This window comes from Glandiceps talaboti, chromosome 9, assembly GCF_964340395.1.
Source record: "Glandiceps talaboti chromosome 9, keGlaTala1.1, whole genome shotgun sequence".
Taxonomy (NCBI): Eukaryota; Metazoa; Hemichordata; class Enteropneusta; family Spengelidae; genus Glandiceps; species Glandiceps talaboti.
This window is the reverse complement of record NC_135557.1, coordinates 19,499,396-19,571,484: the sequence shown is the minus strand read 5'-3', so window position 1 is coordinate 19,571,484 and position 72,089 is coordinate 19,499,396. Positions and strand designations below refer to the sequence as shown.

The window sequence follows — 72,089 nt, the reverse complement described above, 5'->3', positions numbered from 1 at the left end:
ACAACACCAACGACTCTGCCAAGTTTTGTCCAGCAAATTACAAAAATTAGTCAGCCAAGGGCAAATCCAACAGTCAAATCTAAAAACCACATGATTGTGTACTAAATATGAATACATGCATCGCATACGTTAAATTTCTAATTTAATATGTACCCTAATAAATTATGTAGTTACAAATAAATGTACATCAGTAGTTAGATTTATGCAAATATATTCATTATTGATGCAAAACATACACCAATATATTTCCCCACGTTCCATGACAATCTTACCAAGAGTAAGTCAAATACCCGCTGATCGGTGAATATGATAAATTATGCATTATGTTATATTTGTTTGACGTCGGATCACCCTCTTTGCATTTAACGTGAGCATGCGGAATACGTAGATTCGTATCTCGTGTACTTTGGACACAGGTTTCATCTGTACGTCTGGTGACTGTTTTTTATGGAAATTATCTATAAACTGAAGATATATAGCTTACAATTCATCAACAGTTACAAAACATATACCGATCATAATCAAAATTTGTATATAAGCCTGTATTCAATGCGTATCAAAACTAAGCTAATAATCATCTCAATATAAAATGTGAATTCAGATATTTTTGAAACTACATCATAGCTATAGAACGTCTTTCAACTTTTTTTTATAAGTTTCAGGTGCCGTGATTTATAATTACGAAAAATGTCAACGCTCTTGTATTAGTGAAAAATTGTAAAGTGATTTATTGTAATTTTGTTTGTTTGTTTGTTTGTTTGTTTGTTTGTTTGTTTGTTTGTTTGTTTGTACGTTCGGTTACAGTTCTTCAGCGGGCGAAACAACCGCGGCAGATACGGAGAGAATCAAAACTCCTACACGTTTGGTATTGTAAAACCAGGTACGTGGATAGACTCTAAAGTCAATTTTAAAATAACCAAAGTTCTTGGTACGGTCCCATGTCGAATGTATGGTTGGAGTAGGCTTAATAGTCGAGCTCTGTCCCTTTCAGTGAAACACAGACTCTGCAAAAATCATTTGATCAAATTGTTAGCTGTATAGATATTCAGCGCCATTGTTGGTGTCTACTGAACCTTGTATGACCCGGTAGTCAATTGAGTCGTACGTTTATATTGGTATTACAGCTTGTGTACAACATTGATATTGTCACAAATCTCGAAGCAAGTCTTTTTAAATTTTAGGGAGGCATCCTATACTATGACCGTGACCTACCGTGACCTTCAAGGACTCCCGAGTGTCTCATTCTAACAAAACATTTGTGTATATACTATAACTCATGACCCATCTCTGTCAACTTTTCAGTTCAAGGTCGCGTACTACTGAGATGTGCACAGACTATCGGATGCCTTGTTGTTTGTATTGGGATATTGACGTAATGACGTTCATGTAGTGTAGTCTTGTTCGGATTAAAACGCTGCGTCGATACTATTCTGGAAATAAAACTAAGTAAAACTCAGGGTGTACACATACCTCTCATGTATAACGATGTGAAGACTAAAACTATTAAGTGAACCACAGCTAATGAAAGATGAATGTCGGCTGTTACTGGTGGTCCTTACTCGTACATTGATGTCCACAACGAGTTTGAGCTACGTAATTTGCATATTATTTACATGTACCTCACTTTGGATTTATTTGAGAAGCGTCTGCAGTCGTAAGCGAGCAGGTCTGTTTTGAAATATTTGCGGCGTTCTTTCAATACTTTAATGAATATGTCTTCACACAAAGAATATTTTTTTGAAATCATTGTGTGTAGCTATTTGCAAAGTTAAGGGGAGAAAATTTGATTTCTGGGGGGGGGGGGTATGGAGGAAGTAGGTATGGGAGCAAATTTTTTTTCCAGTCAGAGTCAGTCCTGCATCAATTTCAATTTTCAAATGGAGTAACAGTGCAATTTATTTTTAATTAGTCATTAAGTTTGTAATGCGTTGTTCATACCTATACCACGTCACAATGGTTCACAACTGTACCTCTAAATAACTTGTTCTGTGCAAGTAGAAGAACTAGCAGTTAGTATGAAAGACGTCTGCCTACCAACCATACTTCTGCTACTTAAATTTGTATGTACAAAAGATGACTGGTAAAATTACAACTTTAAATTATTGAACAGTTCCAAAATCAACTCTGATCAGTACTTAACCTGCTTTTCTTTGAATCAACCAATTCCTCTAAGTTCTCAGGGAAGATATTATTTTTTGTATTTCGTTATATTTGTTGTTCCTCAATTTTCATTGTCAACTTGAGAAAGATTTATTTGTACATCTGTATAAGAGATTTATATTGAAAGAAAAATATATTGATTTTAATACGTTTATTGACTCCTGTCTTGTTTTTTAAATTGTCTTAATTTACAGAAGCCAAATAGTCACCTTCAGATATTGACTGTGTCATTGAGATATTGCAACAAAAATCCTGAAATATATTTTCTTGGGTCAGAAAAGGAAAGAAAAACTTTGTGTGCACTTGGGTTTAAAGCAGAGCTATATAGTGCATGCTTTAATGATAAGTGCTGGAAAAAAACAGGACTTTATACTTGTATTAAAAACATTTGCACCGCCAAAGAATACATGAGAATAAGGTTTCCAAACTTGCTCATTTCTGGTGCATTGTGACAAATTTTTTTTTCACTTCTGTCTGTTATGACAATGTTTTTTTTTTCTCAAGCCATTACAGGATCAAAATTCTTTTTCTGGTTCACCTGGAAACAAATGTTTTTTCTCAAAATCCTCCATCTCCCCCCCCCCCCCCAGAAATCAAATGGTTCTCCCCTAATAATAGGGACTTGATGGCTATTTTTGAAAGAACACAACACGCAATAGTTGGATAAAACAACTTTCGGTCACTTTTTTGACATACAAGGTATAACAAGAGTTTTAACTTCGACGACAACACAATCGATATATTTGTCTACAGACCCCTCTGTGCATAATGGTGACCACTGGCGTGAACGTGAACGTGATCGTGCACAAGTAAACACGTATGTATGTATGTATGTATGTATGTATGTATGTATGTATGTATTGATGGATGGATGGATGGATGGAAGGATGCCTGCCTGCCTGCCTGTCTATGTGCGTGCGTGCATGCATGTATGTATGTATGTATGTATGTATGTATGTATGTATGTATGTATGTATGTATGCATGTATGTATGTATGTGGGTGCGAGATGCATTCGTACGCATACATACACACTCGCATGCACGTGCGAACGCAAGCACACACACACACAAACACACGCACACAAACATGTATACAGGTATACATTTATGCATCAAATAATACTAAAAGAGCACTAACTGTCTCGATGAGTCTTGGTAGTAAGCATATATAATGTATTGAAACTTATTGGGTGAAATACATACATATTTTTTATCGTATTATTACTTTGACTATTAAACAGTAATATTAAATGAATCCATAGTTGCCAAAATATGCAAATGCTACACGTTATAACTCTGGTAGTAAGTCCCAACCTAACTTACCTCCTAAAATAACGAAAGGGCAAACAGAAAATTGTACTTGAATTTCCAAACAAAGCTGGTTATTATGAATATAAACAAATACAAAATATTGTTGTCAAAACGTCAGTACAATTTACAATTATCTTTTCTTCCTTTTTCAGTTTGGCAATTTCAATTTTGACACAAGACAATATGAATCTTAGTCGCGATTATTTTTCACGTATTCTATGATGACAATATTTTTCTATTATTTAAGTTACATCTTTGGTTAGACTAGTATTAATACTTGTATTGAATTAGGAATTATATACATAGATTATTAATTATTTTTAAAAGTAGCTATATAAATAAGGATTGAATATTTATTTTGAATTTAAAATTTACAAAACAATTTTGACATGGTATCGTACTTCAATGTGAAACGACACAGCCCATGTCTGTGATCGTGTAACTCAAGACATTGCAAAAGATTAATAAAAGTGTAAAATGTTTGTTATTGTAAGTAGAGTAGCAAACATTTTATGCAATTTCTGTCATTTTGGAAAATATTGAGTTACAAACACAGACTATTTTTTTTTGTTTCACATTAAATTGTGAAGAAGGAAACCATGAGAAAATTATCTTATAAATTAAAAAATCCAAAATAAATACCCAATCCTCATCCATATGGCCACTTTAAAACCAATACCATTACTAAACTAAATAATTATTTTTGTGGTACGTTGGCCAGATGAGGATCATTGTTACTGCCGTAACAATTCTACAAATGAAAATGTGAAAGGTGATTTTAATAATTAGTATAACGTTTGTATTAGTGGTTTATAATTTATACATTTATAATGTTGTGATGTTTACAGCTGTATGCCAAAAACAGGAGGTTTATATTTTGGGTGAAAAGTAATATTTCATAATAGTAAGCCACACTTTATCAATGGATGGTCCATTCAATATCTCAGTTATATTAACATATCACAACAATTATTTAAGCTTATGTCTATCCTAGTTAGCTGGAAGCTCGGTTTCATTTGCTGTATCTCATAGTAACCCGTATGTCTTCAAAAGTTCCTTGGATTAATGACAAGATCATAAGGTTTGGGTACAAGAGTGAGTCCTAAAGTGCCCTCAGTATCTGGTCTTTTGACACCAGTTGGTAATTCAAATTTGAATTGGTGTATCATGGATGTGAAATAGAGGAATAGTTCTTGTTTTGCCAGTTTTTCACCCATACACATCCTACGACCTGTGAGCGAGAGCAAGATGGGAAATAAACATGGTTAAATGAAGCAAATTATTTCAATTAAATTTGATTCAGGTAAATGATTTCCCAAAAGAGTAATTGCATAAAACACATTCAATAAGTAGTTAGGTATTGCCATGTTTGTCTTTCTATGAAAAATTTAGTTGCATAAGTAAATTGAAGTAACTGTCCATTAAACATTTATTGCCTGGCTATGAGGGCACTAGTAGACACCTATTACCCCAAGGACTGTTATGCAGCAACTATATGCCGTGGCTGAAAGGTAATATAAATAATTATATCAGGGGTAATATGACATTTACTAGTGCCTGAATAAGGTCAAGCAATAAGTGTTTTATTATAACACATTACATTCCCAGGCACGTATTCCTTCTACAGCAAAGTGAATCACCTTTAGAACTGCAGTGTAACCGTAACAGTGCCCTAGGGAATATGCAACTTGAGGTCACTATGGGTCAATGGTCTATAAAACGTGATACAATCTAAACCAATCACTGATGATTGTATAAAATCGTGTTATAATATCAAACATTTTCTTAGTTTTTTAATAGATCATTTTTAAAGTAGATATTATAATAAATCTATGTTAAGATAATATTCTTAGAGAAGACAGAAATGACTAAGTCACTTTGAAGCTTAAGGTTCCAATAAACAAGGTCACAATGTATACAGTACAGGTACCATTATGTGGCTATATATAAAATTCCTTATCAAACTACTGGCGACATATGAATCAATACGAATTTGAGATCAATGTAACCTACCAGCACCAAAAGGGAGAAAGCTTTCATGTTTCTTCACAGAATTATTTTCGTCATCATAAAATCTGTAAGGATCAAACTTGTCAGGTTCTGGCCAAGCCGCAGGGTCATGATGCACTGACCTGTGAATAAATCCAATGATATGACTTACAATATCGTCAGTTGCGGTAATGAATTAATTAGCGACCTGAGTGTCAATATGTGCAGATAATAGTTTTGTTGTGGTCACGGCTTCCTTACAAAAGTAAAACCACTAAAGTTTGAGGGCAGTGTTTAGAAGTAATCTACTTTATTATATATGTTTTACGTGTAAGAGTGACAGACATTTATATGATACTGTAAAAATATCTCACAATCATCTATATCACCTGTATTATGCTACGCAAGGGAAAGTAAAGATACAGCTTTATCTGACTGTCTGTCTGTCTGTCTGTCTGTCTGACTGTCTGTCTGTCTGTCTGTCTGTCTGTCTATCTGTCTGTCTGTCTGTCTGTCTGTCTGTCTGTTTGTTTGTCTGTCTGTCTGGCGGGCTGGCTGGCTGTCTGCCTACCTGTCTATTCGTCTGTGCATTTATTTGTATGTATGTATGTATGTATGTATGTATGTATGTATGTATGTATGTATGTATGTATGTATGTATGTATGTATGTATGTGTGTGTGTTGTTTTTTTTTTTGTGTGTGTGTGTGTGTGTGTGTGTATGGATGGATGGATGGATGGATGTAGGTATGCTATATATCATGTCACAGGGTCTATACAGGACCTGTTACAGACATATCATGTAATCTGACTGTGAATTTCTGGCTCTATATTTGTTTTTCACAAGAAGTGGTTTTTTCATGAAGTAGCCAGTACACCAAGACAATAACGTGACGAATATATCCCTAGCACAAACAAATAACAAGTATACTTCTATAAGAGGTAACTACCTGATACATTGTTTAAGTAGTTCATTAGTTGGGTACTCACCATAAGTTAGTCACAATAATAGTTCCCTTCGGTATAGTGTAATTCTGAATTGTGGCATCCTTCAAAGCTGCATGTGATATCCCAAGGGGTGACACAGAACCAACCCGTTGAATTTCCAGCAATACTGCTTTGGTGAATGGAAGATTGATTTCATCATTCGATATTGGACGACGACTTTCTCCAACTACCTGTACACATCAACATGATGAAACATAGTGTTACCGTTGTGCTATGATATTTATTACATCACATTACATGACATTACATGACATTACATTACATTACATTACATTAATGTGTGAAAATTACACTAATTACACAAAGTTCATTGCTCATGCAATTGCTTATGACAATACCTTACCTGATTAATTTCTCTGAAAACCTGTTCTTGTATATCAGGGTAGAGTATCATAAACAGTAATGCCCATCTCAGAGTCGTCGCTGTAGTTTCTGTTCCAGCAATAAACAATTCACTTAGGGCCTGTTTCAGCTCACTTTCTGAGAATCTTTCGTTGTCTTGAGTTTGTGCCTCAACCAGATATGCATCGATGAAGTCTCTGGTATTGCTTGGCTCCAGGGTAGCCTTGTGTTCTGCGATCTCTGTTTTACAAAACGACTGGACTTTTTCAAAGTGATAATTATGTTCCTTTATAACTTTTCCCTTAAACAGTCTCAACAGAGGAAAGAAATTTGCATCTGCTATTTTCAAACTTAGTTCAACCCATCTTGAAAAGGAATGGACAAGGCTTTGGAATTGTACATCATCATATTCAAAACGTCTTCCGAATGCAATGCTACCAATAACATTTGCGACACTAACGTGGAGAAGGTTACCAAGACAACAAGGGTTTCCCTCCAATTCCTGAAAAGACGGTAGCGCAATTATATTAGTACCAAGTTTGTAAATATGTATGTATGTATGTATGTATGTATGTATGTATGTATGTATGTATGTGTGTATGTATGGCTCAGTGGAAGGATTTAAGTAATGATCACTTATACTTACCCTTAGCTCCCATACCAGCATATCTACTTCTTTTGTTATTATAGTTTCCATACTAGATTGTCCGAAACCAAATCGCCTGAGGATTGTATGTAAAACTCGTCGCCAGTGTAAATAGCCATCAGTCAGATATCCATTTATAATACCTGAATTGAAAAACAAAAATCTTCCTTAGGTACCTTTAAACGTATTATTATAAGAACAATATTGAATGCATCATCATTGTAAACAAAACTACGAATAAAATTGTGTTTTTAGTTTGTTAATGGTAGTCATAGTGACATTGAAAGGGAATAAATTAGCATAAAGAAGAGGGTACTGCACAAGAATACCAAATATATGTATAGTATGACAGTTTTCGTAAAAGTAATGACACATACTTAAATCACAACACATGATATCAATGATATGTGAGTACTCATAATTTTGAATAATTCTTAAATCTCTCATTTTTACCTTCCATAAGGAAGGTTTTAATATAGCGATGAAGTCTGTGTGTGTGTGTGTGTGTGCGTGTGTGTCTGTGCGTGTGTGTGTGTGTGTGTGTGTCACGATTTCCGAAAAAAACGGCTGCAACAATTCAAATGAAATTTCATAGACATCTTCCGTAGAGTAATGGCAAGAACTGTTTAGGTTTTGGTATTAATATAATGAATATTAATGACCAATTTGAGTAATTAATCGATTTATAAAGTTGGCATCAGATTCAGATTCAGATTCAGGTAGCGTTATGAACGTTATATTGAGCGTCAGATGGCCTCAGATCCGAAGACACCCGACGGACTCAAACCTGAAATAATACTGTTGAGTCTACAGGGAAGGATTCTGCTTCACTGCCGTCGGGTGTATTTGGATCTGAGGCTAGCTATCTGATGCTCAATATGACGCTACCTGAATCTGAATCTGACACCAACTTTATAGCTCTACACTGAGAAAGACTCTGTTTTCAGGGGTTTCTTACGTGCCAACCTTATTTTGTGTTTCCCTTTGATCTGCACTTTGCATTAGCTGGAAAAACACAAGAAAAAAGAAGACCGAGGCAAGGTATTTAAGTGATTCAAACTCCCCAGAAAACATCTTTTTTCTTGGCCTTAAAATAAGTTTACAATGAGCGCGGAGTTCACAAACAGGTGAAATATTTATCATCATTTCAATTTCGTCAAATATGGACTTATCATTTTCAAATTTCACACACTAATCCGCAGATGAATAAAGAGAAATCGTGTCTTTTTAGATTTTCGATTAGAAATTTAGGAAGTAAACTGACCTCGAACCGTCTCCTTTTTAACGTGTTCTTTTCTGATTTCTCTCGATAACAAACTACCGCTGTTTGTTGCAAGGCTTGTACATAATCATTTATCTAGCTCTGTATCTCAGGATATAAATACACTCTCACATATTTATCAAGTGTAATAATCTATAATTTATACCCAAATCATGTGTGTGGTCAAAATATAGCCTACGAAGAAAATTTCGCGACAATGTATCAATAATGGAGACCTATTCATTGACCTCTATGTAATTAGTGTACAGTGAGGGGGTGCCACTCAACAAAATCTTGACAATTTGTGTGTGTAAACTCGTGGTGGGACAGAAGGAAGTTCAACACGCACATGCCATATCCTGGGTATGTAGGGGGTCACGAAAGCTGAGTAAAGTCGAGGATGGCAAGCTTTCCTGTGCTGAGAATAGGAGGCATGGCGGGCATTTCAACAACATTTTCGACAACTAACTTTCATTGGGACTTGACGAATCACAGATATCGAGCTAAATTTCTTGCATAAATCATGAAATTCCTTACGGAAGGCATTCAGTTCAAATCTGGTTAAGAATTTAAGCTTACCTTCATGCTTTGGATTAAATTGTTCAATGGACCAACGCGTTGGACGATCAGCAAAGTCATCCCCACTCTTTATCATAGCCTCCTTGATTGCAGAAATACCATTTAGGATAACAAGTACACTATTTCCAAGCTTAATACTGTACACATTGCTATATTTCTTAGCCAGGGTAGTCATATCCTTATGAGCTGAATGTCCAACATGATAGCCAATGCTACCAATGATAGGAAAACCCCATGGTCCTGGAGGAAAGTTCTTGCATGGTGGCGTGTAGTATCTGACGCATATTATTATCAATGCAGCCAGTAGAAAGAGAAAGGGTGCAGAAAAGAATCCTATATCTAGCATGATGATTTGGTCTGCCTAGTTCACTCTTGTACTGATCTACAAGTAAAGTATATTTGACTCTTAGACACTGTAATAACAGTCACAATATTAATTACTTTGCCGAATAAATAACAGATGTACGGAGACCACTATAGTGAGTTTGTAACGTAGACACTTCAATAACTTTGGTGATAAATTATGCATTATCTTATATTTGTTTCACGTCGGATCACCCTCTTTACATTTAACGTGAGCATGCGGAATAAGTAATCAGATTTATGCAAATATATTCATTATTATGCAATTTTGCCAAGAGTAAGTCAAATACCTTCTGATCGGTGAATGTGATAAATTATGGAAATTAACCTGCCATGGCCAAATTCTCCCAAATAATCATTGTGTATTCGCCATAGTTAATTATGCAATCACATGTATACAATGTGCACAGCATAATTAAATTACATATTAAATAAAACATTCTGCGCTGTCATACTCGGAATTTTAACCTACACTACCTGCAAGTAGGGTTTTCGATTAGACAAAAAAAACCCAATATATTCCCTCAAAATTGTTAAAATATCAATAATTATATATTGTACATGACAATGAAATGTGTAATGTATCTATAAGTAGTGGTGGTGGGGGCGCTGATTTTTGGATGCGGTCCCAAAATTAATTTGATTTTATACATTGCACCATACTTACATTGCAACATACGAATCTTGTTATCTTCCAGTATGTAGATTGTGGCATTAGATGACCTAATTAGGTTGTCGTTTATGTAACACGTGACTTAAATATCCAGGGACACTCGAACCATAGAACTACCAACCACACTACGACTTCGATCAATTCCCCGTAGGTTTAACTTGTAGGATATAGTTAACCGACTCCCGTGGCGTAGTGGTTAGAATTCATGTCTGGAGGTCATGTGTTTGAATTTCACTGGAGAAGGGCGTACTTTTGTCAAACCCAGAGTGTATAACTATACAGTGACTATTATAAGGGCGTTGACATGTTTATGATTCATATTAACCCAATGTTTCTAGAAAAATGACATAGTAAAAATTTTGTTCTATAAAACCCATCCTTGCATGTCCACTTGACTGTATATGACATCACGTCTAATTCCTACCATCCATGCCCATTTGTTTCAACAGAATCTGAATGAAACTCTTAAAATACACGAGTTGATGAATACGTACCTTAAATTCGTTTTACTGCCAAAACGTAAGAATTCTTAATGGTCTCTCCCTCAGCCGCAGTATGTTTGATGAAACTTTGGCCTGGATAGGTGCCACTCAGTTATCGTTGGTTATAAATATCTTAATTTAGCTGTCCGGGATATGATGTGACATGTTATTGCGATGATATTTATAAATATTTTTTTTATGGTCCATGCATGCACATATATGGTCTGAGACTCATCACAGTCCGTGTTATACGTCTAGAATCAAACTAGGACAACACAGCCTGCCCAATGCACGTCCTCTCTCAGTAGAACCTGTAACTATCTCTCGTGATGAATTAAACCATCCCCTGGGAATAGTATACCAAGAGGTTTTAACCAGTGAACGAAACATGTTCAAGACCGCTATCGATAAACACGTTGAATATTTTTATATGGCTAAGTGATACATTCAAAGACACATTGTGGCAACCTTTCTAACACTTTTATAAGACCCTCCCAAATTTTGACAATCTAATCAGATAGAATCTGATTACAATAAGTCGCCATAGAAACGTTCACTTGGCGTGTTATCATGATTACTATACTCCTCATCCGCTTGGATGTTCGCTCCTCCAGGTCTTATTATTATATATAGTGTTACATCCTCACGTTGGGCAAATTATAATAGGCATGCGCATACGTCCATATTTAGTTATTAGTTATATTTATATATGTGCCATATAATGAACACGTGATGATAAATGTTAACCCTATATTCCCCAATGTAAACTGTCTTCGTAGTATACTCAAACACATTTGTATTTGCCAAGGAAAGCCTAACCAATGCGGTCGATTGGGGGCGTCCTTATGAGTACCAACTGACATTCATATCGAGGCATGAAGTGGTTAACTCTGATTGGACAATTCAATTTCACGTTCAAGTTCATGTATGAAATATTATCCGCTGCAGTTAAAACACAGAAATTCTGAAGAAATAATTGATCACAAAATTGATAATTGAAAATCAAAGACTTATATTTAGTCCTCTGTGGATATTTAATAATGGAAATGATAGTAGTTTTGGTTTCGCCCAACAATTCTGTAGTTATTTCTACCTGTTATTTTTAATTTGATCCAACTAATTATGCACACGTATAGATGTGTATACCTACAGTGCAGTGTACAGTTTTACGTAGTTGCTGGATTACATAAAATACAATCTCAGGTGATCAGATAGAGGCAAGCAAACACTTGTGTAGAAACTACTGTCCTTGACGATATACAACTAACTACTACACACGCGCATACACACACACACACACACACACACACACACACACACACGCACGCACGCACATAAACAAACATGTATACAAGTATACATTCATGTATCAAATCATACAAAAAAGAGCACTAACTGTCTCGATGTGTCTTGGTAGTAAGCATATATAATGTATTCACAATTATTGAGTGAGATGCATATTTTTAATCGTATTATTATGACTATTATATACTAATATAAAATGAAACCATAGTTACCAATATATATTCAAAATATGCAAATGCTAAACGTTATATCTCTAGTGATAAGTCCCAGCCAAAGGTATCTCCTAAAATAATGAAAGAACAAACAGAAAATTGAACTTGAACTTCCAAACAAATCTGATTATTATGAATATAAACAATACAGAACAAAACATATTTTTGTCAAAAAGTCAGTACAATTTACAATTACCTTCTTCCTTTTTTCAGTTTGACAATTTCAATTTTAACACAAGAAAAAGTGAATCTTATAGTCGCAAATATTTTTCACGCATTCATAATGACAATATTTTGTTATTACTTAAGTTACTTCTTTGGTTAGACTAGTAATAATTATATTGGACTATGAATTATATACATAGATCATTATTATTTTTTTAAAGTTGCCATATAAATTAGGGTTGAATATTTATTTTGGATTTTAAATTTATAAAACAATTTTATCATGGTATCGTACTTGAAAAGTCAATGAGACGTTGCAAAGACATTGAAAAAGATTAATAAATATTGTAAAATGTTTCTTAGCATGAGTAGAGTAGCAAATCATTTACACAAGTTTTGTCTTTTTGAAATATATTGAGTTACAAACACAGGCTGGATCTTGTTTTGTTTCACATTAATTTGTGAAGAAGGAAACCATGAGAAAATAGTCTTTAAAATTTAAAAAAGAAACGAAGTATACACCCAATCCTCATCCGTATGGCCACTTTAAAACCAATACCATAACTAATCTAAAGAATTATTTCTGTGGTACGTTGGCCAGATGAGGATCATTGCTACTGCCGTTATTTTAATAATTCTACAAATGAAAATGTGTAAGGCGATTTTAATAATTAGTATTACTTTTGTATTAGTGGTTTATAATTTATACATTTATAATGTTGTGATGTACACAGCTGTATGCCAAAAACAGGAGGTTTAAATTTTTGGGTGAAAAGTAATATTTCATAATATTAAGCCAAACTTTATCAATCGATGCTCCATTCAATATCTCAGTTATATTAACATGTCACAACAATAATTTAAGCTTATGTCTATCCTAGTTAGCTGGAAGCTCGGTTCCCTTTGCCGTATCTCTTAGTAAGTCGTATGTCTTCAAAATTTCCTTGGATTAATGACAAGATCATAAGGTTTGGGTACAAGAGTGAGTCCTAAAGTGCCCTCAGTATCTGGTCTTTTGACACCAGTTGGTAATGCAAATTTGAATTGGTGTATCATGGATGTGAAATAGAGGAATAGTTCTTGTTTTGCCAGTTTTTCACCCATACACATCCTACGACCTGTGAGCGAGATGGGAAATAAATATGGTTAAATGAAGCAAATTATTTCAATTAAATTTGATTCGGGTAAATTATTTCCCAAAAGAGTAATTGCCTGAAAAATACATTCATTCAATAAGTAGTTAGGTATTGCCATGTTTGTCTTTCTATGGAATATTTAGTTGCATTAGCATATTAAAGTAACTGTCTATTAAACATTTATTGCCTGGCTATGAGGGCACTAGTAGACGGCTATTACCCCCAGGACTGTTATGCAGCAACTATATGCCACGGCTGAGGTGATATAAATATTTGCTACATAATTACATCAGGGGTAATATGACATTTACTAGTGCCTTAATAAAGTCAAGCAATAAGTGTTTTATTATAACACATTACATTCCGAGGCACGTGTTCCTTCTACAGCAAAGTAAATCACCTGTAGAACTGCAGTGTAACTGTAACAGTACCTTAGGGAATATGGAAAAACTAAATTGCTCTCCGTACGAAACTTGAAGTCACTATGGGATAATAGTCTATGACACGTGATGCAATCTAAACCAATCACTGATGTTTGTATAAAAACGTGTTATAATATCAAACATTTTCATAGTTTTTTAATAGTTCATTTCAGTTTAATAGATCATTTTTAAAGTAGATATTAGAATAAATCCATGTTAAGAGAATATTTTTAGAGAAGACAGAAATGACTAAGTCACTTTGAAGCTTAAGGTTTCAATAAACAAGATAAGGTCACAATGTATACAGTACATGTACCATTGTGTGGCTATATATAAAATTCCTTATCAAACTACTGGCGACATGTAAATCAGTAAGAATATGAGATCAATGTAACCTACCAGCACCAAAAGGGAGAAAGCTTTCATGTTTCTTCACAGAATTATTTTCGTCATCATAAAATCTGTAAGGATCAAACTTGTCAGGTTCTGGCCAAGCCACAGGGTCATGATGCACTGACCTGTGAATAAATCCAATGATATGACTTACAGTATCGTTAGTTGCGGTAATGAATTAATTAGCGACTTGAGTGTCAATATGTGCAGATAAACGTTTTGTTGTGGTCACGGCTTGCTTACAAAAGTAAAAACACTAAACTGTGAGGGCAGTGTTTAGGAGTAATCTACTTTATTATATATGTTTTACGTGTAAGAGTGACAGATATTTATATGATACTTTAAAAATATCTCACAATCATCTATATCACCTGTATTATGCTACGCAAGGGAAAGTAATTATATAGCTTTATCTGACTGTCTGTCTGTCTGTCTGTCTGTCTGTCTGTTTGTCTGTCTGTCTGTCTGTCTGTCTGTCTGTCTGTCTGTCTGTCTGTCTGTCTGTCCGTCCGTCCGTCCGCCCGTCCGTCCGTCCGTCCGTCCGTCCGTCTGTCTGTCTGTCTGTCTGTCTGTCTGTCTGTCTGTCTGGTTGGTTGACTGTCTATCCGTCTGTCTGCGCATTTATCTGTATATATGTATGTATGTATGTATGTATGTATGTATGTATGTATGTATGTATGTATGTATGTATGTATGCCATATATCATGTCACATGGTCTACACAGGACCTGTTACACACATGTCATGTACTCTGGCTGTGAATTATTTTCCACGATAAGTATTTTTCATGAAGTGATAATGTGAGGAATGTACCCTTAGCACAATTGTTCAGTGGACATAATAAGTACATTTCCATAAGCGGTACCTACCTGATACATTGTTTAAGTTGTTCAGTAGTTGGGTACTCACCATAGGTTATTCAGAACAATAGTTCCCTTCGGTATAGTACAATTCTGAATTGTGGCATCCTTCAAAGCTGCATGTGGTACACTAAGGGGTACTACAGAAGCAACTCGTTGAATTTCCAGCAATAGTGCTTTAGTGAATGGAAGATTGATTTCATCATTGCAGTTAGGACGACGACTTTCTCCAACTACCTGTACATATCAACAATATGAAACATAATGTTATCAGTTGTGTTATAATATTTATTACATTACATTACATTACATTACATTATATTACATTACATTACATTACATTACATTACATTACATTAAATTGATGTGTGAAAATTACACTAATAAGAAAACTTACACACAAAGTTCGCTCATGCAATTGCTTATGACAATACCTTACCTGATTAATTTCTATGAAAACCTTCTCTTGTATATCAGGGTAGAGTATCATAAACAGTAATGCCCATCTCAGAGTCATCGCTGTAGTTTCTGTTCCAGCAATAAACAGTTCACTTAGGACCTGTTTCAGCTCACTTTCTGAGAATCTTTCGTTGTCTTGAGTTTGTGCCTCAACCAGATATGCATCGATGAAGTCTCTTATATTGCTTGGCTCCAGGGTAGCCTTGTGTTCTGCGATCTCTGTTTTACAAAACGACTGGACTTTTTCAAAGTGATAATTGTGTTCCTTAATAACTTTTCCCTTAAATAGTCTCAAGAGAGGAAAGAAATTTGCGTCTGCTATTTTCAAATTTAGTTCAACCCATCTTGAAAAGGAATGGACAAGGCTTTGGAATTGTACATCATCATATTCAAAACGTCTTCCGAATGCAATGCTACCAATAACGTTTGCGACACTAACGTGGAGAAGGTTACCAAGACAACAAGGGTTTCCCTCCAATTTCTGAAAAGACGGTAGCACAATTATATTAGTACCAAGTTTGTAAATATGATGTTATGTATGTATGTATGTATGTATGTATGTATGTATGTATGTATGTATGTATGTATGTGTGTGATGTGTGTATATATTTATGTAATATGTACGTATGTATGTATGTATGTATGTGTATGTATGTATGTATGTATGTATGAATACATGATTCATGAATCAGTGGAGGGCTTTATATAATATATACAGATACTTACCCTTAGCTCCCATACCAGCACATCTACTTCTTTTGTTATCATAGTTTCCATACTAGATTGTCCGAAACCAAATCCCCTAAGAATAGTATGTAAAACTCGTCGCCAATGTAAAAAACTATCGGTCAGATATCCATTTATAATACCTGAAGAGAAAAAAACAATCATTTTCCTTAGATACCCTTAAACGTATTATTATAAGAACAATATTGAATGCATCATCATTGTAAACAAAAATACCAATCAAAATGTGTTTGTATTGTTGTTTTTTTTCAATTAAAGTTTATTTGCAGAAACTAAGCCACTGGCCTTTCGTTACATTTCACAGCCTCATAAGCTTCACAGGTTCAAAGGTAGTCATACTGATATTGAAATGTAGTAAATAAAAATAAACAAGTTAGTACTGCACAAGTATACCAAATTTATGTTAGTATGACAGTTTTCGTAAAATTAATGACACATAATTAAATCACAACACCTGATATCAATTATATGAGAGTACTCATAATTTGTTATCATCTTAAATCTCTCATTTTTAAGAATTTAAGCTTACCTTCATGCTTTGGATTAAATTGTTCAATGGACCAACGCGTTGGACGATCAGCAAAGTCATCCCCACTCTTTATCATAGCCTCCTTGATTGCAGAGATACCATTTAGGATGACAAGTACACTATTTCCAAGCTTAATACTGTACACATTGCCATATTTCTTAGCCAGGTTAGTCATATCCTTATGAGCCGAACGTCCAACATGATAGCCAATGCTACCAATGATAGGTACACCCCATGGTCCTGGAGGAAAGTTCTTGCATGGTGGTGTGTAGTATCTGACGCATATTATTATCAATGCAGCCAGTAGAAAGAGACAAAGTGCTGACACGAATCCTATATCTAGCATGATGATTTGGTCTGCCTCGTCCACGCTTGTACTGATCTACAAGTAAAGTATATTTGGCTCTTAGACACTGCAATAATTTGTTCTATAAAACCCATCCTTGCATGTCCACTTGACTGTATATGACATCACGTCTAATTCCTACCATGCCCATTTGTTTCAACAGAATCTGAATGAAACTCTTAAAATACACGAGTTGATGAATACGTACCTTCAATTCGTTTTACTGTCAAAACGTCAGAATTCTCAATTATCTCTCTCTCAGCCGCCTCTCTTTGCCTGGATAGGTGCCACTCTATTATCGTTGGTTATAAATATATCAGTTTAGCTGTCCTGGGTATGAGGTGACTTATTGCGATGATATTTATTCATATATTCTTACGCTCCATGTATGCACATATACGGGCTGAGACTCATCACAGTCCGTGTTATACGTCTAGAATCAAACCAGGACAACACAGCCTGCCCAATGCCCGTTCTCTCTCAGTAGTACGTGAAACTATCTCTCGTGATAAAATAAACCATCCCATGGGAAGAGTATATACCTAGAGGTTTTAACCAGTGAACGAAACATATGCACGACCGCTACGGATAAACACATTGGGTCTTTCTTTATATGGCTAAATGATAAATTCATAGACACATTATAGTAAATTTTCTAACTTGCACTTTTATAAGACTCTCCCAAATTGTGACCATTTAATCAGATAGAATCTGATTACAATAAGTCGCCATAGAAACGTTCACTTGGCGTGTTATCATGATTACTATACTCCGCATCCACTTGGATGTTTGCTCCTCCAGGTCTTATAATTATATATAGTGTTACATCCTCACGTTAGGCAAATTATAATAGGCATGCGCATACGTCCATATTTAGTTATTAGTTATATTTATATAATGTGCCATATAATGAACACGTGATGATAAATGTTAACCCTATATTCCCCAATGTAAACTGTCTTCGTAATATACTCAAACACATCTGTATTTGCCAAGGAAAGCCTAACCAATGCGGTCGATTGGGGGCGTCCTTATGAGTACCAACTGACATTCATATCGAGGCATGAAGTGGTTAACTCTGATTGGACAATTCAATTTCACGTTCAAGTTCAGGTATGAAATATTATCCACTGCAGTTAAACCACAGAAATTCTGAAGAAATAATTGATCACAAAATTGATAATTGAAAATCAAAGACATATTTAGTCCTTTGTGGATATTTAATAATGGAAATGATAGTAGTTTTGGTTTCGCCCAACAATTCTGTAGTTATTTCTACCTGTTATTTTTGGTTTGGTCTAACTAATTATGCAATCTTATAGATATGTACACCTCCTGTGTAGTTTTACGCAGTTGCTGGATTATATAAAATACAATCTCAGATGATCAGATAGAGGCAAGTAAACACTTGTGTAGAAACTACTGCCCTTGGCGTTATACAACTAACTACAATGTCTGCAAAATTGGTTTTCAGTTTTGCAATTGTTGCCGCCGTGTGCTGTCTTTGCGATGGACGATGGAGCTCAACCTTTTGGGACAGTGTGAGTTTTAAACCTTTATTTTATATTTGTTTGACGTCGGCTCACCCTCTTTGCATTTAACGTGAGCATGTGCAATACGTAGATTCGTATCTTGTGTACTTTGGACACAGGTTTCATCTGTACGGTTAATGCATGTGATCACTGTTTTTATGGAAATTATGCCAATCATAATCAAAATATGTATGTGAGCCTGTATTGAATGCGTATCAAAACTAAGCTAATAATCATCTCAATATAAAATGTGAATTCAGATATTTTTGAAACTACATCACAGCTATAGAACGTCTTTCAACTTTTTTATAAGTTTCAGGTGCCGTGATTTATAATTACGAAAATGTCAACGCTCTTGTATTGGTGAAAAATTGTAAAGTGATTTATTGTAATTTTGTTTGTTTGTTTGTTTTTTGTTTGTTTGTTTGTTTGTTTGTTTGTTTGTTTGTACGTACGTTCGGTTACAGTTCTTCAGCGGGCGAAACAACCGCGGCAGATACGGAGAGAATCAAAACTCCTACGCTTTTGGTGTTGTAAAACCAGGTACGTGGATAGACTCTAAGGTCAATTTTCACGGCAAGCATCAAAAGTATATGAAAAATAGCGGCGTTACGTTATAGATAGATATTTGATCACGCTTGCTTGGCACGGACATCCAAGTTACATATCAAGCAGGGTTTATCTTGTGCTTAATACTATGCATGTACCCCACCCTCACCCAACCCCTCCATCCCCACTCCGTCTCAACTACGTTTACTCACTCTTCGCGTATATTTTCAAATCTTCTTCCAGAAAATAAATAAAATAAAAACTCTTTAAAATGAAAATAGAATTCGAAGGTTGTACAGATTTAGGTTTGTTAGGTGCCCAGGCTAAATATTTCAATCCATATCTGTCTGTGATAACATTGAGGGGATTATAATGCAAACCTATAAACTGGCTAGCAATCTTATCTAAATCTTAAAATAAGTTGTTTACGAACAGATAACTTAATATATATGGTGTTTTGATACAGATTAGCAAAATTTACGGAATGCGTTGTGTTTGTATATTATTTGTTTTAATAATCTTACTATTGGCTCTTATCATATGTTTGTCACTCAGCGAACACAAAATTCAAGAATATTTGGGTGGCACAATTAAGGCATCTCAAGGTTCATAACATAAAAACCGATTTTTAAAGCCTCTGACATATTTAAACAACAATTTTACAAAATACATGTTCACTTGACTTAGTACCTCAATCCCGGAGTTGACATTGCTGTGAATTGCAGTCTATCTTCTAATTTCACGTATTCACTCCAGAGTTTTGCAGTCTATCATATTAGGCCAGGCAGAAAACTGTTTGAAGGGGCACAAGCTGAGTCTATATACGTTTCGAGGGATCAATTGTGTTGTATGTTTAACACGTACTTGCAGAATTAATTTTTTACTTGGTAATTTAAAAGCATGTTTAACCATCACTTGAAATTGACTGAACTCAAACCTGGTATTAAGATATAACTGATAAACTATCCTATGACGTCATTTATTATACGTATAAAAATGTCAAAGAAATCCCTGCTATGTAAAACTGGTTTAATAATGTCAGTAGCTAACTGTAATGTCATATAGATAGCATGCATCGGTAGTAACATCATACTGGAATGGTTTAATCAATGTTTTGTGTATGTAAAAAAAACTACTTTCATCTGAGAAAAAGGTTTTTACATTCAGGTTGTATCACTATAGTATTGTTTGATGCGATGATCATTTGAAAAACGTGAACAGCAATGAATTAATGTTTACAACTCAATCAATGGTACTGAAATAAATCTAGGATTTTATGTCGAAGAGGAAAATGCAAATAATTCCCGGATGTACTGTATCAACTTCCATAGGAAATAACAAAACCATAGCCATATACCAGCATTTCTACAACAATCGCAGATTACCTGAGATAATACCTAGAGTATTGTACTCGTGGTGTGCAAAATATATCCACAGACGAGTGCTTCTGCTTCTGCTTAATTGTGCAAACCACCTTGGTTTATGACGCACAGGTCAGTATGGTATTGGCAGTTCTGTTATGATTTGCATCAATCTGTTGGCGGTATGTCACTCCTTTCACCTTTCATAAGAGAATAAGCAGAATTTATGACAGCTGGTTGGGGGGGGGGGTGTGTGTGTGAATTATAGCTAAAAGGAAAAGGTGGAGTGTGAAAATAGATAAATAAACCTGTATAAGCTAGGTCAGGAGAGCTCATTTGGTAAAGAAACAGATTTACAACTGTGTTTACGTGCAAACATTTCAAAACTAGCGAGTGTCTCCAGCTGAGAATGAATCATATTGCATATTGCAGGGAAAATTTAAGGCCTCTGTGTATTTTTAGTGGTCTGGCATTTGTTTTTTGCGAGCGTGATTTCGGCTGTACAATATATTCATTGACCAATTTTGATGCGAACGATCAAATGTATGAGTCAACAATTATATTTGAATAAAATGTTATATTAATAGAGATGTAAAGGGTTATGTATTTGATATATATTATATCAAGGACATTGTTTCAAGTTGATGTCTTTATGGGTTTAACAGAACGAGTCCTTTGATGATTCATATAGTTCAACACCAGGGTTCAGATTGGGGACACTGCAAACATGTAAGTGAAATATCACAGAACAAAAATTGAAGTCATTTTTTTGAGTGAAAGATAAATGTTTATAGCTCATGCCATAAAACCACCTGTAAAATGATAAACTTTGATTAGCCGTGTTAGAAATCAAAGATAGGTTTGTGGACGTCTACGCAGCTAGAGGCGAATATTACAATAATTAGCCATAAAAGGAATAAATCACGTGATATCGTCAACCCCCATCATAGTTATATTTCTCTTTAAGTTACACTGGATTTAAATCTTTAATCTCTTCATCAGAGATATTCATGGATTGTGATTAAATTAAGAAGTACCAGGGGTAATAAACTATGCAAATTTTCCCTTACTGCAACTTGAATTGATAACTTTACTGGCCGGTATGTACCACGGATTACACTCCCCCCACTTTAAAGAGTTTGATAAGATATATGGTACTTGTTCGTAAAATTGAATTTCAAAGTTTTGTTTTTAAACCTAAAGTGATGATTATCCATTGTCTTTCACTATTGTCAACAAATGTTAAAATTACCGTGAGATTTGTTGGCATCTTTCGAGCGACATATCATAGATATTTCACCACTCTATTGGTTATGGAAGATATTTCGATATTTCTTTATAGCGTATGTTACTTTGTTTCCAGGCACAGTCAAGGACATATCTGTGTTTCAATGCAACATGCTCTGCTTATGAATAGCATGCTGAGGTTTGCTTACACAAACACATGTAATCCTTTACTTATCAATTAAAAGCAAAATGGCCGACAGAAAATTTAAAGCATCGGATGTCAGCCTCGTCCCGGGCATATGATTCAAGGAGGCACGTCCAATGTCTACTACTTCACTGTGTTTTTCTGTCCTCAGACTTCAATAAACGGGAATGGTACAAGACAATCCAGAGGGACAATTTATGTTCTTTGTTGTATGCAGAGTTTCCGTATATCTGTGCTGATCGTAGCTGGTGTCTAGCTGAATATCAGATCTGTGACGGTGACGTCACGTGCACCGATGGTAGCGACGAAAAGGACTGTGAAGATGAGGAAATAGTACACGAAGGTTTGTGATATATAATTTAAATACAAATAATTAGTTGTTGGAGAATAGATTACATGCAGTTGAAGAAGGTCTGATCAAGGTGATTACTACAAGAAAGAATGGCAAACAAAAGTGTGTAGACGGAAGTATATGACAGGGACATACATACATACATACATACATACATACATACACACACACACACACATACATACATACATACATACATACATACATACATACATACATACATACATACATACATATATTCATACATACATACATACATACATACATACATACATACATACATTCATACATACATACATACATACATACATACATTCATACATACATACATACATACATACATACATACATGCATACATCCCTCTCTCCACCCCTCCCTCTTTCCATCCATCCATCCATATATACATACGTACGTACGTACATACAGACAGACAGACAGATAGACAGACAGACAGACAGACAGACAGACAGACAGACAGACAGACAAACATGAAATTTCAAGTTATCATGTTCCATGTCTTCCTGTTTTTTCCTTCTTCCTGCTATTTACATAATCAAAGTTAAACCTCTTTCAACATAGTGTAGTAATAGGTTATTCATTTTGGTGTTTATTGTTTTTTTGCTTTCCATTCAGTCGATGAAGAATCTTCTGGTAAGTGGCATTTTCTTCATCATAACGCTAATAGCCCCAAAGGGTAACGCCTGGAGGCCTATTAAAGGGGCTATTACGTTGGGTTCTATCCACGCTTCTGTTCGTCCATCTGTCTATCTATCTATCTATCAATCTCTCTGTTTGTGTATGGATGTGTAAGTACATTCACCCACATATATCTCTAGCATGTACCAACTTATTTCAACCACACTTGATACAAGGGTACCATACTATGTGAAACATATGCAGGTCACTCTGTTTTGCGATAGCATCTTATATGACCGTGTCTAATAAATGGAATTGTCTAATGACGTCAGGGCTACTCTTTAGTGTATTTAGTGGAGAGGAGTTTTAGATTATTTTCATGTTCTTCATTTCCCGCCAACAGATTTGGTTAACGTTGACTGCAATGTTGGTTACCTTATCGCAATTTTACGCGATATTCGGATTAATGCAAATGCTAAGTTTATTGCATAACGCAGTTTAAGCCTTGATCCCTTCAGAGTTGCGATAAGTATCAAGTCAAAAGAGATTGCATTGGAATAGTCTGAAGACGTAACAAACAAATTATCCTTATCTCCGTCAAAATCTCTGCCTTAATTCTGCACTAGCTGCAACTCAAACATTTTTAAAACAGTTTTGTTATATCAAACTTTTTAGAGGAAAAAATTACAATAAAAAGAAAATTTCGATGATATCATTTGGCGGGAAAATTAATTTTTACAATAAATGAAACTTATTGTAAATTCATTTTCAAACGATTATAATTAAAGAAAATGTTGCTATCATTGTTTTTGTGGCAAAATACTTGGCGCTGAAAAAGTTTTAGATTAGTACCAGACGGTAATATCTAAAGTTCGTGATTTATTCCTTTCACGGCCAATTATTGTAATATACGTCTCGAGTTGCGCATGTATGTCTGCAAACATATCTTTGATTTCTAACACGGCTAATGAAAATCTATCATTTTACAGGTGACCAAACGGAATATGGTAAGTGGAGATTCAATACGTGTGCATTGTTTAAATGTATATTACATCAACTGCTCAATTAGTAACTTAATCACAAAAAACAAACTTTGGAAAATGTTATCTAAATACGCAAAGATCTAAATGCAGATTACTTCAAGTATTATTTGAATGACTGGGGCACAAAATGTAAATATCAAGTGGAAAGATATTATTTCACCCGTAGCTTTGACAGGTGTCGTCAAAAGTGACGAAATTCTACATTTTTTGAATTTTGAACAAATCTAATAGTTTTCAACAAAGATTTTAGTAGAAATGTGTTAACGAGGGTTATTGTAAAGATTTCTGCCTAAAAATAATTTGAGATTTAGAAAAAATATATATAGATTTTTGGGTAGGCTCGGCGGCAAGTCGCTCGGTATGTAAATATTCTGTATGTATCGCAATCACCGCATCTAATACCATACTGGTGTAATAGTATCTTGTTGCTGGTTTCAATTTAAGTGTTTTCGTTTGCTCACACTTAACCAGACGAAATCTAAGCTTAATTGCACTGTAAATCAAATAGTAAATATAAAGTTACAACTTATAATTATGACAAATTTGGTATGCCATGGTATTAAGTCGTTCAAATGATTTAACGCGGCCGTGATAAACGATTCTTGTCTAAGAAATTCTGAACGTGAAAGACAGGCCACTTCAATGTATATTAAAATTATGGCAGACGCTAATTTGTGTCAAGTATCATCAATGTCCGACAGTGCAGTGTACTTAAACATTTATCACGTTTATGGGACACACAACTAAAGAACTGTTAAGTGATTGAATACAAAATTACCACCACTGATCATTAATTTCATTGTTAACAATGTGGTGCGTTGTAAAAATTATTCCCGCGAGCCACAATAATTTTAACGCTTGAGGTGGGGGATATGCCATAAAAAGGTCTAGTAAATTTACGACAGTGTCGTAAAATGGTAGCGCTATAATACTAATAATTCAACCATACTTTACAGTATGACTAGGATTCATGTCGAATTGTGTATTCCGACAAATGTACAATCATAATCATCGTGCGGTCATAACCTACAACCATAATAACAGATCAAATTAAGAATTAATATTATATAAAAATGTACAATTATTCTATATCATTTTTCTGTGTGTTCCTGAAAAACTGTTTCAACAGTGCGCTGCCCTACGAGAGGTTGATAAACAATGTCACTACGAAACGAGCTCATCCAGTAAAACCTTGGTGTGTTTTAAACCCAGCACAGTAAAAAGGGGAAAAAGCGCAGAATGTATCTATATGTATGTGCACTGAATATGTAATGATAATATTTGTATAGGTCTAGGTTATACACCACTATAATGAATTAATTCAATATATAGTATATAGTTCTGTATGTAATTATCAAAATACTTGCTGGGACAATTAGTATCATAGACGTTAAGAAGCCAAAGAATATAAACTTAGTTTTATTAGTATCAATAATATTAGTAATATTATACATTTATTGCCTGGCTATATTGGCATTACTAGATGTATATTACCCCCAGGGCTGTTATGCAGCAACCATTTCCCGAGATTGGAAATAGTTACTACAGCTGGAGGGGTAATTATAATATGATGTCTACTAGTGCCCAAATAAGGCCAGGTAATAGGTGTTTTATAACACATCACATTCCCAACAGGCACGTATTCTTTCCAGATTGACAGAAAGTCACCAGTGGGACTAGTCTCTCGCTACTGTAATAGTGCCCTAGGAAATATAGAAAATGAATATTGCCCTATGTATGTAAATTGGGGTCACTATGCGTCACTAATCCATATAGTAAGTGACACGTTCTAAACCAATCTTTGAAAACTGTATGGAAATGATGATGTGTTATAAAATGAAATATAGCATAATATATATATATATATATATATATATATATATATATATATATATATATATATATATATATATATATATATATATATATATATATATATATATATATATATATATATATATATATATGAATTAATAAAGAATTAACATGTTGTCATTCCCAGCAGGCAAGGACATCAAAGCTTACTATGACAATACCGGTTGTGCAGCCATGCTACCTCAGTATCCATATCGTTGTTCTCGTACAGAAAATTTATGCTTAGGTGAAAAACAAATATGTGATGGTTTATCGCAGTGTCAGGAAAACAATGATGAAATAGACTGTGGTAAGTAGTTAGATATTGTTTTAGAGTTCAAGGGCTAGTAGGAGTTTAATCAATCACATGGTTATTAGGCCGCATCGTCATTTTTAGTTTAGCAAGCACACCCTCACCCATAGCAACAGGCAAACAATATGGATATTTTTGGAAGAAGCAACAATGAGTTCTCAGGGGAATAACCTTTTTTTTTAAATTAAAAGATTTATGCAACAATGCCCACGTCGTTAGTAATAGCAACATGTTGCAAATATAATCTGTTGGGTAGAAAAATGGATGAAGTGAAAAATGAACACAATTATCCCTAGCAACCAGGACTACATCCTTAGCAAATAACCACAAGTTAGTATAATATCTACAGGGATAAGAAGTTACCGCTCAAAAATAAATACAAATATAGTAACCTATACCACACGCATAGAAACAGCAAAACCGTAGGGCCCTTTTCAATGATAACAACAGTGACAGGTATTCAAGGGAATTAGCATTTCAAATAAACAAAATTATGGTTAGCAACCAAGACAATTCTCATAACAACAGCCGCGTGAGAAGGACAATGAGGGATTGGGAGGAAGTGGAATACAAAATATATGCACTTGAATTGACCGGTTTGTCAAACTGCCTGAAGGAAAGTGCCCAATTTAAGTTATAGTCATTTTGATACTTACTTATTTCACTTAATATCATTGCTTCATTGGATGAAAATGTAATCATGTATATTTCCTATTTTACCCGACACTCTAGATTATGGTTATGGTGAGACTGCCAAGTGTAAAGCTCCTGTATCCAAAGGTAGTCTGGGACGAAATGACCTCATTATTCAAATAATGGACGCTCACAACTACTTCCGGTGTCTTCATGGCGTAGGACCTTTAGGATGGGATGATAAGTTGGCACAAGTGGCTCAGAGTGTGGCTGAAGACAATGCTAACCTTGGTTTCCTGAAGCACAGTTACCATGGTTATGGCGAGAATCTGGCTATGACACAGGTTTCTGATATATACCACGTGTCTGGTAAGAAATCTCCCATATGTATGCCTTTAATAGCTTAGGAAATTCGATGTGTGGTTAAGATTGAATCATGTGTTGACAGCTGAGACGACTTAGTTTTTTTTTCATCAGCAAATAGACATGATTATGATGTCCCAGCAAATATGTGCACACCAATGAAGTAGAAGTCATCATCAACTCACTCGGCTTTAAGGGCTGAAAAGACCTAAATATCAATAAACTCCTACAAGAAATGTTCTGGTCCTTAACAAGGTAACTCCAAAGAAACATGGCGATCTCACGTCACAGAAAGTTTATGAAAAATATCAAAACCAAAAACGAAACCTTGTCAGTCTATCCCATACACAGTAGCACGCGGCTCTCCTAAGTGTTACTGCATATGGAATTGCGCCCGCTGCCGACAAGGTTTTTATCATCTCAGGTTGTGACATCGGGATTTTTGACACATTGTTCAGACGTAGACATGTACATTCACTTTCATAACGACGAATCTTGTCGTCATTGTTTCATAATATACGAATTAACTAGAGATTCCAAAGTAATGTGTTTTGTGCATAATCTGCAGAGTAGAAAGAAAGCTTTGCCATACATGTACATATAATGAGAAAGTATACATGTAACGACTATGATGTATTGTTTATATGTACAGGTATTGGTATCACAAAGATGTGGTATGATGAAATTCAGATGTATAACTTTGACCACCAGGGATTCTCTGCTTCTACGGGTAAGTCGAAACATATATTGTTATCGTTCTAACCCCCCCCCCCCCGCTCATATACCCCGTACATATTACTCAGATTGTCGTCTATTAATCGGCGACTTTGAAAGTGTGGCCATATTCAATCTCATGAGTATATGTTCTAACTTGCCCCCTGTCTGTCGCTCTCTGTCTATCAGTCTGTCTGTCTATCAGTCTGTCTGTCTGTCTGTCTGCCTGCCTGTCTGTCTGTCTGTCTGTCTGTCTGTCTGTCTGTCTGTCTGTCTGTATGTCTGTCTGTCTGTCTGTCTGTCTGTGTACCTGGTTGTTTGCCACTTCAACATCATGGGTCTGTGCGTAGTTTGTGTGTGTGTGCGTGCGTACGTACGTACGTACATACGTACGTGTGTGCACCTCCACCTGTTTAACTCGATCAACTACTAGTATCTCTAATCAATCCTATTCATTTGCTACCCTATTCGTAGCATTTACTCTTCATGGTAATGTGTGTGTTTTAAATGAAAATGTAGCCAACATAATTTATAGCCATTACTGTGTATGTAATAATGCAGGCTTTGTCACCAATCAAGAACATCTCAGTCTGATTGAAATCTTATATACGGCCCCGTCGCTTTATTTACCTCTATCCTACATATTATGCTTCCGATTTTCTTGTTCCAGGTGTGATCACCTTCTTCCCCAGCTGCAAGTAATCGAAAACAAACGATAATTTACGAAGGAAATAAAAGTAAACAAAGTAATCAAGCCGTATTACGTCATCAAAGTTTACTTTACGCTTCCTGTTATTTTTTTTCGTTATAGGCCATTTCACTCAACTGATGTGGGCAGACACGACTAACATCGGTTGTGGTGTGGCAACACAGGGCAAGTCTATCTTCGTGGCTTGTGAATACAATCCACCAGGCAATGTGTATGGCCAGTACGATACAAATGTCTTTTCACCCCTGTCTGACGGGCCCTGAATTTAACAACAACTTGGACGTCAACGACTAGATTTTACAGTTATATTGTAAATTACAGCCAGATTATTGATTTTTCATGTTCGTCCGCTGGGGGCGCTATAAAATAGATTTAAAACCAGTCAAGGTTTATTTACAGGTATATGTAACTTTAGAGATTTTTTGAGAGTTGTTTTCTTCGTATAAAATGCTACATGTACTTTAATTGTAATGTTTCACTTCACTGTCAGTTCTCTCAGTGTGTCAAAAACAAATGATGTAATATGTTAACAAATTCAAGATCGACAAACGGATTAGTAAAAATTCGGGACTTAATTTTTTTTAAGCCCATTGAAATGTCTAACGGCAGATCATCACCCCTACCCATATACGCACGCACGACCATACACCCCCCCCACATACATACATACATACATACATACATACATACATACATACATACATACATACATACATACATACATACACACACACACGCACTTGAAGTGACACGGTTGGTTTCTGGGCCAAGTTAGCACGATATACTTTGTGATATTCTAAAAGCTATCCTGTGAATTTGAGTGAATCTTGGATGAAAATCACACAAAGGTGAAATACAATATGATAGAGTCATTTTGATTAAATCCTGAAATTGAAGCAAATGTTAGTGTTCATTACAAAGTTACAAAACAATAGACTCTTTATTATTCATAGACTTCTCTAACGATTATAATCATTGTATAATTGCCTATTGTGACGTCATTGTTATTATCAGTCTGTGACGTGGTATGTATACCTTCCTTGCAGTCATGATTTAAATCTAATTGAAAGCCCCCCCCCAAAAAAAACAAACAAAAAAAACAAACACACACACACACACACTGTCCCGATATATTTCCCCCAGTCGAGCGCCCCCAAGTACACCGTGACCAGACTGTAAATCATATTAGATATGGACTAATAGTGTGCCATGATTGAAATAATGTTTGCATTGAGAAGTGGTTTAAGGAGAGGACGATTAAGAAAGTAATTATATGTGAATTAATATCCGCCATGTTGGTTTAAACATTAGCAGCTATATTATATATATATTTATCTATAGACTGTTATAGACGATGAATTGTTATAATTATAGCAATGCTAAACTATATATAATGATGAAATATTCATTTTAGCAACAGTTGTGAAAGTCGGTTTACACTGTACGCATTCTGCCATTCACAATGGAATGTAATAGTGTTTGTAATTATAGGCCGTGGTCAGTAATAAACGATGTACTTAAACACACCCTTCTATCTATGTATTCGTTATTCATTTATATGCTCTCTCTCTCTCTCTCTCTCTCTCTCTCTCTCTCTCTCTCTCTCTCTCTCTCTCTCTCTCTCTCTCTCTCTCTTTCTCTCTCTCTTGAGACGTGTGTGTGTACGTGTGTGTGTGTGTGTGTGTGTGTGTGTGTGTGTGTCAATGACTGTGTTGATGTGCGCCCACATACAGGTGTCACTGTCAATACAGATGACCTTTCGTCATTTTATGCAAGCTATTAAAGTCTCCAGATTGTCATAGATGGCAATATTTCGCATGGTCGCTTATAATGTCTCCAATCTTCATTTTTAAAAATTCACAAATCACAAATCACATATGTATTAATTCCCGTAACCGCCAGAGATTGAATTCGTGTATGCCTTAATCTGAACGCAGGAGAAGGACTGGGGAAGGGGGTACTGTATAATTGTATATATAAAAATCTGTGTAGCTGGGGAAGGGGGGGGGTTTACTAAAATTCGTGTGTACATTGGGGAGGGGCATGACAGTTTTTAGGAGATCGCCGGGGTGGGAGCTGCGAAAAAAAAATTGACCAACATATTTTCTTTCCCCCCCCCCCCTCCGGCCATAAATTCCACTCGTTCCCTAAAAGTTATACAATCAAGGCTTTTTTAACGAACACTATAGCCGACAGATTCTAGTTATTTTATGCTCAAAAATTAACCACAAGCTATTATAATTCTTTAATAAAGACAGTAATTTCCGTCCATATTAAATTGCCGTTTATCAAGATGAAATATGTTGTTGATGAAATTTGATCAATAATTTGGAAATTGTTCTTCGTGAATTCAATACAATTGTGTAGATAGCTTTTACTATCATCACACAATTTTAATATTCATGACCTGGCAGAAAAAAAGGTACTTCTCAAATGACTAAAGTAATCTTGTCTGGTATATTATCATGTGATGCAAATGTCAAATGACTGATTCAGTCACGTGTACAGGCAGGGAGGCAGAGAAACAGAGCGACAGACAGACAGACAGACAGACAGACAGACACAGTGACATACAGACAGAGGGGGTGTCTGTTCCCCTCTGTACCAAAGGGACACGTATTATTGAGATTGCTCTTTTTCCTAGAGATAACTTGTGTTCTTTCCATACAGGGGAAACATATTCAAGTCAAAACGTTGTCAAATCTAGACTTTAGACAAGCAAAAACAACAACCTAAGAAATACTACACGCCCCTATGTTTAGTACAACCCAACCCGTCAAATTGATTTGCATATTAACTATAAGAAAATCTATGAAGCATTGACTAATACTGCAGACGTTGATATGTCCCTGGGCGGCGTGCTTGACCGCCCGACTTGATCACGTGATTGTCAAGGGTGGTCATTCGAAGTCAATGCACTGGAGGACCAAATATATAGGAGTCACTGATTATAGAAGGTTCCCATTGGCGGGAAGCTATCGACCAAGATGACTTCGTACTCGTGTGTCGTCTTTATTGCGATTTGCTTAATCTCGGTAAGTAATAGTATTTTACGATTCTTCTTGTTTAGACTCAGATGATACTAGTATGTAACCACTGAGATCAACAACACAACTTGGGTTTACGTCACCCCCTGGTTCAACCTAATGAAGTATATCTCAATAAACAACATTCGTACCAGTTTTATGAAACTAGAATGGGGTATAGCAAGAACGTTGTTGCATATCAGATGACTACAATAACCAAGGGTATCACTTTTGATCCGTATGTTTGAAACCCTGTACGATCCAGGGTTTATTTCCGTAAGTAGTTTGTGTACAGTCCCGTGTGTATAGTATGCAAATGAAGTATTACGTAATAATTTCCAGACAGATAAAAAATCTACTGTGTAGTTTGTAAACATCTAAACTTCACAAACCGTATCATGGTACGTTTATTCATCCACCTTATGGATAAAATAGTAATATTTACGCGGTTACCATTTTCTCACTTTATAGTGAAAAATAAGTGCCCCGTGTTTATAGAATGACAATACAGATATATACAGGCACTCGAATCAATGTGTATGATTTTTAAAAAAATATGTATGTAAATAAGACTTATTTATAATACAATACATTTTTTTTTCTACACATTGATTCGAGTACCTGTGGATATCACCATGTAAGTACTAAGTTTACAATCAACTTGGCCCGCTTTGATTGCCAAAGGCCATCAACGTAGATAGTATCACAAGAGCACGGTTCAAGGGCGTTCCTAAATAACGAGAAACACCACACTAGGAATGTACAAGTAGTACAGAGTATATCACATCTGATGAAGTGTTGTGATCTTTTGACCACAGAAGAGGGAAAGGCGTGAAGACTGAGTCACTCAATGTGTGGAGTATACAAGCAAAGACACAATAAAAAACACGAAACGTCAAACAAAACATCGAACGACTCGACAACAATCTTACTAACAGTGTTTACATTTTATTTACATTTTATCGTCTGGCTTACTAGTAACAAACAATGCTAGTAACACAATTTTGAGCCAGACGATAAAATGTAACAGTGTTAGATGTTTGTTGGCAGACGATAAAATATAACAGTTGTTGACAGACGATAAAATGTTGCACTGTGAGATTTTTGATGAGTCACACGACGCTTTGTATCAGGTTTTGTGATTTTAATTGTAATTCTTTTGACTAAGTTTACATCTAATAGTCCCACAGGGACCATAACTCCGAGGTCATCGACCTTTCAATAATATACGTCACCATTCCATCTGCTTATGCAGTTGACTTTAGTAGCGTTCACGAGTAACCTCCTCAAATCGTTCAATCGGGCTTTTAACAAAGAAAACGGTAGCCAAAATATTAAAGTTGTATCTATAACATCTTCTGTTTTGATGTACAGCACAGTGTTCTATGTGCAAGAGACGTAAAACGGCGTCCTGGATCGAGGTCGCAAAGAGGACGTAATCGACCAGTAGGCGGTGAGTAAATGTGTGCAAAGTTGATAGATCTATTGTAAAGTGAGTTTCAATAGTTGACTTACAAACAATGTCTTAGTCTACGTTGTTTCGCATTCAATAAAGTTTGTTTCATTTTTAACATGTCCAAGTATATACATCCATTTATCGTACATATTGCTTTATAGTTGTTATACTGTTTTATCGTCAATCTAAAGTCGTACTAATGCAAATTATACATTTGTCATCAAGTAGTTAAATATCATGTGTACATGTAAATTTAACTGCCAACCCGTAATTAGGTAAGCTTAATGTCTGTACATGATATATATGGCAGTAATTAATATATCAATGTTTTCATATCCCAGTACATGTTATAAACAGTCGTTATTAAAATCACTCAGAAACTGCACTACACGAGTAAAAGTGTCAGGTATCAAACGGCTTTCGGATATTCTTAAAAGTACTTAATGTTTCACTGATATCACAAGTAGAAACAATAGTGTTTACCACATAGCTATTTACTCTCTCTCTCTCTCTCTCTCTCTCTCTCTCTCTCTCTCTCTCTCTCTCTCTCTCTCTCTCTCTCTCTCTCTCTCTCTCTCTCCTAAATTTATCCCTCAGCTCCCCCTACGACGTATATGTACACAATCCATACCGATGAGGCCGTGTCTTGGGAAGATGCTAACAGGATCTGTAAAGATAAATCCGGTGTTCTAGTCTCGGTAGCTGACACGGATATGCAAAATCACCTCGAACAATGGATCCCCACAAAAACAACACATGATAAATTTTATCTTGGAATAGAGAGGTCACAATCCAATCCTGAAGAGTGGAAATATTATAATTCTACTGGTGTTAATTATTATGCCTGGGCAGATGACGAACAAGAGAGAACTAACGACTGTGCTGTGATGAGGTTTGGCATTTAGATTATATACCCCAATATTTTCCTTCGTTTAGCCAAGTAAAATACGAGTGGTCTAAGGGGCCTTGTCACTCCAAGCCGAAGACGTGAAGTGACTGGAACATATATGTCAAGAGTATCGACTGAACGGAGGAAAATGTTGGAGGAATACATAACTATGTATTAAACATAATTTATTAAATAAAGGGAAGAATTATGGTAAATTTGATTTGAACTATGTTTTGAAACATGTTTCGAGCACCCATAGAAGGAATGATGTAGACGTGCCAGCGTTGTCATAACAACACGCAAAACGACCAAATATAAATCCTATCATTTTTTGTACCAACGCGTTTTAATTGGTTTGTGTTTGGTAAGGTTGTATGTATTATGTCTTCATAGAGATGTAATGTGGTAGTAGAGTGTATTTAAATTCTAATTCATTTTTCCTTCTTTCGATTTGTTTCTATAGTAAAGAGCAAGGATACAAATGGATTGACTATACGTGTTCTGGCGGTGCCGGTTATATATGCCAATTTGGTAAGACATTCTAATCCCTAAATTGTATATCAGGATGTGACGTCATTTAATTACATTTCACAGATCTGGATTCTAAGGATAGACGTTGGCGAGAGACTGTCTCGAACGTCTATGATATAAGTTCCATCTTGAATTGTAGCGAAATCCCAACTTCTAAAACCGTCTGTGATACCCATTCTTATATTACAGAATCTTAACATTAGGAAGACATATGAAACCTTTGTTCCTATGAAATCATGTATATTGATCGGAAAATGAATCACCCGTGAATTATATCTCTTGGTGGCTCATTCTTAAGTGAAGCATGCTACAGTCACAAAAAACACCACGTTTGAAAAAAGAACAAACATCTGACTAACAACAAAATCTGACGATTGATTCCAATTATTATCTTAAATCTGTGCTTCCATCCACCGCTAGATTGTAATCGAGACCCGTTCTGGTGTGTCCATGGCTCCGTTAAACATAAAAAAGGCACATGTTCTTGTAAATGCAAAGCACCTTGGTCTGGAGACCATTGTGATGGTAGGTTTCTGTTCAAAATATATTTCCAGACAGACAAAACACATACCTAAGGATAACAGAGAGACAGAGACACATAGAGACAGAGACAGGTATGCGTACAGACAGACAGACAGACAGACAGACAGACAGACAGACAGACAATCAGAGAGGCAGAGCAGACAGCCAGACAGACAGACAGACAGACAGACAATCAGACAGGCAGAGCAGACAGACAGACAGGCAGACAGACAGACAGACAGACAGACAGACAGATAGATAGATAGATAGATAGATAGATAGATAGATAGATAGATAGATAGATAGATAGATAGATAGATAGATAGATAGATAGATAGATAGAGATTTGTACGTGTATATTTGTATTTATAGAGCTTTGTTCAGCGTCAACACCCTATTTTACTTTTGCAGTTCTTCGCAGACCTGTAAGTCCACTCTATGAAATCAATCGGGAGCTTATGACGTTTTCTGACGCCCAAAGTCATTGTCATCAATTACGTGGTCAACTTCCAAGTGTGTCAGACGAGAAAGATTTCAAGACATTCAGAAATTACTTGAAGAAACGAAAGAGTTTGAAGGATAAGTCTTTCTTCATCGATCTACAGTTGGTGAATGATTCATGGGTTGACAGTGATGGTCGAACACCGAGTAAATTACAATGGTCTGTCGGTCAACCTAGATCTGGTAGCTGTGCCATACTAAGGTAATCCCGAATGTGTGTGTGTGTGTGTGTGTGTGTGTGTGTGTGTGTGCGTGTGTGTGTGTGTGTGTTTGTCTGTCTGTGTCTGATCTGATGTGTCTGTGAGAACGGCAAGCACGTGTGTGCGCGTGTGTGTGTGTGTGTGTGTGTGTGTGTGTGTGTGTGTTGGATCGAGTTGTACTAGTTGGGTGTGGAATTAGTGTGCGGAAGTACTGTCTGTCTGTTTGTTTGTTTGTCTGTCTGTCTGTGTTCACGTGTGGAGGGATGTATTGTTAATCTGTGTTTTCGTTTCAAACAACTCTTCTATCACCAGCATACATTTGGAATCGGAATCATTACGTGTTTTACATTCATTGATACTTTGTTACAAGGGACTGAATTGAAGATTGAGAGGTTTCCACGTTATCTTATATACGAAGTCAAACCCCATGCTTCCCTTTATAGTACTGACACGTATAGCGTTAATTTGTTACTGGTATCTATTTGCGTATTATTTACATACATAGTGTAATGTAATAATATAATAATGTTTTGCATTCAGAACTGTTAGAACTTATAAATGGGAAACAATCGACTGCGAGGAACAGGCTAGATTCGCTTGTGAATTCCGTAAGTAACACCAAATTCTATTCTTGTCTTGTCTTGTCTTGCCTTGCCTTGCCTTGTCTTGTCTTGTCATTGACATCAATCAGATACAATATACTACAGTTTATACACAATAGTAGTCCACACTTAGACAAATGTGAAATCGTTGCCGTTGAACGTCAAAAATACACAGTGAGCGTTAAGCCCGGTCATGTGCCAGGCTATCGTGAAATTCGGTCACTGATCTAAACACCGCTATTTCAGTGTCTTTGTACAGTATGTAGGAACACTAGGAGTGGCTAGCATGGTGTTCTACCATCTAAAACGTCTAACAGAAAATATGAAATAATATTTTGATTTCTATATGTAGCATGTAGGAAGGCCAAAGAAGATTGGTGTATCCATGGTGATATAGTTATCAGTAAAGGTAAATGCAAATGTCAATGCTGGCCTGGTTCATTCGGAGACTACTGTGAAGGTACGTACTAACATGACCCATCTTTATTGTAAGTTTGTCCACGGTAAACATATTGAAGTCAGTTTCCACTTCATCACCTATGTGGCTATGTGTGTATCGAACCGTCTTGTTGCCGTAAAACAGGCCGTTGTTTTGCGACGATGCGAACCATACGACAAGTTGGTTACTAAAACCACTAATCACTGTAGTCCTACACACAAAGGTTTTTTCCTATATACCTGTAAAAATTAGCTTTGAATATAGACATTTTCAAAACACTTGATGCTGTGTATGTTTTTAATGGCTATCTTTATGACTATACTTCGCTATACATGTATTTGCCAATTACAATGGTTTTCTCGCATCAATTACAAGGGACTATTTAGACTGGTTACCAATCCCCTACCAGTTTGATACTAGGGACCACTAACGGTAAATTTATCCCTCGCTGTAATTGGTTATAATTTCTTTGCTTTCTGATTGACCTGTACTAGTGTCAGTAAATATTTTTCAAACGGAAAGCACAGATCTGATTGACTTTTGGAAACAGATAGGCCAAAGCACAGTGAAGATGCCAATTGAGTTTGTATATTTAGTGTACACACGCATTTGCAGACAACGTTCAACATTATTTTTTTTAAACAAAGGGTAACCTTTAAACCCGTCCCAATACTCGAAGCTGCAGTGAAGAGGATTATAGGAACCGGAAATCAATATTAAACTTCTCGCTGTGTCGGTGAATCCAGTATATGACCCCAGGAACACTGATAACATTATAACTCTATATGGGTATCAGATATCAAAACTGACTACTTATGGCTTGGTTTCATGTTCAGTACTTCTCCATATTTTTCAATAGAATATGACTACAATAACGTACTCAATAAGACAATACTATTTTACGAGACACAACGATCTGGTAGGCTTCCTGCTGATAATAGGATTCCATGGAGAAGTGATTCGGCACTGGATGACCAAGGAATACGTGGAGAAGACTTGAGTGGTGGTTGGTATGATGGTATGTACACTATATGCCTCACTGTATCTCGGACCACCACTATCAAATAGCAATATTATTTCAAGTTGAACAAAGGTGAACTTCTTTCATCTTAGCTTGCATATATTTATGATTAGGGATCCAGAAATTCAATTAAATCAACCCTACATCGTACAACCTCTCTCTCCGGAATCGTGTTATGAAATTGGCAAATGTGGCTTAGAAGAGGTCTGCTTTACACCGGGGGTCGCGCATTCTGGGAATAGAAAAAGCTAGAAGCTTGTTACTTAATAGTTAACCCTTACGTAAACTATGTTGAGACAATAGTCTAAAGAGATGAAGAGCTCCTAACGTTGCTTGTTTCCCAAAATGCCGTGTTCCATTGCACAGACGGCCTTATTAAATGTAAGCCAGACTTTTCAACTTTTTAACTATATTCTAGAGAGGTTACGAGCTGCAGAATCGGTGAAAATAATTTTTCTTGGCCCCTATGCATAAAGGACCGTGACTTAGATACAATCATCCTCGTCTTTGTTCGTCTTTAGTATAGTATAGAATAGTACAATACAATACAGTACAGTGCAGTACAGTATAGTATAGTATAGTATAGTATAGTATAGTATAGTATAGTATAGTATAGTATAGTATAGTATAGTATAGCATTTTCATTCAGTTACTTGAGTAAATTCGTTACGTGAAGTGTTTCAAAGAGGTGCATTTCTTAACTTTCCAGCTGGCGATTTCATTAAAGTAACGTTTAAGCATACCCAGAATGTATGGAAACTAGCCTGGGGTTTCCTGGAGTTTGGTGATGCCTACATAGAGGCTGGGCAGTTGGATTACTTCTATCGATGTCTTAAATGGGGAGCTGATTATATATTAACTCTTCATACAGCGCCAAATGAGTTTTACGCACACGTGAGTGTTTTATATATGTGTTTGATTTTTCACCTTGGTGTCTGTCTTTGTGAAAAGAAGATAAAAAAATAGCATACCGTATGGTCATTCCCAGGTAACATACAACAGGCAGACAGACAGAGACATACATACATACATACATACATACATACATACATACATACATACATACAGACAGACAGACAGACAGACAGACAGACAGACAGACAGACAGACAGACAGACAGACAGACAGACAGACACAGGGAGACAGACAGACAGGGAGACATGTGGAGAGATACAGAGGCAGAAACAGACAGTGCGAGAGATAAAAAGTAGGCGAGAATCCTACCTGGCCTTTGATTGAACTCATCACCTAAATTGTGTCCTTTATTATGCAAATTTCTCTCAGACTGATTGTCTTCCATGTATGTACGTCAATCATTATTAGATTGCGGATCCCAAAGTTGACCATCGATATTGGGGACGTCCGGAAGAAATGACGATGTATCGTCCTGCCGAACAAATCAATATCACACATCCGGGTACTGAAGTAGCTTGCAACGGTGCTGCAGCCTTGGCATCTTCCTATATGGTATTCCGAGACAAAGGTATGTAACAGTAAGGTCATTGCGTATTGACACATATACAAATGAGAAACTGAAATAGAAGTAGGTTTATAGGAAAGGGACAATAACAAAACTTACTTGTCAGAAAGATGAAAACTTGACGAGGTTGTGATTATCTTATCAGTGAGGGTCTGAAAAGGAATCAGACAGTAATCTGTGTCAACAGATATCATTATCAAATAGTATAACTTCCATTTATATTGATCACATACGATAATCATATCCACTAATTCCTAAGCCTCTCATCGAGGTTTTATTTTGACCTTGAGTAATTTTCACGAGGCACGTCTTTGGTATAAAACATTTTACCCGTTTCAGTATTACGTACAAGGAGTCTATATATAACTAGTTATCTGAATATATTTTTTCGTTCTCGTACCAGATTTTCCGTATGCTGAAGAGTTACTCATGCACGCTAAGCAACTGTACGATTTTGGCAATACGTATAGAGGAGTTTGGTCAGAGAGTATACCATGGCTGGAGTTTAAGTAAGTGTATGCAGTACTTATATTGTTATTTCTGTTTTTCAAATGTTTAGATAGATAGATAGATAGATAGATGGATAGATAGATAGATGGATAGATAGATAGATATATAGATAGATAGACAGACAGACAGACAGACAGACAGACAGACAGACAGACAGACAGACAGATAGATAGATAGATAAACTTGGCTAGTTAAAAGAGAAGACAGCATTTCCAACTCGTAGTCAGATCCAAAAGGACATGTATACAATTACTCGCCATTGAATGTGGAAAGGACACTTTTAACCTTTCGATGTTCAAATGAATGTTGTGTAAAATTGATACTTTTCTACCATTAGGAGTGGTACGTACTATGACGAATTGGCCAACGGTGCCTTATGGTTATATATAGCAACGAAAGAACAGAAATATTTGGATGACGCTATCAGTCATTACAATGAATTTGGTCTCAGAAAGGTTGACCCGTTATTCTCAAGAAATAGGATAAGTCTACCCTTGCAGGTATGTATGTGCACGTGTGTGTGTGTGTGTGTGTGTGTGTGTGTGTGTGTGTGTATGTGTGTGATAGAAAGAGAGAGTGAGTGAATGGGTGTGTGTGTGTGTGTGTGTCTGTCTGTCTGTCTGTCTGTCTGTCTGTCTGTCTGTCTGTATGTATGTATGTATGTATATATGTATGTATGTATGTATGTATGTATGTATGTATGTATGTATGTATGTATGTATGTATGTATGTATGTGTGTATGTATGCATGTATGCATGTAGATGACAACGGAGCAGACAGACAGACAGACAGACAGACAGACAGATCACAGTACTTAACATATAATGTATACAAAAACCGATACTTGCCAACAAATATCTCCAAACCAACTCGTCATTGTGGTTGGGCTGACTGCAGTTTTCGCAACAAACTCAGCAAATATAGTTTTAACACCACAATGTGACTTAGATTGTTTTTTTGTCATAACAGCTGATGATGGCAATAACCACCGGAGAAGCCAAGTATTTGAAGCCGTTTGAGGAAGGCATGGAACGTTGGTTTCCTGGATCAGCTTATTACACACCGAAGGGGTTAGCAGTTGTGTCTGATAACAGACCATTTAAACGTGTCGGTAGGTTATTAGGGATACATCTCTCTAGATACAACCACATCCTTGCACTCTGACACATCCCAAAATAAAAAGGATGGCGCACGTTTAATCATAAACATAAACAAGTTATTACATATTTGACGTATTTTGAGTAGTACATCCCAGGCGTGATGATACTGACGAGACGTTAGCGAATACTTGGGATTCGCTTCCTTCCAATAAATATTTTGACTCTATGAGTAGAAATGTCATTACTAAGCATGAACACAGAGTCGGTGAACATTCATTCTCGCATCTTTCGAGTTGTTTTCTAAAAGCAAGGTTCAAATATACTTATAGCTGCAATACTTTAAATGTCATTTGATGGAAAATATTAGCCATGAATAAGAATAACTGGCATGTCACGTGATCATTAGTTAGGGACCTTAGAATGATGTCCATCTGTGTCATCTTACATGTGTACCCATATCCTGACATACACAGACCAGTTTCACGAAAATCCTGAGAAAAATTGAGACGCGTATATTGTTACAGGTTTATTCACATCACTTGAAAATTGAAGTAATGTAGGAAAGATGTCGTTGATTGTAAGATTTACTGAACATAAACAAAACTATATGTACTAAGACATGCTTTGCAATTATTTCATGCTCTAGTATTCTTGCATTTTATCCTTCCAGTCGACGTTGCTTTCGCTGCCTTGGTAGCAGCTAAACATGACCTTCACACAGAAGAATACTTGAACTGGGCCAGAGGTCAAATCCATTATATTTTAGGGGACACGGGGAGGAGTTTCCTCAGCGGCTTTGGTAAACATCCACCGACACGTGTACATCACAGAGCTGCGTAAGTTTCCATGACTTTATTTTTCTATTCTTACTTTGGTAATTTTAATACAATGCTCCAGTCACAAGGTTAGTTCTGATTTATTCCAGTGTGAAAGACGGTAGTACTGTGACAGGCACTTTTCGGGGATTTGACCTGACTTGGAGTTTGTATCTACGGTGGAGGAAACAAAACGTTACCTGTCTCAACAAACAAACAAATTGTTATTATATTGGACGTATATGTTTCCATATTTCATTATATTTACATATCAATTATTATGTTCTTAGACTTTTATAGATGTTCAGAGAAGGGGTTCTTTGTCAACTTATTCAGTATTTACAAAATTCTTAATTTCTCTATTCATCCTGCACTATTGACCTGCGGTATGTTTAGTTGAATTGAAACTGCGAAATAAATTGAGACACAGTAAACTCCATTTTAAGTTTAGATTCATTTTCTTGTAGTTCTTGCCCTGATCTGCCATTACCATGTGGAAAAGAGGCCCAGATCTCGGCTGATCCCAATCCTCAGCCTTTAATGGGAGCATTGGTTGGCGGTCCAGATCGGAGAGACAACTATTTTGACCACAGAAGAAATTATGAACAGAACGAGGCCGGTATCAACGTTGCTGGTTTTCAAAGTGCTGTGGCTGGTAAGAATGCCGTTACGTCAGTTCTGTAGTGAACCCCTAAACCATGATCGACCCCCCCCCCAAATGGTGACCCCCAAATGTTGAATGATGAACCAAAATGGCGAACGCCCAAATTATTTTATTATAGTTCGAAACAAGATCAGGACAGTCTATCATATGTCAATGTTTGGAACTGAGATTTGAGTAACTTGCTTTTCCAGAAAATTAGTCCCGAGGCACTGAGGTACTTTCTCCTTAAATGTAGGGTCCATTATTATGAAGATGTAACAATTACACAATATTTATTTATTTATTTATTTTTTTATTTATTTATTTATTTATTATTTATTTATTTATTTATTTATTTATTTATTTATTTATTTATTTCATTCTTTTATGATCCAGGATTGGCAGACTTCAGAAATAAGAAGACTTAAGAGGATTTATATTCCCATATATCTTCCCAGTGTGCATCTCGGCCGTTTATATTCCCGCCATGCACTTCGAACATTTATATTACCATTACACTTCCTTTTTACTATATCATATCTCATCGAAAAATATTGAATTAAACTTTTGTAAGCATTAAATGTTCGAAGTGTTGTTTTGGCGTTGATTAATTGTGGAACGTGTTTGCTTAGAGCGACTTTTCCCGCGACATTAAAATAGATCTACAAACTCTTCCATGGATTATAACCTTTTTAAATCTGTAATTTCACTGCTTATGCTAATAAAATTTGGAGAGGGAGTGATTGATAAGTCACCAACCTGATTATGTATAGTCATGTTGTAATACGCGAACAAAAAGAGTTGCTATATATGTATGACAAATCGGTACATATTTTGAAAATTTATTTTATAAAATAACAGTTTTACTCAACTATGTTTTCCAACTTGAAAAAATAGTGAAACAGCATAGATCAACTCGATAAATTTCAAGTATCCGAATAAAGCTTGTTACGTTATGTGTAAAACCAGACATTTTACATATTATGTAATGTAACGCAATTTATTGAGTTATGAGTTATATCATCAAATATGTGTGTTAAACCATAGTATTCAATTTGAACTTTGGTTCCAAACACAACTTGACTGAAGTGTGCAGTCGAAAATTTCAGGTAAATTGTCATGTTTTGTTTGGAACAAAAGTTCAAATTGAATACTATAAGTTATATCATTTATTTTCAATTTAGGAAAACATGGTAAAAGTGGTTTCACAAATTGAAATCCAAAATAAATACCAGTCTCATCTATGTGGTTTCTGTACAATTTGTCAGGTAGACATGGCCAAATGAACTGCTCTTTTTGTGATTTCACGAGTTTCATCCACCATGTTGAACTGGGCGTATTTGCTATTTGACCGATAGCCTGGTCGATCACAGTGTGTGCTGTCCTTTCTACCATGACAACTAGTTTGACTGTGAATCAGTATGTAAATATACACACATTACTCTATGTGAGGCAAAAATTGATGTTAATTTACATGTTATTTACATATGTTTATGTAAATTTAACTCTAGGGGTTCTGGTTAACGATTTTTGGAGGATGTGGCTACCAAAATTATTTGAAAAATTTAGCAACACTGGGAGGTACAACCAGCTATTAATTAAACAATCGATGTATGTCGACAGCACAGCAAACAGCCTATACTTCCACGTTCACTTGGAGAAAGAGGTATTTTGTTAATAATGTAAATTTCTGCTCAGAAAAATAGCTTTTTTGGGCATCCTTAGAGACTGACTAGAATATCGAAGTGTGGGGTCCCAGGCACGCCTTCGTGAATCAGATTACAACTCAACAGCAATGAGTATTGGAGAATACAGCTAGACCTCAAATTCACAAACAAACGATTGTCTTCACTTGACCGATGATGGCGCTTGTCACCGCATCGGCATGTCGCCTTGTCCAAATGTAATCAGTAATGTCGTTACTCTGGCAACCAGCAAGAATGTCATCTATTTATCAAAGGTTTGTGTCAGTTACTAGAAAGGGCATTAGCCAATCAGAGTGGGCGTTAAGCACTTAGAAACGAAGGTTGAGATAAAAACAGCATTGTAAGGATTCTGCCCCAACGACTCTAACCACTATGAAGCCACGTTTGTTGTTACTTCGTGAAAAAGAGAGAACACGACCCGCATACATAAAGTATGATCCAACATATCCAATCGAATTGATTTTTTGGTTCCTCGCCCTAAAACACGATTTCCTCTGTTACTGTACTAATTATGGATAAAATTGACCTCTAATTTACATATACAATGTCTAATTATTGGTATTTTAACAATTTTCATTGAATATAGTGTTGGTGGTTATCTGATTAAAGAAATGCCCCAGTTACAGCCAGTGCATGTTTAGATATCAGATATATATTTATTGTGCATCTTATCTCATGTTGTTGCTATTAGAGGTATATGGAAGTTTGGTATATGGGAAAGAGTTCGGCGATTTGTTCCAAATATTTTTTTTAAAGAACGCTCAAACTAGCTTGCAGCAACCAGTAAATATCTACTTGGTTTCAATTGACCTTGGTTTGTTTTGTGATTGGTTCAAATTGACTTCAGTGACTATAAAATTGAAAAGAGCAACTGGTGAGATCTATTACTAACATGTAATAGGCTCTAACCAGGCATAAAAAGCACTGGTATTTAACAAATAATGGACACGGGTTTAAGACAAAACTGAGTTAGAAACCACACGTCGTGGGATAATAGACAGAGTCATGGTAACTGTACCCTTCGATGAAGTATGGACCGTTACATGGTGACACCGGACATAGACAAGTGTTGGAAAAGAAATCCAATAAAAACGTCAGAATAGAGTTTTACAGTTTCATTTTTTTATTTCTTTGCTACAAAGTCAACAATAGTGGCTGTAATATAATTGGTTATTGTAAAAGCGCTAAATAGTTTCAGCAACCCGCTGTAGCTAATAAAACACGTCCTTAGGGCAAATGATAGCGGTACAGCAACGTTTACAGGTAGACGGTGGTACATTTACAGCTACGTATGAACGTTATTTAGAGTTTACGTTGTAACACAAAGATATAACTTTGGGCGTTTTTCGGTTATTGTAAGCTTAACTTTTACATTAATTATGTAACATCTATCTGCCTGTCTGCCTGTCTGTCTGTCTCTATCTATCTATCTATCTATCTGTCTGTCTGTCTGTCTGTCTGTCTGTCTGTCTGTCTGTCTGTCTGTCTGTCTGTCTGTCTGCCTGCCTGCCAGCCTGTCTGTCTGTCTGTCTGCCTGCCTGCCAGCCTGTCTGTCTGTCTGTCTGTCTGTCTATCTGTCGGTGTCCCTCTATCTAATATGTCCCTGTCTCTCTGCCTGTCTGTCTCTGTCTGTCTGTCTGTATGTCTCTATCTGTCTCTCCCTCCCCTCCCCTCCTCTCTTCCCCTCTCTCTGCCATTATATAACATCTATCTGCCTGCCTGCCTGTCTGTCTGTCTGTCTGTCTGTCTGTCTGGCTAGCTGGTTGTCTGTCTGTCTGTCTGTATGTCTGTCTGTCTGTCTGCCTGCCAGCCTGTCTGTCTGTCTGTCTGTCTGTTTGTTTGTTTGTCAGCATCTGTATGTGTCTGTCTGTCTGTCTCTGCCTGTCTGTCTGTCTCTGCCTGTCTGTCTGTCTGTCTGTCTGTCCGTGTCCCTCTATCTAGTCAGTGCCTGTCTCTCTGCCTGTCTGTCTCTGTCTGTCTGTCTGTCTGTCTGTCTGTCTGTCTGTCTGTCTGTCTGTCTATCTGTGTCTGTATGTATGTCTCTATCTGTCACTCCCTCCCCTCCCCTCTCTCCCCCTCTCTCTGCCTCTCTGTCTCTGTCTCTGTCTCTGTCTCTGTCTATCTCTGTCTCTCTCTCTGTCTCTCTCACTGTTTGTCTCTGTCTTAAATAAAATAGACACGTAACCACAAGTACAATGTGGCTTGTGATATGTATCACCATTCTTTTTTTTTCAAAAAGATGTTTTGACGAAATCACACATTTTGATTTACACATTTTTTATAACATAACCTCACGTAACGCTTTTCATTCACGTCCTGTTGGTCAATGGTCACGTGACTGGATACGCATGCCTTACTTTTGAACTCAGTACTTGTTTTTAACTTGCTATAAATTCTTTCGTTCAATACATGATTCATGACAGAACAATACTATTTTGTCCGTCTTTATCTAAGCTATTGTACGCGTTTTCCGTCTTCTTGTTTGATGTGAATGTTTGTTACATATATATTGCAGTTTAGTTGGTAGTTGGATGGCTGGGTTACCGTTATGAGTTTATTCACTAACAAGTAGCCATATTGTTGTTTTCGCTTCCCTCGTAAGTTAAGTTCCGGGTACTAGATGAAATTCTAACAGTAGTCATATGACAAGAATTATTGCAAAGTCTGCCACATTTCACATCAGCTACTTTATGCTAATTATGTTCGACTTTTCGACGATTTATTTTCAATCAAAAATAAGACGAGAGACGTAAACTGTATAATTTGTCTGTATATTTTTTATCATTTCTTTCTTTGCAAATGTTGTGATAGTTCTTATTTCCTTTTTCAAACGACACGAACACTAGAGATTGCGTATTTTATTTCTTATGACTGACGAAAACGAGGAAAACCCGCAGACACTAATGAACATTCCCTTTCGTTTCACGAATCATCATAAGTTTTCCCGCCCAAAATCATAAAAAAAATTCCTACTTTTTATTGTAAATTTCATCACATATCATTTTCATTTTTGATAAAAATGACAGAAAGAAACATTGTCACTGAAACCATACCAACATTTTGTTTTGATATGTTTGCATTTACGAGAGTTTCAAAAACACAAGTCTCCAAATTCCTGGCATAGTTTTTGTAGTCTGGGGGTCAAAAAACCGTTACAAGTGAACCGTGATTGACCGTGCCATATGCATATTTTCTCTCGATTGACACGTTTGGCGATATTTGATATATCGTCACATCAAAATAAATGCACACGACTGTATTATTTTGATACGAAGATGGTAGTAAATCACGGTCATGGATTCTTTGACAATGATAATACCTTTGCTACGATCGTAAACAGTTGATCAAAGTACCCGTGATCGTTCCGGTCAAGTGATACTTCTAACTCGTTGTCAGAAATACCTTCTTGTGTCAATTTTTACACGTCTGTTTCAATACACGCGTTTTACATCTTTTCTAACTCATAGAAATAACATGTCGTGCCACAAAACCCTCAAACATTCAATTTTACAATAACATTTTTTGACAATTTTTCATTCAGTAACTTAAACGTATTCTAAATTTATACTATTTTGAAACAATTTGACATTTTTAGACTGGACTTGTGTAAATAATTATCAAAAAATGATAACAACATTGTCTTTGCTGTGAGGGACTACATCTTCAATTTTTTTTTTTAAATCATTAAATCTTAAAACCCAACTTTTCCGCCTACGTGGCTACTAATGACCGTAAAGATTGGGTAGTCTGGGTTCCCTTTATTTTGACTGATCATGGAGGTTGTTCGGGTACACGGGGGACACAATTTCTTCGTTTTTTCTGCATTTTTTTTTGTTTACTGACACTCACTGAAGCTTGAATAGAACACGGTGTACGTTTCTGTAGTGTGTTCAAAGTTTGCTCGTCATTCAGGTGTGTAACATGCAAAACATAATCATACCATGTCCACTGAAGTAACGCGGTGATCTCAAACAGGAAAATTCTAATAACGGGTTTTTACTGGACCAGGAAGAGCATTATATTTAAAGGAAGTTCGAGAATAGGGCAATTAAGGAATTGAAAGGGGGATTTAGCAGATACTTACTGTGTGACCACCTGTTGATTATCATTTAGTTTACAAGTACCTCGTCCATCTACAAATATTCATTGAATGCAAATTGGTCAGTGTGGCGGAACCACTCCCTTCAGTGTACATAACAGTTTTGAGTTGACTGCATCGCCGTTAACTGTCCACACACAGTCGGCCCATCACCACCACTACCACCAACGGTAGACTACGGTGACCGTTCACTCTCACTACACTCATCAACATTGAAGGTTTTGCTTTCCTCGTTTTAATTCACTTTTCTCAGATTGATTCAAAAAACGGGGTAAATTTATCAAGCAACATGCCGAAAGCGTTCCTGATCAAGAAATTTCGGAGGGCGACGAAGCATTCGACACGGATAGCTCGTCTCGCTGTAGTAGAAGGTAAGCAGTGTACATGTCATTCATTTAATTGTTCTGTGTACCGAGCGGTGACGTTTGGTTGAAATACCATGCAGTCCCTAGGGACGATTTAAACCTTGAGTTCGCTCATCTCACCTTACAACATGACAGTTACCTGATATCAATTTGGAGCAAAAAAAGTGGCGCTTCTCTTAAAACTTCCAAATTTCCCACAGATTAACTTAGGATGCACGATCGTCGTGTCCTAATGTTTACCTTATGTTATGTCAAATTGTCCACAGACTTAAAGTATATACATGCCTTAATGCTAAACTTCTAATGTATGTATGTATGTATGTATGTATGTATGTATGTATGTATGTATGTATGTATGTATGTATGCGTGTGTGTGTGTGTGTGTGTGTATGTATGTATGTATGTATGTATGTATGTATGTATGTATGTATGTATGCATGTATGTATGTACGTACATACATACATACATACATACATACATACATACATACATACATACATACATACATACGAGTGATCACGTTCCTGAAAGGTTACATGTTAGTTTGTTTTATTGGATATTTATTTGATCGTTTTTTCCCTGAATAAATTGGTTTCCCGTTACAGCGCCTGTTTGCTCATCGTCGTAAAAACCACATACCTCTTTATTGTACTGTATTAGATGCCGCCCACGTATTTTTCGTACTTTCGTCGGCGGAAAAAATTATGCTCCATTTGTTTGTTTGTTTGTTTGTTTGTTTGTTTGTTTGTTTGGTTTGAGTGTGTATTCAGAACGATTGTTTAAGTCGATTTAAGTTTGTCCTTTAAAGATGTTTGTTGTAGTACTTGTCAAAACGAGAACTAACCATGAATAAGACACAGGTGTGTTCATTGAGAGCTAGACGATTCTCTGGTATCTGTATAACTACGCTTGTTGCACTTATAAACTATGGAAATTGTCAACAACATTCGTTTAGTGGTTAGACGTCGTCACAGAACATAAAGTCGAGTATATATACCGCGTTTTTTATTAACATCCCGGGTTTCAATCACAGGCTTGCATTAGTGACTACTCAGCTAAACATATGCTTTTATATCTACACTCGATAAATCTATCTTGTAATTTAATCTACTGAGTTTCATTACATCTGCTTTCGTTTTGAAAAACCTTCATTTCTATCAAAGATCTGATGGCATCGCAGGAATATTTTCAATTTGTAGAGTGGTTGAATTATAACCCGGCTTAGGCGATCGACACAAAGCGTCCACTACGTTGGCTATTTGAATGCAAAAGAGTCGTGTCCGATTTTCTCGACAACGCATAATTTTTCTCCTTTCAAATTTTCAATCAAGAACAAAAATAAGAAACGAACTGCAAACTTACATGTAATACCTATAGTAATGTACATATAGAATTAGAGTCCTAAGTAATGCGGAGACAAGCTCCTTCAACTTCGCGTTTATGATTAGGCCAAATCAAAACAATTGTGTGTTTCCTGTAACACGATCAACCCTAAACAAATTTTCACATTCAAAATGGTAAAACGGTGAGTGAGAATTTACTTCTATCTCCGTGTCAGTTTTCTTGCTAAAGTATCTCCTGGTCATTTTTGTTGTCTAAAAGTCAGTTCCAGACAAAGCAGGTCTTTCAGACTTGAATGTATACAGTACAGTCTGTATGTTGTGTTGACGTTAACCTAATTCCTTTACACCTCATCAAACTATCACAGAAGTATCGTGGCCACTGAACAAGTGTTTTGTTTTCGAGTTGAACCAATTTTTCCAAATAAATAAACAAATAAAAAATAGATTAAACCTATCTATGTTATGTCACGGTATTGGAAACAAACAAACAAACAATTTTGTATTGTTTCCTTAAATTTAGTTCAATGGAGAGTTCACGATAAAAAACTGTTTGCGATCTGTTAGCTAGATTGCATGTGCTACTCTCCTAGTAGACTAGTAGACGAAGGCTAACGGAGTGACGTCACAAATCCAGCTATGCTTATCAGCGTTAAAAGGCCCAGTGACGAAAATGCTATTTTGAGACAAAACGCAACAAATCAAAAACAAAACAAACAAAAACAACGTATTTTCGTTTCAAGGCCGTTGTGACCCAGTCGAATTTAAATCATGGTATTCCCCTTATTTGTCTTAACACATGACAATTGTTGGTGAGACCGGAAAAGATCTTCCATCTATAACGGAAAATGTCATGGAAATGTTAAGATTATTTTCAGAAAACGACAAAAACAAAATAATTTTTTTTCACTTGGCCTTGGTGACTCTACATCAACGTTGGTATTGCCTCGTTATCGGTCAGAATACGGGTTGGCCTTTACAAAAAAAATGAAAGTGAAAAAAAAACAGTGTTAGTTCCATTTGGTACTGATTCCTTCACATTCTACATACTGTTATGTTCGCGTGTTTGTATGTTTGATCCACTGCGTACAATTTGTGGGTAATTTCTGAATGTTTAGCTCCGTATTTTCAGGGCTTTTTTAATTTTCATCCCTATAAAGCCAACCGTGCGTGGTTACACCTCGTCAAAGTACTTATAAAAATCGAATACATCTTTTATGGCAAGAATTGCAACCACTTTGCACTCCTACGCCTATAAGTTTTTATACTCTTTAGCTGTGTAAATAAAATTAGCAAGACTAAATAATGAAAAACAAAAGCCCTCCCCTAGGAGAAACGACCGACAGTTACTTTATTAGCAAACTTCTACAGTAAATTAGTTTCTAATTAGTCTCATTTAACATGTAAGCCAATTAGAGGCAATCAAAGTTCACCGTTCGATTTCAAAGACCTCGACTGCATTGAGAGTCCAGAGCACCGCTCCTCATACATATTCAGCGTTTGTCGGTAGCAAATTTCGCTACAAATGTGAAAAAAAGGTAACTGCCGGGAATCTCTTGTTCAACAAATAACAGTAGTTTGTTTTGTTCAGGATAAAAAGGTGATTGTACGCATGTCATTAATGGTCAAAAAACCATGCCTGTTACGCTTCATTAAACATTGTAGCCGAGTACTTAAGGATTTTATGGCGTCTTCATAGTAAATCATTAAAGCGATGTGGGCGCCCTTGTAAATGTAATCTACATTTGAAGCAAAACACCACATCGTGTCACCTTCGTTTTCACTTAGCCCCCCAAGGCCTGACCTGAAGGTTTCCAACAACTTCTGGATATGCATACTTGTTACCGTTGTTCATGGACCGTTACAACTATTCGAGTGTTAGTAAGGGACCTGCTTGGTACACGTAAAGCAGTAAAATCGGAGCGAAAATGCACATAACTATATTTAATGTAGTGACACGAATAGTTAGGTTAAGATACTTCAGCTTTCCCAATGGATTCTTAGCTTAGCTCCATCCCATACTGTCCACTGACCGTTACAGCTGTTCGATGTTAGTAAGGGAACATGTTTGGTATCACACCACATTCAGCAATATTTGGAGGGATAATGCACACCAATCTATCCGTTTTAGTGAAAGCAATATCTTGGCGGAAATTTTATATCCACACCCCATGTTGTTCATAGACCTCTATGAATATTCGCTGTTAGTAAATAATGTACCTGTTTTGTAGCGCAGTATAGTAGTTGAAAGGAAATGTTACACAATTATCTCAGATAGACTAGATATAGTAAGACGTCTAATAATTCAGTTTCACATTTGGAAATCTTTGCATCATGGAGGTAATGATGATGATGATGATGATGATGATGATGATGGTGATGGTGGTGGTGGTGGTGGTGGTGGTGGTGGTGGTGGTGGTGGTGGTGGTGGCGGCGGCGGCGGCGGCGGCGGCGGTGACGGCGGCTGTGGGGGTGGTAGTAGTGGGGATGGTGGTGGGTGTGGTGGTGATTATGAGAGTTGCGTTGGGGAGTTTGTTGGTTTGTAGCATTAGTAATACATTGTCTTGTTTCTGATGTTCCTGTGTTTGGTTTGCTATAAACTGTAGTAGAGTTAAAATATCTTCATCACAATGTAGAATCGCTGCAATATTCACTTTCGGTTTGATCGTATTTGGTTGTTCTATGTCACGTGACTTTCGTCAATATAATTATAGAGATAAACACCCTGAATGTATCGCCCGATTCGTGTTAGTGTTAACTGTAAGACAACAAGATCAGAATGTCTTGCTACATTGTGTCTCAATGAAATAAACAATTTCAACGTATTGTAACGAAACACGGACACGCTGGCGCCAATATTTTGATGTTTGTATTTGATGTCTGCATAGTGGTACCTTAGTTCATTTTGACAGAAAGTCTGTAATGAACTACTCCGAGCTCCTGTATTCATTCAATCGTGTTATCTTGAAGTGTAGCAAGTTTCTTATTAGTTTCTGTGTGGTTGTATCAAACAGAGCTAGGTAACACTAACATGAAACGGGCAGTATTTCTTCTTACTGTTGTGTTAATAATATCACCGCTTTCACTTTCTAACTGATTTCTTATTTCATTTCTTTTTTTTTTCATTTCTAAAGACTCCTTGACCAAACCTTCGTGGACAACAGGTAACACACTAAAATGTGTTTACCCCAATCAAGAAGACGTCAACCAATCGAGCTTAAGCTTCTATCCTTGCCTAGAAGACATCGACCAATTAAAAATCGAACCCCGAATCATCCCTGGGTCTGAGTACGATTCGCCTTCAGACGATACCCGTTACGCATGCGCTGTCACATCGAGCGAAGATGTCGCCTTCGGCAGTCTGTGTAGTAGTATTCAGGTCTGTAAATCTTCTAACTCGTTTTACTTTCCAAGGACACCTGTTCACCTTTGCTAACTTTTTTTTTCTTCACCGGTGTTATTTATCATTGGAACGAGGACACCACGGTATGGGTTATTGTTTCGTCTTTTGAAACTGACGATTCACTCGATAGCTTCATCAACTTGATGAGTCCATCACCTGTCATGTCGCCTTTTCTTTCAAAATTGGTTTTGTAATTTTCCAGTCATCCACCGCCGGAAGTGTTGTTTTATATGTAGTCGGTGGAGTTGTTTTCATAATGATATTGGTGGTGATGCTGATGATAATTGAGATTGTGGTGGTCATGGCGATGGTTTGGATTTATAAGAAGCGATGGAGGATTATGGTGGTGGTGGTGGTGGTGGTGGTGATAGTGGTGGTTGTGATTATGATGATGATGATGATGATATGATGATGATGATGATGATGATGATGGTGGTGGTGGTGGTGGTGGTGGTGGTGATGATGATGATGATGGTGATGATGATGATGATGATGGTGGTGGTGGTGGTGGTGGTGGTGGTGGTGGTAGTGGTGGTTGTGATGATAATGATGATGACGATGATGATGATGATGATGATGATACGTATATATACAACACTTTGCCCCTAGTTGATACATGATGTACGCCAACTATCGTATGAGGAGAGGTTATCGGTGCTTAATTTGCCAACTCTGGAGTATAGAAGACGGGGGGGGGGGGGGAATATGATACAAGTTTATAAAATAATGCATAATTTATGTAACATTGATCACTCGGTATTCTTCGAGATTTCAACATCTAGAACCTAGGTCATAGGTGGAAGTTGTCGAAACCATGATGCCACAGATCAATGCGTCAATGGTCATTCTCTGTTCACGTTGTTAACGACTGTAATTCACTCCCTGAGTACATCGTAGACAGTGATAGTGTAAATTCATTCGTCAAGTCTGGATAAACTGTGGTCACACTATCGATATGACACGTCTACCATTTATTAGCTGAACAGTGTTTCTGTTTTTTGGGGATACATTGCCATGCCCGACACTATTTAGCGATTTATATTCTAATATTTGACTTTATTGGTGAGGACAACAAACCATGCTGGGCTTATTTATTTCCTCAAAGATTCCAGTAATTATTCCAGTAATCATGCATGGAGCTAGAAAAATGACTTCGATGAGTATTCAACACATTTTTGTTTTGCTATACACAAAATACATCATAATACCAGTATACTAGGAGTGTAGGCGAAAACCCTGACAACTTCACAAACAGCTATCTTATCTCTAGTTACAACAACAAACTTAAATAACTCGTTCTTTTCAAAGGACTGTACATTGACTCAATAAAATGCAACATGGGTGAAAACACAGAACATCTTCACTTTCACCTAAGAAGTTCTTTCAGAGTTGTGTCGGTTACACAGCAACAAATAAGAACTAGGCCAGTCTTAAAAAACAAAATATACAAATACTAAAACTCGTTAAGCGTTTATATTCTTTAGTTATATTTCTCACTTCAGAGTCTTTTAACTTGTTCACAAGGACTTCCTTTCACCCATCATAGATACATAAAGCGGTTTATGTGCGTAATTTGTGAGTGTCAGTGATATTTGACACCGCCTCTTAGAAACCGCGATACTGGCTCCAAACTCTAACGGTGCTCACCGGTAAAATATTTCAGTCTCAATGTGTTACTGAGTACGTTAATAAACAATAAACATGTCTAATCTTGTCCGTGGATGTATTAACGAGCTGTTATGGGAGGAGGCACGTCAAACGAGGTTTAATTCGATACAAAAGTCAAACAGTGAATCAAATTAAGGAACGTAATGGGTGTTCAGAGTGGTTTATTGTGTCACCCGAGTGACATAGCTTGGAAGAAGACTTTGTGTCGCTTGTAATTGCGTCCACGGAGGTGAAATTACTTTTGTGTTGCGATCGAGACATGAAAGAACATGATTTGCAGCGCGATACAATGTCCTTCTTTGTGACGATTCGCGTTATTATCATCAATTTACTCACATTTCCTGCACTGTTTGCATCAGATTTTTAAGTTTACTCAAATAATTATGTGCCATTGTTTTACTGTCATTCTAACGTACATGTACTAGTATACAGCAGTCAGGCAGTACTAAACTTAAAGTACCATGTTTCAATCCCAGGTCATCGCATTAGTTATAAGGATTACATGGGATCATTCCTTTGTTCTGGACGAACTTTTTCAAAAGCTACGGTGGTCCAAACTTTTACAATGCTAGTAAAAATAACTTAAGACACCATTTGTTGTTTCTCAAAGATGTAATTTTCGTTTTCGTTTTCCTTTTTTTGAAGGGAAAGATAGCCCCGATATATATATACGGACTTTCTGACTGCTCTATGCACAGTGTGTGTACGTCGCAACAGTAGCTATTCTAGACTCTCATGTACAAACTGAACTCAATTCATTACAGAGAAGGCGACGCCAAGTCGTGACATTTTTTCGTCGACGTAAAACATCATTTCTCCACCCTCTATTCTTACTCGTTCTTAAAATTGAACAGCTATGCAATAAAACAAAGAATGGTGAATATCATTTACATAATTTACATAAATTATCACTATTGTTCCCTATTATTCATAATGTATTCGTGGTATAAATAAGCAGGAAGTGTGCTGTTTACACTAGCACGGAAATTAAACCTAACGACACCAACAATTAACAAAAGATAATGCCATTCTTCCAGTAAAGTGTTTATATAATAGAGGAAGTGTTTGTTATACAGTGAATTTTATTTTCATTGGTTTTCTTTGTATGTTATGCGCCTGTCACTGATTTTTATTATTTCAAAGTTCCGATTTCAATAATTAATTATTTCATGTTAAACGCCAGTGTTGTTTTATTTCTGTATTGGTTTGTTAATTAACCTTAGTTGTATATCATTTTGAAATTTAAATAAAAAACCAGAAATTTGAAAATATTTTCGGTCATGGCGGTAAATGTACACGTAAGCAACAATTAGAAAAGTATCGAGATGACGGTTACGTGGATGGGGTGGGGGCCTGAAGGGTACTTAGGGTTGGGGAGAGAGTATTGCATCCCTGATACATTAACGGGGACTGTGATACATTAACACCATCATTGACGTGACACAAGAAGAAACGTTCAAAGCTCGCCGACGAGTAAAATCAAACGAAACTGTTACGAGGTCACAGACGAAAATATATACGATTTGTTGGTTTGTATTTTTTTATAGGGTACGACCTTTCACTATCTCCAATACAATTTTCTCACCATTGCTTGTAATTGGGCTACGATGGCCTTCTTAATTTGTTTTATGTGAAACCATATGAATGGACGTCGCACAATACGTATGAAATACTGTTTGAGGTAGTCCTCGTATCGTTACCTTGTTTCCATAGAGCGTTGTGGGATGAACTGAAGTATGGGTCCACACCGGTACAAAGGTAACGGAGTTAACAATAGTGTACACACCAAAAAACAGTTTTGAAAAGAACCTAATCTAACGCCATTTATGGGTACTGAAAGATTCGACACTAATCAATTTGGTTGCAAGAATTCCTGCTGTATCTAAGAGACGTTAAGTGTTGTAGATGGATGGAGATACTTATTAGTGAATTAGCCAGGATTTTCACGTGCACTAATTGTACATTAGTAATCACGTGATGTCTTTTGTGCATATCAAATAAATGTGTTGAATGCTGAATTGTCAAAGAAATGTGACTGGCTCTATGCCTGTATCAACTAGGTGTATTTACTGTTGTATACGTATTCTCAAATCATCATCATCATCATCACCATCATCATCATCATCATCATCATCATCATCATCATCATCATCATCATCATCATCATCATCATCATCATCGTCATCGTCATCATCAATCACCACCACTACCACCACCATCGCCACTACCACCCCCACCTCCACTACCATCGCCCCAATAACAACAGCAGCAGCAGCAGCAACAACAACAACAACAACAACAACAACAACAACAACAACACCCCATCATGTATGTATGTATGTATGTATGTATGTATGTATGTATGTATGTATGTATACGTGTGTGTGTGTGTGTGTGTGAGTGTGTGTGTGTGCATGCGTGCGTACATGAATGTATGTATGTATGTATGTATGTATGTATGTATGTATGTATGTTTACTGTGCACATTTTTAACACATACAGCTGTGCCAGGTTTGTCTGTATACTATCATAGCAGGTGGCTGCCCATTGAGAACTCCATACATAACTCCTAACCATTTGTCTCAAAGCATTTACATGAATAGACAGTATGTTAATGGACCGACTACCTTTTTGACGTTTAGCAAAGTAGTGTAGAATTGTTTACCGGCTTCTCTTTTTTATACACACTTGAAAAACGGACGTGGTCTGAAGTGTGCACCTGATATACAAGGTATTTGACCTCCCCGCGAAGTCTTATTGTATAACAAAGATAAAACTCATGCTGTCTTTTTGACATTAATGGTTGTTTATCGCCATACGCCTAAAGCTGATCTCTAGGCATCCTCAAAGCAAGGCACGGCCCAGTAATTATCGGCACAGCCCGCCGACTGCCTAGTCGGACCCCTAGCTTGACATGCCCGATTGTCATCGCCTTCAAACCAGTGAAGCTTATATGTATTTTATAAAGCCTCTCTCTTGTTCTAAAGTCATTGATTTATCGTGTTATTTATGCAGGTTTACGTGTCACTTGTTGTCCTCCCGATCTTCAGACACATTCATCTGTTGGGCAGTAAACTGTGACTTTGTTCTGCATTTGTTTTCATAGTCAGGTGGCAGGGATTTGGTTTGTCACAAAATTGAAAACAAGAAAAATCGATCAAAAACTGCTGGTCAACTTTTTGGCTTGCTGTTGCCTTCAGCTCACTCCCTTCCAAAGAATGAATCCGATACATTATTTCAACATTAAATTCTTATAAACACAAAATATACAATACTCAAATGATTGGGTGATAAAATAATCAGCACCATAAATGAATAAAACGGAAGTGTTGCTGATGCCTTAATTCAATAATATTGACATATATGAAAACTAGCTAAACAATGTTATCACATCCAACTGTCTGTAATTAGTCATTAGTTGACACTGTTGATCTTAAAATAACTTAATGTTATCATCTTAGAAGAATACTATTCGCGAAATGCAAACATTTGTTCAAAGTATTAATTCATGACAGCTGAGAGTACATGGTGACCTCGCGTGACATTAAAACTTTGCGAATATCAGAAAGTTGTGTTCTGTCATCCGTAAAACAATCTACTTGGACGAGTAATTGTCAAATAGTCGATATTTTGATGTCTGCCTAAGTATTAAAAATGAGGTGAACCGAAAATGCGTTCGCGCAATTTGAAGGTAATATATAAAGACAAAGATGGATGTGTTTTACTTGTATTACAAAATCTATACGAACTCATACTCTCAAGTCCGGACATATTTCTGATTTATACGAATTGAAACATAAGGGAAAGCAAGAGTTAAGGTTGCAGTAAAGTGGACGTGGACATACACTGAGTGTTTTACGACAATGCCAGAACTGTGTTACATTTAATATAAAGGGAACAGTGGAACCCGTAAACTAATTGTGTTAACGGGTCGCCTGTTTTCCCTTGTATCACTGTGTTGTGTCCTTACCCAAATTTTATAAACCAATTCGCCAAAGCTCATGATCAGCGGTACACTGCGTTCGTATGGATTTTTTCGATAATAAGCTTAATTAACTAAACCCGTTAAAAATGAATTTTCAACCAAGTTCAGCAAAAGGATTTTGGAAGATGTGCACGATATAAAACTTAACGATCAGTGTTTGTTCACTTAATAATATCTACACCATTTGTTTGACTTTTACGTTCTGGATAATAAGATTCCTAAGTAATACAGAAATACACTTTATTTGCCTTTTTTCAATTATACGACGCCTATTCATTTAATGTTTATCTGTAATTACAAGTAACACACGTAGGCATCAATATAACCCCGTTTTGAACTCCTGTCGGTGATAATATCAAAGATCTCATTCTTACACCAACGGGTCATTGCACCATCAAAGTTTCTGATGGACACAGGTTACGTATTTCAGTACCGAAAATATCTTCAAGCGATGGTTGTTGAAGAGTCTGTTAGTGTTAAAGCAGACCCACAGGAAGTACTGTCAGCCGTACGCAAATAACAATTACAACACCTGGTGAAGTTAGTTTCTTCAAAAAAAAAAAAACCTGTGTAAATAGGTAATCAGCCCCAAAGGCAAAAACTGTTTTACTGTCAGTGTTAAAGTTCCTCGTTTTGTTGAAAAACAACTTCTCTGCTGATAGGTGATAAAAGAAGCGAGGCCTTTGTTGTCAAGGACACTCATACGATTCGGACATTTGAACATTTTGTACATAAACATCAATAAATATTATTGTTTTCAGAAGTTAAAGTGTCGTCTGCTGGCACTTCATAGTATGTCAGTACTAACCGGATGTAAGTCATGTAACTATGTCGAAGATAGTCGGAAACTGAATTGAATACATTGTCAAAATATGCAGATACCGTCCTAAAAAGTTGACGAAAGCGAACAGCCAGTCAGACAATTGTGACAGGCAGACTGACAGACAGACATATAGACAGACAGGCAGACAGACAGACAGACAGACAGACAGACAGACAGACAGACAGACAGACAGACAGACAGACAGACAAACTCATATTGTCTTTCTCATTCAAATGTTACATAATGAAACGTATTGTCTGATCAATCATGTTATTTGACCAGCTTTATTCTTTTTATTGTCTGCAATATAACGATTGACTTTTACAATGTAAAACGAAATTCATCAGCTGCAATGATAAGTTTGATTGATCGTGTTTTTTTCGTTTCTTCTTCTGCAGGAGTATGGAGATGCTTCACTGCCCGGGACGTCGCCTGAAATGCCAGCCAATGATGGGGATTCAAGCTCTAATCATTCGGGATGTACGTCTGAGGAAGACAATCGATCATCCGAAGGAGGAGAAAACGAACGTTTGTACGCATGCTCAATTTGTGGCAAGCGATTCTACGTACAGAGAATTCTGACACGTCATATGAAATGTCACAGCAAAGAAAAGCGCCACCACTGTTCATATTGCGGAAAGGGATTCAACGACAATTTTGATTTGAAGAGACATGTAAGAATACACACAGGTAAGATTGTAATTCTTTTTGATTGGTCAGTTCAATGATTAATTACAGTAATGGTTTTATTTAGGTATCTAGATTTACATGGTAGCAGACTGGGTGAACTGTATGTGTTTTTTAAGTAGCAGTTTGATTGTTTCCAATCATTGATTGAATGCTTGATTGATTGATTGATTGATTGATTGGATTGTCAATTGATTGATTGATTGATTGATTGATTGATTGAGTGAGTGAGTGAGTGAGTGAGTGAGTGAGTGAGTGGGTGAGTGAGTGAGTGAGTGAGTGAGTGAGTGAGTGAACGAGCTAGTGGTTAGCTGTTTGACTGACGTTTGCTGGTTGTTTGTTTGTTTGTTTGTTTGATTGACTGTTTGATTGATTGATTGATTGATTGATTGATTGATTGATTGATTGATTGATTGATTGATTGATTGATTGATTGATTGATTGATTGATTGATTGATTGACTGACAGACTGGCTGGCTGATTGGTTGATTGGTTGGTTGGTTGGTTGGTTGGTTGATTGATTGATTGATTGATTGATTGATTGATTGATTAATTGATTGATCAAACGCCTTAGAAATAATGGGATTGTGTGATCATATATACTTTGGTCTTTTATTCTTGCAGGTGTTCGTCCATATAAATGCAGCGAGTGTGACAAAGCCTTCACTCAGCGATGCTCACTTGAATCGCATTTGAAGAAAGTCCATGGCACGGAACTCGTCTACGCTTTCAAACAGCGGAGGGAGAAGCTATTTGTGTGTGAAGAATGCGGTAACACCACGGCAAGCACGGAGGAACACTACGCGCATGTCCGAGAAAACCATCCCTTCTCTAACGAGATGAAGAGGATCCAGAAGAAACTATATGCAAATGAGAAAGAGAAGGTTTCAAGGCACGAACAGCACCATCGAATGTCATGACCATATTTGGATAATCTAACTGTGCATACGTCATAAACTTTCTGTCACGTGACAATCACACTGTTTTAAGTGAACTGATTGGCTGGTTGTAGAATTTTACTGCCTTTCTATTTTAAATCATGTATTCAATTTACTACAAGGCAATTTTAGTCATAGGACCTTACAATATGAATGAACTTAACCAACAGAACATATGTTAAAAGTTGTAGCATTTGGGATGATTGCCGAAGATAAAACTAACGTAATCCAAGTTCTCAGTCCGTCTAGGGAGAAAGGGAAGATAGTACACTGCCAGACTGAACGTAAGGAATTTCCTCGTTGTTGTAATTACTGAAAATGGTGTTTTACTTATTTGTATCCTTCTATATAAATTTTCTATTTTCATCGAGTTATGATTTTCAAGAAATACACGGTACAGGGAGACAGTTAAAAGTGGTCGACAATTTTTACAGGTTTTTTAAAACTATCACAGAAAGCTTTTGATTTTGATTTTCAGAAAACAAATTAACCTAACAAAATGTGAATATGACTCCCACTACCGTTTACATTCGTGAAATGTAAAACTAGATTTACAGGTAGAATTGGTCTGAAATTGTCCAACATAGCCAGGGCTATAACAAGAGTCGCACCCATAATTCACTATCAGGTTCAGTTTAGGGTTGTTTACTCTGCAGTAGAGCCCTTATGGTTGAATAGCGTCAACGTTGGCTATAACTCTGCTCTGTTTTTTCAGACCTGAATTTTAGTTCTAATTTGGCCTTTAAATGGTCGTTCTACGTGTGAGGTAGTTTTTTGCGCCTTTTTATTGTCTAGACTTTTGACAACAAACCGAGTTATAGTTGTGGGGTCGAAAGTTTCCATTTCGATTGACTCTATTAGTCTTTACCAAGTCGAAAAGCAAAATGATAGTTTACTCAATCTATCGTCACAAATAGTAACTAGTGTCCTGCATTTACTGATTTTTGTCTGATGTTTCTAACTGTTCTAGTCTTGGCTAATTGCCAAGTGTTTATTTAACTCGAGTTTGACTCCTATCAACCTTAAATTAGTATCACCTAGGTGAGACATGTTCACGTGGTGGAATGGTTTTGGTGGCAGGGTCGGTGTGTAATTGTATTATTTGACATGATTACTCTTTTGAAATTTACATGGTCTTCCTGTTGTTGTAACCTAGTAAATAACGCTAACAGAAGATCTTTTTAGAAACCAGAGTACAATTAAAATATCTTAGTGTCTCTGTGGAGACCAAAGCTATATATCTACCTGTTTGTCTTGTGTGACTGTTCAAAGTTGAGTAAATTTAAGAGATTTGGAAACCTACAATGTTCAGTCATACAGTACATTGTTAGATTTTTACTTGAATGGATTAGTGTCAAGAGGGCCTACATCCATTTTTTTGTGATTTTACACTTTTAACAATTTTAGGTTTGTTTAATGTGTAATTTCTAATCTAAAGTCAACCTGTATTTTGAAAGAGATAACTAGGTTAAAAGTACATTAAATTTGGCTCAGAGTCAAAAAAGGTGTTTGTTTTTGTTATTGTCTAAAAATGGCATAATTTTGTAAAAGCTCTGATGACATTTCCCGATAGTTTGTTGTTTTCTTTATCCAAATCTTGATCTGGATGAAGATAAAAAAATGCGGAAAACCCCCTGATTTCAATTTTACATTTGGCCCTTTTCTCAAAATAACAGTTTTGTAGTATTTTAGTGATCACTGATGGGTATAAATCTTCAAATTTCACCTGTCGGTCTTTTAAAGGAACATGGGCTATCTTGAGAATTTATCTTTTTTCATCTAAATCTTCATTACTGATATATAAAACCCAACTTGTACCATATACACAATGATTTTTGACTTGAACAGAACATATCAATATAGCATGGACATATTTATAACTGTGTCTTTGTCATATAATTCTGATGTCAGAGGCACTTTTTGAGGAAATCATTTATTCGGTTTGGTAACTGTTATGTCACAGATCTCATAGTTACAAGTGATGATTAGAAATCTTTTAGCAAGTGCAATATCAGGTAATTCTTAATATGTAACAAAATATTAACAGTAACAATGTCAAGGTTGGAACAACAATGCAATGACGTTTAAAACACAAAATAAAACCACAAGCCCCATACGATCACGAAATGGTAATGTTCTTTAATGGTCTCAACATTACGATAAATTACTAGTAACTAGCACTAAACTACCACTTACTAGTAGTAATGTGTCACTGACGAGCACAATAAAAGTTTATACCCATAACCTTTGCCAGACTTTAATGACGTCATCATTTCCAGACTTTAAAGATTAGTCATCAAGGTTTTACACCAAAGTATAAAAAAGAAGGAAATGTCTTCCTTGCCTATGAGCAGAGTCAGTACTAACAACGTATCCGGTAATGATGATTCATCCTGGAAAGTAGAAGGGGAATTGTATTATCCTCGAATTTTGGCAATGACGTATAAAAGAAAAGATAAAATGGGGCTCACGTGATGCTTTGGCCAAATAATTTAGTGGACTACCATAACACCGTCTGAAATTTGACACTCGTGTGCGGTTTTTCTACAAAAGCTGTTACTGATGGGTACGGCAGGTCGTCATGGCCGTAAATTGCTACCATCTATCTCCATAGCTGTCTCACCTGTCGACGCTTTACTCATCGCCCTCAAGTCAAACGCATAGTTTCCACATGCCTTACCAGCTACTATGTCCAGAGTCACTCTGCCAAAACACCCAACACAATGATAACGCTATAAATCAATTCAACAAGGTCAAAGGTCACGATGGACTCAGGTGTCGCTATACCTGCTGTTAGTGGATGTGTCATATTTCATTTTCAAGGCTTATTTATGCGATCGGATTGGAGAGCGCGGATTTTTTATTTATGGTTTGTCCTGGCGCCATTGCAAGTAAAGATGGCGGCCATCGAAGGGGGTCAAAGGTCATAATGTCATGAAATACACGACCTCCTGTTGTTGGTCATGAAATACATATACTACACATTAGGAGTCAGACCGAAAGTCATCGAAGTGTTGCCATCTTCTCGACAATCGAGTCTGCACAGAGCCACTGTAGTGGTAAAGGTTTGACTGTTTAAAAAGTTGTTAATGGTACTGGTAATTTTTTTCATATCTTACTATCGTTGCACTAGTGAGTCCTAAAATCAACAATTTATTGCATCACAGATGCAGGGAGACCTCAGATTTATTGTTGTATCCTATAGCAACAAATACTATCCCATCCCTTCTCACCGTATTCGATATTCTCCGTGTCTCTGTCTTTTTAGCCTAGTTGTCTTCGCTTACTGCATAACGTTCACTGTGTCGCCACGGTCACGACCTGGAACTTACAGTTGTACAAATCTACAACATTGATCTTCTTTTGTGGTGTAAAATTAGAAAATTTTTCGAAACTCATGTCAGTTTTATCATGGCTTCTGTGACTAATATTCTCCCGGAATATTCTATATCCTTTAACACAATGATGAACACATAAACCTTATCGTTGGCATTTTGATTGACAAAGGGGCAACATGAAACTTGTATCTAAAAGCTTTCGATTTCAGAGTCTTCAGTGACTCCCACAGCTAGCTTAAAGTTTTATTTTTTCTCGGCAATTAATGAGAAATTAATCTATTTTAGTAGGTTGAATCCCCGGGTTGAATTCCAGTTCTATATTCGTCCAATACGTAACCCGTGATGCGATATTTTAAAAACAAATCCCTTTGGAGTCCTGCAGAATCAATGTGAAAATTCGTTCACGTAAACAGGAAATTATCATGGAGTCAACTTTATACAATTTTTTTTTCACTTTTTTCTTGTCTAGCCATAGACGGAGGACTCCGTTAATGTCCGTTCCTTGGTCTATAGTCTAACTAAATGTACCAAGCAATTTTACCAGAACGAGATATGTAATCACTGGTTATAGTCAGCTGCTCGACGTTACTCGCCCTTCTAAAATAGTGACAAGTCGTTGCATCTGACGGTTTCGCTTATCTTTGTTTGCCTTTGAGGGCCTCCGCCTAACCGAGATATAATACATTTTAACATTAAAAAGTTCTGTCTTAGTGGAATAATTGTTAGTGTAAAGGTGAATGCATGTAAACATATACATGAAACCAAAGAGAGGTATCGGGCAGTGAGAGATGATGTAAGCTATGCTACGACGACTTCCTTTTCTGCCTCATTGTACCGCCAGTGTCTGCCTCCTCTTATCGTCAATGTCACGAAGTACTGATGTATGGTCAATCTTTTCAAGATATGATAGTGTATGTATTAAAACTTCGATCAAGAAAACTACATAAAATGGTTTCTCTCTCACTCTCTCTCTCTCTCTCTCTCTCTCTCTCTCTCTCTCTCTCTCTCTCTCTCTCTCTCTCTCTCTCTCTCTCTCTCTCTCTCTCTCTCTCTCTCTCTCTCTCATTACAGTTGAACGGGTTTCGCGCCTGAAATAACCGTTACGCATGACTATCAACAGCATACGTGCAAAACCCAGTGCATGTAGTGAACTAAATTTACATATAAACTTGTGAAGAACGAGAAAAAGAAGGGCCGACCCAACACAAAAACACAAAATTATAATGAAAGACAGAAATAAAAGTACAGTTAAACTGACACTCAAACCGAGTACAATGTAAAGAATGACAAGTTGAATTAAGGCTGAACACTGCAGACGTCAGTCCACAAACATCGATATAAATTTCCCCAACACGGGTGACAAAGCCTAGCCTGCCCAAAATACAACAACCACCTGTTTGATTCAATGTTTACAATTTACAAAAACACACATCCATATGCGTGCCCTCAGTCTCTCTCTCTCTCTCTCTCTCTCTCTCTCTCTCTCTCTCTCTCTCTCTCTCTCTCTCTCTCTCTCTCTCTCTCTCTCTCTCTCTCTCTCTCTCTCTCTCTCTCTCTCTCTCTCTCTCTCTCTCTCTCTCTCTCTCTCTCTCTCTCTCACACACACATTATAACTGAGTAACTAAGCTTCACAATATGTACAACAAACAAAAATACAGGACGTTTGGTAATTGCATAGTATTTAAAACAAGAGTCCACCTCAAAGAAGAGAACAGGACTACTTTGAACGCCATGGAAAATCAAAACTTTATTAAGATTCATTGAGCAACGACAGGTATGTATTCTAATTTGTGCGTTTGAGCCCTTGTACAATAATAGTATAATACACATGTCGTCCTTCATTTGCTAGATTTACTGTAGTAACCAATGGTAGAAGATATGAAGAGGGAATTTATCACTTTTAAGTAAGAAAATAAAACCCCCAAAAGAGATCAGTTGTGGACTAGCAGTACGGGTTATATTTCCTCCGCGTGTCAATCGCACGTGTACAATGCGGAAAGTTCCATGAAGTTCTCCAAACCAATTATATCACAGATTACCAGTATCATATCCTACGGAAAGATATGTGCCGTGTTTTTTTCAAAGCTGGATTCAACATTTTCTAGACATTTACACACGTATATAGAAATATTGGAACTCTACCGGTCATTGTTGACACACTGGTGTGTACCACTTAGACTATGAGAATATTTATTGAAACTGCAGCAAAATAAGTTGCAGGTATCTGGTTTCATGGACTTTAGAAGTTGTCGGCCGCGGATACCTTAAATAAACTACTATACAAAAGAGATGGTATCAAACACACCGCATGGTGTCTGTTTTTCAATACAAGTGACAAATCACGCTTTCTATTCTAGTGTCCTTAGACGACAAAGAACAGGTTCGTAAATCTGGTTGTTACAAGCAGAACGGTGTAAACACCCAATGTGTGGCCTTTTTTTGTCAAGGACCTGTCGAAGTCGACTTTATAGATACCGATGTTTACCTTAAAGTTAGAAATGTTGTCACGTTGGAAGACAATATCGAAATACAATATACTCGGTAGTTTAAGGAGCACAACCTGAGTTTAGATGTTTTGGGGAGTGTACTGTTTTCTGCATATCAAAAGTACTCACACTATTCTATTTACTGATGTAAAGTGTCGCAATGTTAGTAAGATTTTTGTTGAACCAAACGCAAAAATGTAGCAGTGTTGGTAAGATTTCTTGAGGCAGACGATAAAATATATGTAGCAGTGTTAGTGAGGTTTTTGTCGAGCCAGACGTCTGTTTGTTTTAGGTTGTGTAATTTTAATTGTAACTAACTAACTAACTATCTAACTAACTAACTAACTGACTGACTGACTGACTGACTAACTGACTGACTGACTGACTGACTGACTGACTGACTGACTAACTAACTAACAAACAAACACACACATTAAACCACTCACGGACAGATCGTCCCTAAACTAATAAAAAACCACGTACATAGTTGGACGTTTAACTGAGTGATTGGCAATCTAACATATCAATGAGAATTGACTTGACTAATAACTTGGCAGACTTGCTATTACTTACGCAACTTAACTGAATAAAACCTTGTGAGTGACCGACTTACAATAGCTCACTGATCGCTACCCGTTGGCTTGGACTAACTGACTCAAGGAATTATTATAACTAGAATAAAATACACTACAATTGTGAATCAAAGTATAAATATGATATCTGTAATTTAACAGGCGCAAGTGCCTGACTTACTGACAGACCGAGACTAGACTGTGCGCCTTACTTACTTACTGACTGACTGACTGACTGATTGACTGCGTGCCTGCCTGCCTGTCTGCCTGTCTGCATGTCTGACTGACTGACTAGTTGATTGACCCGACTGGCTGCCTGCCTGGCCGACTGCCTGCCTATCTGCCTGACTGATTACCGTCGGAACAGATTATGCGTATAGAAAAGTACATTAGCTTTTCGACGCTAGCAGACGTCGATTTAAACTTCACAATCCGAATGACAGAAATACAATGAGGTCATTGATAAGGTTACTGTGAGTTGTTGGAACAACTTACAAAGTTGTATTTTGGCCATTTCTATACAAAACCTGTGTAATAGCAAAAACTACAGTTGCAACTTTGTGCACAACGATCAAGTTGTACTGCAGACTGTCGCCAGATACTCGTTGCGCAACTACATTGGTGTATGTCCACATCACCACATCGGCGTTCTACTTTCCATGTCTATACACGTACTCCACTTATAACTACAACCGGGTATGGTGTACCCTCTAAACTAGGATATGAATTGATTTCTGTATATACGGTGCAGGAGAAGTGTCCAATACATAAGCCATCGACAACGCAGAAAATAGACGGGAAATGACTAAACCATAGTTTCACTATGACGCAAACAGCGTAGTGGTTTACAGCGATGGATTAAACACGGTATGGTTATAAACATCAAATATAAAACACTACAGCTAATAACTATTTGTGACAATTTGTAATACATTGTAGATGTATGCGATTTCGCTTACTTCTGTTGTCCTGGTAATACACGAGATCGTTAATATTTTTACTCACGATGGCTTAATAACTAATAAATAGACACAGTGACACGTACTTGTGAGAAAATGCCAGTGTTACCACAGAAGAAAAGTACGAATATCTGTTACGGTTATGTTATCATACTTACAGGCCTACTATTTTGATAGAGGTGTGAGTGATAGTTGAAACTAAATCTAAGAACCATTGGTGTTTAATATCAGTCAATTAGTAACACTGAAATTTAAAGAAAGAACGAGTACAATGCATGTACTTCGGAGAGAATTTCACAAGAAACAAAGAATGTAATTTTATATACCTCTCTAGATTAGTTTAGGAAGAAAACTAACGGAGCAGCAGTTTCTGACGCGAATAATCAAAAGGAGAAACAGTGGTGAAAAGTTTCAGTTTTGAACCGTCGAAGTCCTGCAATACCATATACATGGAGAAATCTAGACATTTTTCCAACCGTATTCATAATGATATGTGTTTTCTCAGTGACTGACTGTACTTGCCATCTACAACTAAATTGTATGTATGGTAATCTAATCGGCTAGTATTTTTTCGGTCATTTTTTTATAATCAAATGTTATCAACTTATGTTTGAAGCTTTTGCTTGTACACGTATTTTTGTTTTTCATAATCTCACATCCATGGAACGCCGAAAATAGTGCAACAATAACAGATAGTGCTGCAGTATGTTAATCACAGCCGTATCAAACCTTTCCCGCCAAAATCTTTTGCGTGGATATTGTTGTTTTTCCTGAAAAAATCTTCTCGACTTTCCGTAGAAGTAAATTCAAAGAAAAGAACATTATCAATGAATTATGGTTTTGGTCATATATATTCGCCACATTTGAGGGAAAATTGTAAAACAAAAGAGCTAATATCTCTTACTTGCGTCCGATACTGTGGCAAATTGCGACAGCCTTGTACCAAGCACGGCAGGGGTTTTGATCCGTAGAACGACATCGACATACTTGCCTTAAAAAATTAAACGTTCGTGTTTTAATCCACGTATAAACGGGAGAGTATGTCTACAAAGTTTACTACGGAATACACTAATTTAATCTGTGATGTGTTTCATGTGAGGGTCGAGAGGACATTCCAAATTGCAGTGAATGTAAGAAAAAATAGACAACATTGTGTTGGTCATGCGGATAAACGGAGTATTGATCCCTTCAGCCTACCTTGTACCCAGACGTCAACCTTCAAGTTGGGTTATTCTAGAAGAGATATGTACACTTTATTTAAGTTTTTTTTATGACTAAGGCCTAATAAAAAAATATATGTGGTTCCTATCAAATAGGTGGGGTAGGTAGATTTTTTTTATTTTGTTTTTTTTCTGCGTGAGTGTCTAGTTCAGGTTTTCCATTGTTTTCCAAATGGTCTCTGTGTTGTTTATTTCTTCCTATCAGATGTACAGCCATTACAGATTGGGAAAAGAGTTTTATTTTGTCTTTTTAAGTTGATGTCAGTTTACGCATCCATTATTTCTCGTGAGACTTCACAACATTTGCAATTTTTTTTATCGAATACGTAAAAAAATGTTTAGGGGCGGCAGTGAAAAGCTAGGTGGGGTCGGGTAACTGGAACTAAACAATTATTTATTTTTTTAGGCCTAATGACGTTTGTAATTTACTATATTTTAAGAAATACTGGAATCTAATCAGTGCTTGTATTTCGGCAATTAAAGCAGTCACAGTGTTAGAATTGTTAGCTTGGGTTAACATCTCCTCTTCTTGTGTGTTTGTTTGTTTGCTTGTGTGTGTTTGTTTGTGTGTGTGTGTTTGTTTTTTTGTGTGTTTGTGTTTGTGTTTGTGTTTCTCTCCTCTAAAATGTTGAAGAAATTTCCCATGTCATATTGAGTGAAATATATGATACATATTTTCACTGCATACATGTGTACTTTCCTGCCGTATCGAACCAATGAACTCCATTCTACCTTTTACTTGATTCAGTCCGCAGTATTATATATTTTCCTGTATATTTTTAGACTTTGTATACTTCTATCTAAATATTTGTCTGTTTTCATGACTTTTAACATTAGTTGTTTTATAATCATGAATGAATGAATGAATGAATGAATGAATGAATGGTTGTTAGTTGGTTGGTTGGTTGGTTGACTGACTGACTGATTGATTTGTTTTATTGATTATTTTTATTTTCTATTTTATTTTTATTTTTTTTATTGTTTGGATCAGGCTCAAGGCCCATATAAAAGAAATACATCAAGAATTAGATTCATGTATTTGATAAATCTATGTATATGTATGTATGTATGTATGTATGTATGTATGTATGTATGTATCTATGTATGTATGTATGTATGTATGTATGTATCTATGTATGTATGTATGTATGTATGTATGTATGTATGTATGTTGTGTTGGTGAGTTTGAAACCGATCATCTACTGTACAAGCAAAGAAAATTGGCTGTAACTACAAAATGTATGTTGATCACCGCTACCCGTGCAGGTTACACGATGTAGGTTGGAAAATCAGAACAGCAACGGATGACTCTTAGATATTACAAAACTCAGGATGTAGAATAATGTTGACAAAGTAACGTTGTATGATAAATAATATACAGGAAATTCAGCATCTAAACAAAACTATCAAACAAACAAACTAAATATTCAACTTTAGACAACGACGTTGTATTCTTTTTAAACCACGGACTTGTTGACTAAGTTTTGGTACAACGAGTGTATGTTGTTTATTCATAAATACGTCTCAGCAGGGGTAGCGTTTGGATTCATCAACAACGTTCAATTGACGTCACCGCATTACAGTAACGTAAAGTGTAACATTACCATTACAAATACTCATTGTCTAAAACTGTCTCCATCAGCGGAACACTAAGTTTGTCTACACCCACCTTTCACTCTCAGTACATTAACCTAGTGTCAATTTTTAATTACCAGGTGATATCTTCACCAATTCGCCTTGTCTAAGGAAAAACGCAATTGTGTTATTTTATTCACAAAATACCGACAATCCTACAAAAAATTTAAAAAGTAACTTAAAGGCTAAGAACTTAGTAGCAATACTTTCGGACTTAGTCTGTGTTGATAGTGTAAGTTCATTACCGT

At 36.5% G+C, this 72,089-nt stretch overlaps 6 protein-coding genes across 7 annotated transcripts; 4 read left to right on the top strand and 2 right to left on the bottom strand.

The window, feature by feature from the left end:
* Positions 1 to 6,936: 6,936 nt before the first annotated feature.
* LOC144439925 (cytochrome P450 2J6-like) lies at positions 6,937 to 9,642 on the bottom strand. Its single transcript, XM_078129157.1, has 3 exons — positions 9,297 to 9,642; positions 7,457 to 7,599; positions 6,937 to 7,050 (listed from the first exon to the last, which is right to left on the bottom strand). Exons 1-3 carry the CDS (start codon positions 9,640 to 9,642, stop codon positions 6,937 to 6,939), a joined length of 603 nt encoding a protein of 200 aa, XP_077985283.1.
* A 3,787-nt stretch (positions 9,643 to 13,429) lies between these two features.
* Positions 13,430 to 17,388, bottom strand: LOC144439924 (cytochrome P450 2U1-like). Its single transcript, XM_078129156.1, has 6 exons — positions 17,043 to 17,388; positions 16,493 to 16,635; positions 15,747 to 16,247; positions 15,357 to 15,544; positions 14,454 to 14,572; positions 13,430 to 13,614 (listed from the first exon to the last, which is right to left on the bottom strand). The coding sequence occupies exons 1-6, from the start codon at positions 17,386 to 17,388 to the stop codon at positions 13,430 to 13,432; spliced, it is 1,482 nt and encodes a 493-aa protein (XP_077985282.1).
* Positions 17,389 to 18,764: 1,376 nt separating this feature from the next.
* Positions 18,765 to 29,541, top strand: LOC144440338 (uncharacterized). 2 transcript variants are annotated; one of them, XM_078129699.1, is made up of 9 exons: positions 18,765 to 18,929; positions 19,388 to 19,463; positions 22,414 to 22,605; positions 23,249 to 23,266; positions 24,241 to 24,258; positions 26,300 to 26,458; positions 27,194 to 27,463; positions 28,110 to 28,187; positions 28,983 to 29,541. In XM_078129699.1, the coding sequence occupies exons 1-9, from the start codon at positions 18,840 to 18,842 to the stop codon at positions 29,141 to 29,143; spliced, it is 1,062 nt and encodes a 353-aa protein (XP_077985825.1). In that variant the 5' UTR covers positions 18,765 to 18,839; the 3' UTR covers positions 29,144 to 29,541. The 2 variants fall into 2 exon arrangements, with proteins under 2 accessions (XP_077985825.1, XP_077985823.1); XM_078129697.1 differs by having other exon boundaries at positions 26,297 to 26,458.
* Positions 29,542 to 34,197: 4,656 nt separating this feature from the next.
* Positions 34,198 to 43,129, top strand: LOC144439923 (uncharacterized). Its single transcript, XM_078129155.1, has 15 exons — positions 34,198 to 34,254; positions 34,715 to 34,782; positions 35,203 to 35,307; positions 35,716 to 36,007; positions 36,546 to 36,613; positions 36,960 to 37,067; positions 37,906 to 38,064; positions 38,777 to 38,961; positions 39,391 to 39,550; positions 39,951 to 40,056; positions 40,395 to 40,557; positions 41,028 to 41,169; positions 41,829 to 41,994; positions 42,441 to 42,628; positions 43,013 to 43,129. Exons 1-15 carry the CDS (start codon positions 34,250 to 34,252, stop codon positions 43,042 to 43,044), a joined length of 1,947 nt encoding a protein of 648 aa, XP_077985281.1. The 5' UTR covers positions 34,198 to 34,249; the 3' UTR covers positions 43,045 to 43,129.
* A 5,455-nt stretch (positions 43,130 to 48,584) lies between these two features.
* On the top strand, positions 48,585 to 53,563 carry LOC144439922 (uncharacterized). Its single transcript, XM_078129154.1, has 2 exons — positions 48,585 to 48,792; positions 53,262 to 53,563. The coding sequence occupies exons 1-2, from the start codon at positions 48,711 to 48,713 to the stop codon at positions 53,561 to 53,563; spliced, it is 384 nt and encodes a 127-aa protein (XP_077985280.1). The 5' UTR covers positions 48,585 to 48,710.
* A 6,071-nt stretch (positions 53,564 to 59,634) lies between these two features.
* On the top strand, positions 59,635 to 61,893 carry LOC144439921 (putative transcription factor Ovo-like 1). The gene is made up of 3 exons (XM_078129152.1): positions 59,635 to 59,691; positions 60,405 to 60,696; positions 61,318 to 61,893. The coding sequence occupies exons 1-3, from the start codon at positions 59,635 to 59,637 to the stop codon at positions 61,611 to 61,613; spliced, it is 645 nt and encodes a 214-aa protein (XP_077985278.1). The 3' UTR covers positions 61,614 to 61,893.
* The last annotated feature ends 10,196 nt before the right edge of the window (positions 61,894 to 72,089 follow it).

Excerpts from the sequence above, each read along its gene's own strand:
- LOC144439925 (XM_078129157.1), bottom strand. The coding sequence starts at position 9,642 with ATGCTAGATATAGGATTCTTTTCTGCACCCTTTCTCTTTCTACTGGCT. Across the intron at positions 7,600-9,296 it reads ATTTAATCCAAAGCATGAAG|GTATTATAAATGGATATCTG; the intron begins GTAAGCTTAAAT and ends TTTTCAATTCAG. Across the intron at positions 7,051-7,456 it reads TGCTGGTATGGGAGCTAAGG|AGATCGCAGAACACAAGGCT; the intron begins GTAAGTATAAGT and ends TTTGTAAAACAG.
- LOC144439924 (XM_078129156.1), bottom strand. The coding sequence starts at position 17,388 with ATGCTAGATATAGGATTCGTGTCAGCACTTTGTCTCTTTCTACTGGCT. Across the intron at positions 15,545-15,746 it reads TTTTCATAGAAATTAATCAG|GTAGTTGGAGAAAGTCGTCG; the intron begins GTAAGGTATTGT and ends TGATATGTACAG. Across the intron at positions 13,615-14,453 it reads CTTTCTCCCTTTTGGTGCTG|GTCGTAGGATGTGTATGGGT; the intron begins GTAGGTTACATT and ends TCTCGCTCACAG.
- LOC144440338 (XM_078129697.1), top strand. The coding sequence starts at position 18,840 with ATGTCTGCAAAATTGGTTTTCAGTTTTGCAATTGTTGCCGCCGTGTGC. Across the intron at positions 19,464-22,413 it reads TTTTGGTGTTGTAAAACCAG|ACTTCAATAAACGGGAATGG; the intron begins GTACGTGGATAG and ends TTCTGTCCTCAG. Across the intron at positions 28,188-28,982 it reads GGGATTCTCTGCTTCTACGG|GCCATTTCACTCAACTGATG; the intron begins GTAAGTCGAAAC and ends TTTTCGTTATAG.
- LOC144439923 (XM_078129155.1), top strand. Across the intron at positions 38,962-39,390 it reads CAAATGAGTTTTACGCACAC|ATTGCGGATCCCAAAGTTGA; the intron begins GTGAGTGTTTTA and ends AATCATTATTAG. Across the intron at positions 40,057-40,394 it reads ATACCATGGCTGGAGTTTAA|GAGTGGTACGTACTATGACG; the intron begins GTAAGTGTATGC and ends TTCTACCATTAG.
- LOC144439922 (XM_078129154.1), top strand. The coding sequence starts at position 48,711 with ATGCCGAAAGCGTTCCTGATCAAGAAATTTCGGAGGGCGACGAAGCAT. Across the intron at positions 48,793-53,261 it reads TCGTCTCGCTGTAGTAGAAG|ACTCCTTGACCAAACCTTCG; the intron begins GTAAGCAGTGTA and ends TCATTTCTAAAG.
- LOC144439921 (XM_078129152.1), top strand. The coding sequence starts at position 59,635 with ATGGTTGTTGAAGAGTCTGTTAGTGTTAAAGCAGACCCACAGGAAGTA. Across the intron at positions 59,692-60,404 it reads CACAGGAAGTACTGTCAGCC|GAGTATGGAGATGCTTCACT; the intron begins GTACGCAAATAA and ends CTTCTTCTGCAG. Across the intron at positions 60,697-61,317 it reads ACATGTAAGAATACACACAG|GTGTTCGTCCATATAAATGC; the intron begins GTAAGATTGTAA and ends TTATTCTTGCAG.